This window comes from Saimiri boliviensis, chromosome 2 (genome assembly GCF_048565385.1).
Source record: "Saimiri boliviensis isolate mSaiBol1 chromosome 2, mSaiBol1.pri, whole genome shotgun sequence".
Classification (NCBI taxonomy): Eukaryota; Metazoa; Chordata; class Mammalia; order Primates; family Cebidae; genus Saimiri; species Saimiri boliviensis.
Window position 1 is genome coordinate 4,338,722 of NC_133450.1, and position 68,555 is coordinate 4,407,276.

A 68,555-nucleotide genomic window follows, 5' to 3' on the forward strand; every position below is an offset into this window, starting at 1 on the left:
GATTAATTCCTTGAGAAGAGTCCAATCAAGAGTCTTTCTTCAGTATTTCCGGTAATCCTAATTTCTGTGCAAAAAAAAAACGTCTGTCCAACTTGTCCCTTGCAGAACTTTCACAGTGACCTAAAAATGTCTCTATGAGAGTTGGGCGGAAAGTCCCCTCCGCAAACTGACGCTACGAATGACTGTGAGTTAAGCTTCACCACAGCATGCTGAGGGGGTACCAGGAACCCAAGTGAGTAGATCTCCTCGAGGACCCAACTTTTGTAGGGGGTCATCGTCGGGTTCCTGGGGTGCCTCCACAGTCAGCGGCAAGGAGCACCGAAGAGGCTGCCTTCACCCGGGGGCAGCCATTTTCATCGCGAGGACGGTGGGAAACCGCTGGGATGTGCCTAACGGGGCCGCTGGGAACTGGCCCTTCTGGAGGGAAGGGTCGGAGTGGGAGGGGATCCGGGGTCCGCCATACGGCCGGGTGTCCAGCAGCGCGTTCCAAACTGGCGGAACCGTTTGTACTTCATATGCTCCTCAGGAGAGCGCGGTAATCACCAGGCCAAAGACTGACAGGACATGGGACCCTCGCCCACGAAATGACCAGGGACGCTGACGCCGGACATTTCAAAGCGCGCGGAAACCACGCCCCCCCAGAACCGGAAGTTTTGCAATTAGCGCCCCCTACGTAGACTGGCTGTTTATAAGGGGGCGGGGGTGGGGGAGTGGGGCCCACAGCGGGAACTGCAACTCCCAGAATGCAGAGCGAAACTTCCGGTTTCCGGCGAGAGGGCCAGAGTGAGTGTTTACACCGGCGGCTGTGCGGCCGGGTTCCTTCCGCGGGACGGGTGAGGGCGCTGGGCCCCCCGGGCTGCGCGGGCTCGATGTATGTCAGCTGATTAGCTGGCCCCACTGGAGCGGTGAGGTCGCCACCGGATAGTGTCCCTGCCCCATTACTAGCTATCTCTGACCTTGGGCCAGTGACAATCTTGGTTCCCTCATCTGTAAAAGGTGGATGATAATGCCTGCCCCAGGGAACCATCATGAGGATTAAGTGAGACATGGTGTATAAAACGACTTCCTTCTGGCATAAACCCGAGGTGGAAGGTACTTTTGAGGATGCTTTAAGGTCTGCTGGGCAGCTTCACAGACTTTTCTTTCCTCTTCCTTACCAGAGGTCTCTTTGGAAGCAATAATGATGACGAGTACTTAATCTTACTTTGCAAGATTCTTCCGCCGTCAGTTTCTGATTTATTTTCCGGGGTCCATATATGCCAGGCATGGATAGGGACAAGGATGGCGAAAAACTTTAGTCTTTTGTTTTCAAGGGCCTCCAAGAATTGGGGTGGAGGAGGGGGCAAGCCATTTCGTTTTGAGGGCATGTGGGAACAACGGAGGAAAGAGAGGGGACTGAGGTTGTTGAATTTGTGTTGGTTTCGGTAGGATTTTGCTAAGAGGCCAAAAAGGGAAGAGAAATTACATGCACAGTTAGATGAGCAGAGGTGTAAAATAGGGGAGAGCTTTGTTAGGAGTGTGTAGTTACATGTTGTGGAGGCTCCGGCAAGGTAGAGCTTTGTTGGGGAAGAAGGCTGGCAGGTAAGCCAGGCGGTGAAGTTTAAACTTAATTTGTATAGATGGTTTGGAGGCATTGGAAGAGTTATTTGGGGTGGGGGTCGGAGGCGGAGTCTCTGTTGCCCAAGCTGGAGTGCAGTGGTGTTATCTCGGTTCAGTGCAACCTCCGCCTCTCGGGTTCAATCAATTCTCCCGCCTCAGCCTCCCAAGTAGCTGAGATTACAGGCGCCCACCACACGCCCAGCTAATTTTTTTGTGTTTTAGTAGAGACAGAGTTTCACCTTGTTGACCAGGCTGGATTCGAACTCCTGACCTCAAGTGATCCGCCCGCCTCGGCCTTCCAAAGTGCTGGGATTACGGGCGTGAGCCACCGTGCCTGGCTTTTTTTTTTTTTTTTTTCTTTAGAGTCTCACTTTGTTGCCCAGGATGGAGTGCAGTGATGTGATCTCGGCTCTCAGCAACCTCAGCCTTCCAAGTAGCTGGAACTACAGGCGCACACCACCTAGCCTGGCTACTTTTTGTATTTTTAGTAGAGACGGGGTTTCACCATGTTGGTCAGGCTGGTCTGGAACTCCTGAGCTCAGACAGTCCGCCTGCCTAGGCCTACCAAAGTGCTGGGATTACAGGCATGAGCCACTGTGCGCAGCCCAACATTGGAAGAGTTCTAAGCAGAGAAGTGAATTGATCAGATCTGTGTTTTAGAACGACGGGTTGTTAGGTGGCAGCATAGATATTTGATAGGGAGAGACAAGAGGCAGGGAACCGGTTATAAAGCTGTTCTGTTGGTTCAAGCAAGAGTTGAAGAAAATTAGGGAAAAGCATACAAAAGAGAGAGGATTAGATGATCTCTCTCACAACATTTGTATTAGGTTAGATGGTATTTTTTTTTTTTTTTTTTTTTTTTTTTAGACGGAGTTTCACTCTTGTTACCCAGGCTGGAGTGCAATGGTGCAATCTCGGCTCACCGCAACCTCCGCCTCCTGGATTCAGGCAATTCTCCTGCCTCAGCCTCCCGAGTAGCTGGGATTACAGGCACGCACCACCATGCCCAGCTAATTTTTTTGTATTTTTAGTAGAGACGGGGTTTCACCACGTTGACCAGGATGGTCTCGATCTCTCGACCTCGTGATCCACCCGCCTCGGCCTCTCAAAGTGCTGGGATTACAGGCGTGAGCCACCGCGCCCGGCCTAGATGGTATTTTTATGTCCAAGTTAGGGATGAAGAAACTGAGGACTAGAGAGCTGTCATCACAATATGAGTAGAGAGAGAACCCCAGATTGTAGTTCTCGCCTCTGGACGCTGCTCCCTGCGCTCCTCTGGCAGTGTCACACTGAATTGTCTCTCATTCAACCCATTGGTTGTTGCGGGTGGAGTAGGGTGGTGGTCTGTCTTTTAACCACTGAGGCTTTGTTCTTTTACAGGGAGAAAGAGAGAGCGAGAAAGAGAGAGGATGTCTCTCTCAGACTGGCACCTGGCGGTGAAGCTGGCTGACCAGCCACTTGCTCCAAAGTCTATTCTTCGATTGCCAGAGACAGAACTGGGAGAATACTCGATCGGGGGCTATAGTATTTCGTTTCTGAAGCAGCTTATTGCTGGCAAACTCCAGGAGTCTGTTCCAGACCCTGAACTGATTGGTGAGTCTCTTGGGACTAGGGTTGCACTGCTGCTCTGATCTCTTTGAGGGTAGGATACTTCTGGAGTTACAAGAGTAAAGTAAGGGCTTGGGATTTGTTACCTCATATGTTAACACTCTAGGGAAGTGAGTGTTGGGTAAATAGAAAGACAAATCACATGATGAAACGATTGGCTGCCATTTTAGTCATGTGTTATACTGAACTACTTTATCACCAAGTTCTTTATGGCACTGTCGAATCATTTTTCTGAAACGACAGCAGTTTGGGGTGAGTTAGGGATGGAGGAATAGGTCGGGGAGGCTCCTCAGCATATTTGAGGGAGGTCTTAAGGGATGATTAGAAGGATTTTTGCTTGGTTGATTAAAAGTAAAAAAGAAAGTGAAAATGGCATGGGCAGTCCCAGGTGGAGGAGAGAGGCATTTAAATATAATTAAACTACACTGGAAAGTTCATTTCTAATAGCTAAAGGATCCAATGGCAAAAAAGATGCTTTCGTCATACCTGGGTTGGGTTCATCCTATTTTGTTGTGGCCTGTTTCCGTTGATTTAAATTGGGCAGTCTCCACAATGTTAAGCTCTAGAGGTTTGCTGCGGATAGATACTGTGTAAATCCTTTTTTTCCCCTTCTGTTTTTGAGATGGAGTTTCACTGTGTTGCCCAGACTGGAGTGCAGTGGTGCGATCTTGGCTGATTGCAACCTCCATCTCTGGGGTTCAGTCGATTCTTCTGCCTCAGCCTCCTGGGTAGCTGGGATTACAGGCCCGTGCCACCATACCTGGGTCATTTTTGTATTTTTCATTTATTTATTTTTTTGAGACGGAGTCTTGCTCTGTTGCCAGGCTGGAATGCAGTGGTGTGATCTTGGCTCCCTGCAACCCATGATTCCCTGGTTCAAGCGATTCTCCTGCCTCAGCCTACAGAGTAGCTGGGATTACAGGCGCCTGCCACTCTGCCCAGCTAATTTTTGTGTTTTTGGTAGAGACGGGGTTTCACCATCTTGGCCAGGCTGGCCTTATGGTCTTAAACTCCTGACCTCGTGATCCACTTGCCTTGGCCTCCCAAAGTGCTGGGATTACGGGCATGAGCCACAGTGCCCAGCCTTAATTTTTGTGTTTTTAGTAGAGACGGAGTTTTCATCATGTTGGCTAGGCTCCCAAAGTGCTAGGATTGTAGGCATGAGCCACCACGCCTGGCCAGATTCTGTATAGATCCATTTTATGAGTTTATGTTTGCAAATGGTTGTTAAAATGTATTTAATTGGCTGGGCATGGTGCCTCACACCTGTCATCCCGGCACGTTCTGAGGCTGCGCCAGGAGGATCCCTTTAGCCCAGGACTTAAGAAACTAGCCTGGGCAACATGACAAAACTCCGTCTCTACAAAAAAAAAAAAAAAAAACAACCTACAAAAATTAGCTGGGTGTGGTAGCATGTGCCTATAGTCCCAGCTACTCAGGAGGCAGAGGCGGGATAATTGGTTGAGCCCAGGAGATCAAGGCTACAGTGAGCCATAATCGCACCATTGCACTCAACCCTGGGCGATGGAGTGAGACCCTGTTTCCTTCCCCCAAAAAAGGATTTATTAAGTTATTAAATAAGAGTATCTTTTAAAACATGTATGATTCTCCAGCTGTCTATTCAATCAAAATAAAGTTCTCAGGGGACAAAAACCATCTAAATTTGTTTTGAGGAGCAAAATATAAGTGGACAGTTCTATTTTTAGATCTGATCTACTGTGGTCGGAAGCTAAAAGATGACCAGACACTTGACTTCTATGGCATTCAACCAGGGTCCACTGTCCATGTTCTGCGAAAGTCCTGGCCCGAACCTGATCAAAAACCGGGTGAGTGAGGGTCGGCCCTTAGGCAAAGTTTCTGTAATATTTGCAAGGGAAGGGTCTGTGTGTTCTTGAGGCACAAGCCTGGGTGGAACAAAGGGATGATTTACTGAGCTGATGATAAATGATATCTTTATTACTTATTGGATTAGACCATGCTGATAAACAGAGAGTCCAATTTTGACCTTTTTGCTACCAGCATCACTAATGGAAGATTTCTTTCTCTATCAATTTTTTCTTTTTTTTTTTTTGAGACAGAGTCTTACTGTATTGCCCAGGCTGGAGTGCAGTGGCACGATCTTGATCTCCGCTCACTGCAACCACCGCCTCCCAGGTTCAGGTGATTCTCGTGCCTCAGCCCCCTGAGTAGCTGGGATTATAGGCACGCACACCATGCCCAGCTAGTTTTTGTATTTTTAGTAGAAATAGGATTTCACCATGTTGGCCAGGCTGGTCTTGAACTACTGACCTCAAGCCATCCCCTCCCAGAGTGTCTCCACTTTGCAAGTTCATTATCCATTGTTTTCTAATGGGATAGGGAGTTTTTGTGTACTTCAACTCCTTCAAGTTAACAGTTTATTTTTCAATGATACAAAGTCAACTTTGTAACAGAAGGATTTTTGTTATCGCTGTTCTCCTTAGAGAAAAGCTGGAAACTTTTGGGATTTTTCCTTTTTTTTTTCTTGAGATAGTCTCGCTCTGTCCCCAAGCTGGAGTGCAGTGGCACAATCTCGGCTCACTGCAGCCTCCACCCTGGGGTTTAAGCAATTATGCCTCAGCCTCCTGAGTAACTGGGACTACAGGTGTGTGCCACCACACCTGGCTAATTTTTTGTATTTTTATTAGAGACAGGGTTTCACCATGTTAGCCAGGATGGTCTCCATCTCCTGACCTTGTGATCCACCCACTTCAGCCTCCCAAAGTGCTAGGATTACAGGCATGAGCCACCGGTGCCCAGCCAACATTTGGGATTTTTCTGATATTGCAGTTTGTTCCCTTCTTATCAAATGTGCCTACAAACTGCCTCAGGTGTTGATTTGTTCAGTCAGCTAACTGTTCTTGCTATATACTGGTACTTTATTTTCCTGAAAATATTCAAAGAATATTTAAATAGCTCTTGGAGAAAATATACAAAGCCTCGGATGCCTTTTTTGGTTTATAAATAGAAGGTGCTGCTTGGAATTCATGATTTAAATTTTGCATTTGTGTCTTAAAAGCCTCCCCAAGAATAAAGCTAAGCTGTGTAAAAGAGATTAGCTTTGTTAAACTGGCAGGTTGACATCTTTTTATAATGTTCATGATTGCTGTGACTAGTTATCAGTTTGAAATTTACCCCCTTTTCAGTTCTAACCATAAAAGACAAAAATGTCGTTCATACCCTGATGGGAAGTGAAAAAGAGAAAGGGAACCCCTGACATCCAGGCAGTCAGAGCCAGGCCTTAGAGTCCTTTTGGGGACCATGAACAATTGCATAGCTCACTAATATCAGTCAAGCCCACTCTGAGACCACTGTGGATGAAGACAAAAACAAGATCCCTATCACTGCTGAACAGAAACAAAGCCATGAGCATTATCCAAACCACAAAAGTGACCAGGTATCTTTGTATCTCGGCTGATGAGAGTAACAGCTGCTTCTTTGCCAATACAGCTTCCACCTTGCTCTACTTTTACTTCCTTCTAGGTAAGAGTTATTAAGATACTCAATTATAAAATCACTCCCACTGCCTGAAAGCATCCTATCCAGAGTAAAACCTCACTTCTTTAAATTTCTCCCCAGATCACCCAGACAAAACCAAAATCCTGTAAGTCCTTTTTAATACCCTCTTTCGGAGACAGCCCATGGTTTCCTATGGTATGCATTCTTCTTTCTGTACTGAGCAGTAAACTCGGCTTGTTTAAATACAGGTATGCCCCCAGCTCTTTGGCTGGAGGGCATTGACAGAAGGAAACTAACATTTGTGCCTACTGTGAGCCAAGTGTTTTTCCCTTTTATACCTCATTTAATCATTACAGTGGCCCTGCAGGGTAGGTAACGGCATTAGCATCTTACGGAGGAAGAAAAGGGTTAGAAAGGCATTTATTCAAGGTCAGCTACTTAGAAAGCTAACGCAAGAGCTGGGATACGGACCAGGGGTTTTCCTGGCTCAAGAGGAAAACCATTTCCATTGGGCTGGCTGCCTTCCACTTCCAAAGGATGAACTTAGCTCAGAGATCTTACAGAGACAGCCCTGACTCTTAGCTGAATACTGGCTGGAGATATTAAGAGTCCTTTTCCTCCCACCTTCTACCTGGAGGATTATTTTTGAAACAAATGGCCTTTTTATTGGGAGGTTAAAATAAACTTTTAGATCCGTGAAGAAACTGTTTTGTGACAGCGTTTTAGATATTTTCTCGAGTGCTTTTCTTCACAAAGGAATCACATTGTTTTTGTACTCCCACTGAAGTAGAGCCTGTAGGAGGAGAACCCGTTGTTGTCTCTCTTCCCACCTGGATCGCTTTGGTGCTTCTCCTCAGCGGCTTACAAAGGCCTTCGGGACCTCAGCTTAGCCTGCTGTTTGAGCAGGGGTGTGTACGCCGAGCTCCAGCCACAAAGAATGACTTGCGGTTCATTGAAAGCACCACATTCTTTTATTCTCCCATGCCTTTGCACATGTTCTCATTTAGGCTTGGAATACCTTCACCCCCCCAGTAAATATCGGCTCTCTCTTTGATGCCCCTTTCCAATGGGAGGCGGCTGTCTGCGTTCACCCTGCCTCTCAGTAGGGACTGTCTGCCTTTGTGTTCCTGCTGCCCTAGCTGGGATCCACATCTCTGTTGAGGTCCTCAGCGTGGCATTTTGTAATTGTGTGTTTGATCCAGTCTCATTTCTTTTACTGCCCTGAGAGTTCCCTGATGGCAGGGATTCTGATTTTTCACGTTCTAGTTCCGTGCCCAAAGCCAGGCACGGAGTAAACGCTTAGTATATGTTTGTTGAATGAATAAATTAGGTCATTTACTTAGGATGACTATTTTTCAAAAGACAGACTCATGATCAGGACTCTCGATAAGGATATAGCTACCACACTGAACCCCAGGGGTGCTCTTCACCTTGCTTTGGGAGTGGTGCCTCTGGAGTTGTACACAGTCTGTACAGTCACAAGTAGTAGTCCTTGGTGAAAATGCTTTAAAAAGTGTGACCCAGGGCTGGGTGTGGTGGCTCATGCCTATAATCCCAGCACTATCGGAGGCCGAGGCACATGGACCATTTGAGAGGTCAGGAGTTCGAGACTAGCCCGACCAATATGGCGAAATCCCATCTCTACTAAAAATACAAAAATTGGCTGAGCGTGGTGGCTCACACCTGTAATCCCAGCACTCTCGGAGGCTGAGGTGGGTGGATCACGAGGTCAGGAGTTCGAGACCAGCCTGGGCAATGAAGCAAAACCCCGTCTCTACTAAAAATATAAAATTTAGCTAGGTGTGGTGGTGGGCACCTGTAATCCCAGCTACTTGGGAGGCTGAGGTGGGAGAATCGCTTGAACCCAGGAAGCAGAGGTTACAGTGAGCTGAGATTGCACCACTGCATTCCAGCCTAGGCGACAGAGTGAGACTCTGTCTCAAAAAAAAAAAAAATTGCAAAAATTATCTAGGAGTGGTGTTGCACACCTGTAATCCCAGCTGCTTGGGAGGCTGAGGCACAAGAGTCGCTTCAACCCGGGAGGTGGAGGTTGCAGTGAGCCGAGAACACGCCACTGCGCTGCAGCCTGGGCAAGAGGTGAGACAGTCTGAAAAACAAAAGCAAAACCCGCGAAAAACAAATGTACTTATCTAGAATTCCTGCAGTGGGATGTCGATCAGAGCACTGTCTTTCGTGTGGTAAGATTCTCCTCTGCAGGAACTTGAATGCGTGTGTTTGTTTTATCCGTGGAAGATGCTTACACATGAATGTAAAGATGCTTACTAGCAGTTTTCTCATCTGTGGCACAAATGGGTTTTTCTGAGCGTGCTCCCATTCTTAAGGGGTGATGAGGGAAGCGAATGCCCAGACCAGGCTGCTCCTTGGCACATGAAATGATGTGGCCATGTCTGTGGCAGAGACAGGACCTGCACTGTGGGGTAACTCTGAGTGTCTTGTCCCCCAGAACCTGTGGACAAAGTGGCTGCCATGAGAGAGTTCCGGGTACTGCATACCGCCCTGCACAGCAGCTCCTCTTACAGGGAGGCGGTAAGTGTGTGCGGCGGCCCCCAGCCAGGACCGTAGGAGCGGGTGTGAACGCTGGCTGGCGAGTGGTGTGGAGTGGGAGCTGGAAGCCCGTTGCCGTGGCAACCAAGAGTTCCTTGGGGAGTTTTTGCCATGTCTGTCGGCCTCAGTAGAGCCCTGTCTTTCCCCAAAGAGCATGTCGCAGTCAGGCACTGTTGATTCTCTCTAATGATAATGATACAATCTGCCTGTATGGTGACAGCTGAACGATCCACACACAGTTTCTGCTGGGCCTCATTCTTTGACTTCGGCTGAACTGCCTGCTTACCGCCCCTTGACCTAGGTGTCCTCACTGGGGAAGTGGGCCGATGTCTTTCCGTAGGAGAGCTGAGAGGCAAAATTAGTACAGCTGTGAACTTAGCAATATACACAAGTATGAAATCATAATTGTACAGAGATTGAAAAGGACTTTTGGAACCTAGAGAAACCTTTGTTATCAGGCTTGTAATGGGAGCTTTTATTTTGGAAGCATTAAACTGTAGGTGGGGAAAAGGAGCACGGAGATTGCAGGTTTACTGTGGTCTTGCCTTTTTTTTTTTTTTTTTTTTTAATTGTTTGTTTCCCCTCCAGTAAGCTATGATCTTAGAGCAAAAAGGGGTTCATCTGTTTCCGGGGCTGTTGTTCCATTGTGGTGATGTACATGCAAGTACTTAGAGGGAGGAAGTCCTTCGGCAGAGTGAGGGCATTTGATGAGTGCATCGAGCTGGTTAGAGTGCTCAGCCCTCCCCATTTCTCCGGCAGGTCTTTAAGATGCTCAGCAATAAGGAATCTCTGGATCAGATCATTGTGGCCACCCCGGGCCTCAGCAGTGACCCCATTGCTCTTGGTAAGTACAGGATTGAATTTGAGGAAATGGGAGTTGCTGGAAAAGGAGAGAACAGGAGAAGACAATTCCTCTAAAGAGACTTGGACCATCTTTTGAAGAGTCACTGGTCTTGTGGGAAGAGAGAGAGTAATCAAGGTGTGTTTAATATACTCAGGCCTTTAAGAGCTATCAGTCCCACAGAGAGATAATGGCCTAACATCATAAGTAAGGGTGTGAGGATGCCAAATGAGGACAGCAGTTAGCCCAAATCTTAGCAATCAGAGAAGACATCCTGCACACCTTGAGTAAAAGAACCCAGAGACGCCAGGGAAAGACAGGGGTGTTGGTACCCAGTCTGCGATGTGACTTAAGTGCAGGGGGAGGCGGAGAGCAGGGGACAGTCCTCACTAGAGCAGGTGGGGAGTACCTGAATCGGTCTTTGTTTCCGTTACTTCTCGTGAAGATTGGCTTGTGGTCTTTTGTCCCTGTCGAGCTGGCTGCTCTGGGACCCAAAGCCTCTTCTTCCTCCTCGATCTGGCCAATTTCCTTTCTCTGAGGTGAGCTCTGCTCTCTTTCAGGGGTTCTCCAAGACAAGGACCTCTTCTCTGTCTTCGCTGATCCCAATATGCTTGACACGTAAGTGTACCTGTCATATTAGAGCAGGCGTCCCCAAACTTTTTACACAGGGGGCCAGTTCACTGTCCCTCAGACCGTTGGAGGGCCGCCACATACTGTGCTCCTCTCCCTGACCACCACTGAAAGAGGTGCCCCTTCCTGAAGTGCGGCGGGGGGCCGGATAAATGGCCTCGGGGGCTGCATGCGGCCCGCGGGCCGTAGTTTGGGGACGCCTGTATTAAAGGGTACCTTCTCTCTCCTCATGTGCTCAGGCCAGAAGCCTAATTGTCACCCTGCAGTCTGCTCTGGGAGCCCATCCGCAGCCTGTCACTCAGTCTACCCTCTGAGTATGTCAGGGCGTGAGAAAGAGCAAAGTCCAAGATCAGGGCTTTTGTCAAGGGTGTTGGGAGGAAGCGGGATTCTAAGGGAAAGGGTTTTGCCTGCCAGGCTCAGTTGAGGTTTCGTTTGGTAGAAATTAGGGCGCTTTTCTAGGATTTTAAGCTGGGGAAAGGAGAAGCAGGTGTGCATATCTATAAAATGTCAAAGCTGGAAGGGACGTGTCCTCTTACTTTGCAAGTGAAGAAAACAGCCCCACCCTGGGAAGAGAAGGCACCTGTCCAGGGTTGCCTGATGTAGTAGTGATACCTAGACCAGAGGCCCCTCATGCGCTCAGGCCAGAACCCTGAGCCTCCCAGGCTGCACCTTTCCCATCAGGCCTTGCCTGCATAAAGGGCGAAGAGTTTGTGGTGGGTCCCAGGAACTGAAGGCCTTGCTTCTGTTGCTTGGGGCAGATCAACAGGAAGATAAAGCTTCCTGGCGGAAGATGCTGAAGACTGAGGAATTCGAGGGCAGGCACAGGTGGCTGCCTTGTTGAGGGGGCACCCAGAACTCCTGTCATGGCTGAGGGTGCTCTTTCTGAGCCACCCTTGGGTTTCTTCCTGCTTCTCTCCTAGGTTGGTGCCTGCTCACCCAGCCCTCGTCAATGCCATTGTCCTGGTTCTGCACTCGGTGGCAGGCAGTGCCCCAATGCCGGGAACTGACTCCTCTTCCCGGAGCATGCCCTCCAGCTCATATAGGGATATGCCAGGTGAGCCCCTGAAAAGCGTAATGTGGGCCCCTCAGGAGCCGGCAGAGGCCCAGGAATTTGCTTTACTCAGCAGCTATGTATAGTGTTGGCAGAGGGCGTTCCTTGGGAACTCTCAGTTTGAGTCAGGAAGTGCATCTGTCCTGTAATTTTCCGAGGGGAGAGATGAAAATACAAATTTGGAGAGTGACTTGAGCTGAGATTCTGGAGCTGCGCCTGTGCCTTTCTGTTCTTCCTCCTGAAATCTGTTCGTCCTCCTCCAGGTGGCTTCCTGTTTGAAGGGCTCTCGGATGATGAGGACGACTTTCACCCAGTAAGTGGCCTGCCCGCCTGACATTTGGGGGAGGTGGTGCTGGGAACGAGCTGCTTCCTGGGATCTGGAACTCCCAAGGCTGGGAGGTGGACACAGGCCACTGCGGGGCCAAGACCATGTCGTACTATTTCTCCTTTTGGATTCTTTTCTGAACCTGGGAGCTTACGAGTTTCCCCAAGAGCTGTTTCTGGAGGGGGCTGGAGTTCACCTGGGAATTTCACAGTACTGCTTCCCTGATTCTGAGTGTCTTCTTTCTCCAGAGCACCAGGTCCACACCCTCCAGCAGCACCCCCAGCTCCCGCCCAGCCTCTCTGGGGTACAGCGGAGCTGCTGGGCCCCGGCCCATCACCCAGAGTGAGCTGGCCACCGCCCTGGCCCTGGCCAGCACTCCGGAGAGCAGTTCTCACACACCAACTCCTGGCACCCAGGTATGAAGACAGGGCTGGGAAGATCAAGGCTGGGCCCCCCAGGGACAAGCTTCCCAGCAGCAGAGTAGATTTGCCTTTGCTGACCCTAGTGCTAGATCTGATTTAAGCTGAACCCTGGAGTTCTGGTGGGGATTTCTTACTACAGCTTGAGTGACCTCCCCTTCACTTGCTTTGAGGGCTCAGAACTCTGGATTTTAATACGGTCCTGAATAGTCCCTCCTATTAGTTCAGAAGACTCTCCCCTCACACAATGGGCCCTTCCTAATCCCTGACAGGGAGCAGATATCACCAGCTTAAGCGTTTCTGGGTGACAAGGCACTTCAGCTTTCAAGGCCATCTCTCCCAGTGCTGGGGTCCTAGGCTGGGACAAGGGGCTCGGTGCAGAAGAGAATGGAACCTTTCTTGCCCACATAGAGAGTTTCTAGGTACCTTTGTTGGTTGCCTCATGGCAGGCCCTTGTTAGGAGGCAGAAGTTGGGTTCCTCAGGAGCGCTGTGGGGTGATATGACAACAGCAGGTGCCGCTGTAAGATTGAGATGGCTCTGAGGGTGGCACTGACCACTGATTTGTCTCTAGGGCCATTCCTCAGGGACCTCACCAATGTCCTCTGGTGTCCAGTCAGGGACACCCATCACCAATGATCTCTTCAGCCAAGCCCTACAGCATGCCCTGCAGGCCTCTGGGCAGCCCAGCCTCCAGGTCAGTCTTCCCCACCTCCTGGTTTCCATGTGTCTTCCTTGTTACTTTGGATGCCAAGCCTTTTTTTGCTCTCTGATGGTCCTTCACACATGGCATGCTTCACTCTAGGAACAGCTGGAGCATGGCAGCGGGACAGGGGCAGAGTGTTCCCAGCAAGGGCACACTCTCAGACCATACACAGTGGTCGCTATAGCTTCTCCTGCCCCTGGTGACCATGGCCTGACTCCCTAGACCACCTGGCTTTGGCAATCATGGCCATTTCAGTCAGTCATTCATTCTGTGCGCATTGACCGAGCATGTGTATACTAGGCCTGAGTCCAGATGCTGGGCCAGGGGAAAGCTGGTTCTCATCCCTGCACCAGGCATGTACTGAGCTGGGGAGCAACAAGGCAAGAAGTCCAGCTGCTTGAAGTGAGGGCCGAGGTCAAGACAAAACTTTTCCGAGGGAGGGGTATTTAAGCTGATTGTCAAAAGAATTAGTTAGAAGTTAGCTAGCCAGGTAAGGGGTGTTTTAGGTAGGAAGGGGATGATTTCCAGGTGAAGGCAGCTACCCGTTTGTGCACATGTGTGGAGGTAAATGTGACATACTCAAAACTACAAGGCCAGGGTGCAGTGTCCAGTGTAGAAGATCTGCAGATGGGGCCAGAGAAAGAGAGCAGGAGCCTACATATGAGGGGCTCGAATGCCCGCTGAGGAGATTAGACTTGATGACTTGATGTAGCAGTCACCAGGGAGTCACGGGAGGCTTTTATTATTTGTTTTTGGAGACAAGGGTCTCACTCCGTCGCCCAAGCTGGAGTACAGTGGTGTGATCACAGCTCACTGCAGCCTCAACTTCCTGGGCTCAGGTGATCCTCCCACCTCAGCCTCCTGGGTAGCTGGGACCACAGGTATGCACCAGAGTGCTGGGATTCCAGGTGTGAGCCACCACGCCCGGCCCATGCGAGGCTTTACGGAGGGGAAAGTTATCCTAGCAGCTAAGTGGAAGACCTGAGGGGCCAGCGCTGACATTCACAGCTCCACACTTGAGCGGTTTGCTTCACGTCTTTGTCCCCTATACCACACAGGAAGCCGGTGGGTAGAGCATGATTCTTGGAACTTGTCTAGGGTTATAAGGCCATGAAGACCTAACGACAGGGTTCAGGCCTGTGTGGTTTTCACTGCTCCATGTGGTCCTTATGGACAGTGAGGGAACAGGAGCAGGATGTGTGAACAACTTGTCTTCTCCATTCTTGCATTTCCCCTGTTGCCAGATGCCTGTTACTTTATTCCCCAGCTCAGAAGCTTTCGCGGGCTCCACCTGGCCTATAAAATGAATTCGGATGGATGTGGGTGGATTTGTTTTAAGCCTTCTGCATTCTTACCCCTGCTTGCCCCTTTGACTTTGTGTTCCTTCCCCTTTGCATTGCCTTCTTCTCACACGTGAACACGCTGTTTGCCCTAAATTGTGCAAGTCCCTCCTGTCGTGAAATAGAGATGTTAATGAAGCTATGAAAGTACTAGAAGAAAATAGGGGCGAATTTCTTCAAATCCTTATAGCAGGGAAGGGCTTTCATGGCTGAATCTCAGCATCCAGGAGCCATTAAATAAAAGTTCGGCATTTTGAGTTTGTAAAAGTGAAAATTAAAAAAAAAAATCTTACACTCTACAAATAGATGTAGCCACTGTATACCACAAACATTTAAGACGTTTAAAGAAAATTTCTGCATAGCAAACCAAAACAAACAAAAAACCGAAGCAAAGTCCGAAGGCTAACAATAGACTGGGAAAAAAATCTGTAGCACTCATCACATAAAGAGCAAAATCTTGCTGATGTGTGTGTACACACAGCAAGAGAAAGAAAGTAATTTAGCCTTTTGGAATTCAGACAGTGAGTAATTGTACATTCTCTTTTGATCCTTATGCCAAGATTTCCTTTTTGTATTGTAAACCTTTGGATTTGTTCTCTTTTTTTTTTTTTTTTTTTTTTTTTTTTTTTGAGACGGAGTTTCGCTCTTGTTACCCAGGCTGGAGTGCAATGGCGCGATCTCGGCTCACCGCAACCTCCGCCTCCTGGGCTCAGGCAATTCTCCTGCCTCAGCCTCCTGAGTAGCTGGGATTACAGGCACGTGCCACCATGCCCAGCTAGTTTTTTGTATTTTTAGTAGAGACGGGGTTTCACTATGTCGACCAGGATGGTCTCGATCTCTCGACCTCGTGATCCACCCGCCTCGGCCTCCCAAAGTGCTGGGATTACAGGCTTGAGCCACCGCGCCCGGCGGCTTTGACTAATTTTTAAACTAAGTTTTTTTTTGTTTTGTTTTGTTTTTTTGAGGAGGAGTTTCGCTCTTGTTACCCAGGCTGGAGTGCAATGGCGCGATCTCGGCTCACCGCAACCTCCGCCTCCTGGGTTCAGGCAACTCTCCTGCCTCAGCCTCCTGAGTAGCTGGGATTACAGGCACGCACCACCATGCCCAGCTAATTTTTTGTATTTTTAGTAGAGACGGGGTTTCACCATGTTGACCAGGTTGGTCTCGATCTCTCGACCTTGTGATCCACCCGCCTCGGCCTCCCAAAGTGCTGGGATTACAGGCTTGAGCCACCGCGCCCGGCCTGGATTTGTTCTCTTGACCCTCAAGTCTATCTTTTAAGTCTTCCTAGAAGCACTGTGTTCTGTGGAACTCAGCATCAGCAGCTTTGCTGGGCCCTCCCCCGTCTTCCTTTCCTTCCCCTGAAAGCGTAGACCTAAGTGAGTCTTCACTGGGATCCTAGCTAACAGCTTCTGCCTGCTCCTGTCTTTCCACAGAGCCAGTGGCAGCCCCAGCTGCAGCAGCTACGCGACATGGGCATCCAGGACGATGAGCTGAGCCTGCGGGCCCTGCAGGCCACTGGGGGGGACATCCAAGCGGCCCTGGAGCTCATCTTTGCTGGAGGAGCCCCGTGAACTCCCTGCTTCCCCCAAACCCCCAGCAAGTTGTAGAGGCTGCTGCCCATGGGAGGCACTCATGAAGGTGCCTCCATCTCTCCCTTCCCCAATATACCTGATGGTCAACTATCCTGCTTTGTCCCGTGATTGACCTTTCTGGCTCATCTGAGTCGGCGGAGGCAGTGCGGCAAGCAAGGTGTGCTGGTTTTGATGTTGTGGCATCAGGGAGCAGGGCTGGCCCCTGCTTCTGGGCCCTGGGTGGAGGATTTTAGGCCCTATATTATGGGATGCTGTGGGATACCCATGTTCACTTCTGGGAGAAGTTTCCAGCAGTAGCCCCCAGACTCTTTGGGGCTTTGGAGTTTGGCAGCTTCAGGATGTACACCGAAGGCTAGGCAGGGCTGCCACCCAGTCTTCAGGGTGACTGCTGGATTACAGCTATGCCCAGAAGAGGCTCATGCTTCTGAGACATCCGCAGTCTAGGGCAGGCGTCCCCAGACTTTTTACACAGGGGGCCAGTTCACTGTCCCTCAGACCGTTGGAGGGCCGCCACATACTGTGCTCCTCTCACTGACCACCAATGAAAGAGGTGCCCCTTCCTGAAGTGCGGCGGGGGCCGGATAAATGGCCTCAGGGGGCTGCATGCGGCCCGCGGGCCATAGTTTGGGGACGCCTGGTCTAGGGAGTGGCTAGGTGGACTTTCAGGGGAAGCAAATGGAGGGAGCTTGCCTTCCACATTTCTCTCTCTCTCTCAATGGTTTGCAAAGATTTCCTTGTCCTCCCCCCAGCCTACTCTCACCAAGCCTTTTTGACGCTTGTTGGGTAATGATGCCAGAATCCGGGCCTCAGAGCTTTGCCAGGAGGCAGGGCCCTCTTTGTCCTGAAGGCATAAATACAAGAGCAGTTAAATAGCAATACTAAACAACACCACCAGCATGAACAGGGCTCAGCTTTAATATTGAAGAGAGGGCACCAACCCCCAAGCTGCTGCTCCATCTGCCTGTGCTCACTCACGTTCCCCTTGGCACAGCGTTCCCTGTGGTGTCCCCTGCGGCGTTGCAGACGTGTCTTCAATACTTTGCTGGGAAAAGACTTCTTCCCCTCAGACGGTGTTTTGGTTCACTGGGGAAGTGACATGGTGGAAAGGCGCTCAGAGCTCTGTTCCTGCCCTGGGCCTTTGGCAGACGTTTCATCTCCACATTCCCGGTCGTGGTCATTTGGTTTCTGCTTGTCTCCTCCAGAGGCAAAAAGTTTACCACTTACAATGACAACTCTTCTGTCCTTTTAACTATTTGCCAGGGCATTACCCCTTGGTCTAAGGAACCCTCTGCCCTAAGGAACCACTCAGAACAAGCCTGCTTTCCCTTCTACCTGAGTTTTAATTACTTACGGAATTCTACGTTAGGGCTTTGGTTACTTACGGAATGCCATGGGGGGTCATGGACTTGTCCTTTTGACCTGTCCTGGTTTTGGTCCCCAGTACATCTGTTTTCTCTGGATTATCTCTGCTACATCAGTGATATTCTTAAAGTCCGCATGTGGCCTGAAGAGCATGTTATTCTTCGCCTCTTCCAGAAAACTTGAGAAATTTTTGTGGATTTGCATTGACAGAAGAGACTCAGAACTCTCTGGGCTTCTCAGTGCCAGGCCTCTGTGTGCCTCAGTGGTCTGCCTGGAGCCCAGCTGCCTACTTGTGGTTGGGAGCAAAGACCAGGAAGCTCTGTCTTTGAACACAGTGTCTCTTGCTTGTTTGTGGTGGAAGCAAAGGCCAGTCCCATCCTCGTGGGTGTCTTGTGCAAATGGGCTGACACAGCCCTTTCTATGCCCATGATACAACCTGCCCAGAGCTGGTTTCCTTTCTGTGGCAGCTCTCACCCTGCCCCCGAGGACTGCTTTCAAAAGTGCTGGGGTTCCTTAACTCCCCCACCCCATTATGCTGCGGAGCATTTGGGTCACCCTGCCCTATCCCTTGGACTGACCCCCAGTACCAGTTACACTTCTTCCCAGAACGGAGGCACGGACGGTTTCCCTTTCCCTTCTTTGTTGGCTCTTTCCTCCGAGGGCCTGGCAAGTTGGCTTTGCTTCCTGCAGCCATGTTTTGAGTAGTCTGTGTTGAGTCTGATAAGTGCCCCCACAGAGCCTGGGGCTTTCCATGAGCCAAGGACTCTTTCGTCACCATTGTTCTTTTCATCCTTTCCTCTCCTTTTCTTTTCTTTTCTTTTCTTTTTTTTTTTTTTTTTTTTTTTTTGAGACAGAGTCTCGCTTTGTTGCCGAGGCTGGAGTGCAGTGGCACAATTTTGGCTCACTGCAACCTCTGCCTCCTGGGTTCAAGCAATTCTCCTGCCTCAGCCTCCCAAGTAACTGGGACTACAGGTGGTATGTGTTTTTAGTAGAGATGAGGTTGGCCAGGCTGGTTTCAGACTCCTGACCTCAGATGATCCACCCATCTCAGCCTCTTAAAAGTATTAAGATTACAGGGGTGAGCCGCTCCGCCCAGCTCCCTTTCATCCTTCTGACAAACTGACAGGCTCTACTCTGTGATGGGTAAACATGAAGGTATCCTTGCTCTGACGGAGCTGTGTTGTTGGTAAGACAGACAAACAGATGTTGATGTTAAAAGTCTAATGAGAACTGGGCCAGGCAAGTCCAGGGGCTGTGGTGCTCACAGGAAGCGGGGCTAACGTGGGCTGGGGGTGGGGTGTGAGGGTGACGAAAAGCATGGAAAAAATGGCGCTACCCTGAGACCTGAAGGCTAAGAGAATTGGGCAGGAAGGTGTATGTCCTGAGGGGCTGGGAGTGGGGAGCAAACCTGGCCTCTGTAGCCCTGACTGTCAGGCTGGCTAGCAAGGCAAGCAGGTGGGCAGAGGCTAGATCATTTGGAGCCATGTAAGGAGTTCAGACTTACCCTGGGCAGTGGGCATCCCAGAATTGCAGTCGGGGAGAGTCCAATGCATATTTTAGAAAGGTCGTTCAGGCGGCTGTGTGGTGACTATATTGGGAGTAGAAGGCTGGGGGTGGGCAAGCGTGAGGGAGCCGGGGAGGAGGCTGTGGCAGTGATCCACTTAGAACTGCGGTAGGCTGACCTGGCAGCGTGGCAGTGGGGAAGGAGAGGAGGCCGGAGAGCTTCAGGAGTTAGAACGGATAATCAGATCCTTGGGAAAGGTGAGTATACTGTTGTCTCCGCTGACCAGATGGGGACACCAGGGTTCCAAGGGGTGAAATCATCTCTCCACAGCCTCGTGAGTAGGAAGTAGACAGGTAGGCCCAGAAACTCAGGTCTGTCTCACTCCAGAGCCGGCGCCCTTCCTCCCACTGCCCTTGGCCTCTGAAACGTGGAGAAATAGGAGGCAAGCAGGGCTTCGATCTGGCTGAGGAGCTAGGGCTTTAGCCTGCGGGCAAAGAGCACCCCTGGGGCAGCTTCAGGCCGGGCAGTGGGGGACCCGATCTGTGTGTGAGATAACCTGACAGCTGTGTGGAGGCTGGATTTGTGGGAAGTGAGACTGGGGGAAGGCGACCAGCTAGGAGGCTGGCTGGATCCTCCAGATGGGACACGGTGGGGGCCTCAACTGGAGCTGCTGCAGGGGAGCTGGGTGGAGGGACGCTGTTAGGTGTGAAGGACAGGCTCGTTCTGGGCGCTGAGAGTTGGGAGGCAGGCAGGATGTGAGTGGGCGGATGATGGTGCAGCAGCAAGAATAAGGGGCTGGGGTGACAATTTGGAACGAGGTGCCATGGGACAGCCAGGTGGGGATGTGCATAATTAGAGCCAGTTGGATGTCTTTGGGCTGAGGTAGTCACCAGGAAGTTCTAAGTTGAAGACTGGGCCTGTGTCATGTGGGAAGGCAATTAAGCTTTTCAGAGAAAGGTAGAGGAAAAGGGATACCCACTGAGGAGTTCAGCTTTACCGGAAATGGTGACTGATAGATGTGAGACATGGAGCGGGGGCAGGAGCCACTGCTTCTGGGAAGGTGAGAGCAGGAGCCGGCAAGGCTGAGCGAGCGGAAGGAACTGGACAGAGAGGGCATGCTCAGTGGGGTCAGGTGCCACAGACGAACCTAGGAACAGAAGGGCTGACCTTGGATTTGCTGACTTGTGCCATAGTGACCTTGGGGAGGCATTCCAACGGAACCGGAGCCAGATAGCAGGGATTGAGGACTGAATAGGTGAGGGGCAGTGGACGCAGAGAGGGCAGGGGACCTTGCTGGTGAGGGACAGGATAGTAGTTACAGGAGAGATGGGATTGCGTGTGAGTTTTTGCAGTTCAGCAGAGGTGAAGTTGGAAGTGATCACAAGAACTTTTCTAGGAAGCTGAGGGAAAAAAAGGAAAAGACCCTGAAATAGAATATGCAAATATGTAGAGATGGGTGAGTTTTCTAACAGATCCGTTCTCCTGATATAACTCAAATTTGGCTGGGCTGGTATGGGCTGGGCTGGCACAGCTTGCTGGGCACATGGGCCCCAGATCTGCTCGTCGCCTCAGCCCCATCTGGCCTGGGCCCCAGACCAAGCTCTCAGAGCCCTACCCCGAGGTGGCTTCTTGTTGCCGTTGCCACAGACTTTGGCGGTGAGTGTTTGGTGAGGATGTCGGGGAGTTTATTCAGGCCTCCCTCTTTCTGCTTACCCAGCCTCTCCAGCAGATGGGGTCCTGTCTGGCCCTGGGCTAGGCTCAGGTCAGTTCAGCTGTGCCCCTGGTTCCCCTGGGCCTGGGCCTGGGCCTGGGCCTGTCTCACTCTTGTAGGCTCTGAGATCTCTGGGAATAGAACTCAACTTCTTCCACAGTTGAAATGCTTTCGTGGCAACCCAGGCACTGGCCTACTCTATCTTGGCAAAACTAGCTAATATTAATAGCAACAGAGCACAGCAGTGTTTCTGCATCAAGCACCCTCTCTGTGCCAGGCATTGAGTTAGGCACTCACATGTGCCATCTTAGTTAATCTCATAATGACTCTGAAAAGTAGATATGATTAGCCCCATGTACAGATGAGTGCTTCCCGTATGCCGGAGAAGTGGCCTTTCTAGGGGCTTGGGAGGGATTGTATCGGCATGACTCCCCACCCACCTGGGGCCCTGTGCCTGCCTGGCTGAAGGGTCTGCTAGCCACTTACCTTGGGAGTGGCAGCTTCGGTCTTGGAGGGGCCTTAGGCTTCTAAGTCAGACTGAGGTTCAGATCGCTTCTCCGCATATGGCCTAACTGCTTGGAGCGTCGGTTGTGCCTTGTTTGACATTTTCCCTCAATTTCTATAAGTGGATATTGACTGTGTGTGCAGCAGAGATGCCAGGCACTCAGAGCTGGGCTGGCGAATGTTCTAGATGGCATCAGCGCCCAGACAACGAAGTAACCCTAACAAGGACGGGACCAAGGGAAGTGTAAGATCCTGCAGTGGGGACCAGAAAATTAATTGCTCTTATGCAGGATGGAGTCTCATTTCTTCTCCTAGGCCCAGATTCAATAAGCTTTCTCAAAGCATCCCAGAGGGCCACGACTGATGGCGGCGAATTGGCCCAGGGATAACCCTGAGCCAAGATGAACAGGATTTAACAACGGGGTGTCTCAAGCCAGTAACTAGTGCCTTTAGAGGTACTAGAATAGGAGGAAGGAAGCCAGTCTTTCAGCTGTTTACTGCTTAGCCTCCACCCTAGGTGTGTTCTGATCTGAGGCCTCATCTTTGAAAGAGAGAGACGCAATCTGGACTGTTGAGCACCTAGGAGGGGTTGGTAAAAGTTTGTTAAGTGACCGACAACTGTGTCTTAGAAGTCCAACAGGATTCGAGAGCCTCTCAAGGAAAGCCCCACAAGGGACTTACTTGAAACTGGGGTTGTTTACCCTGAATAAAGAGCAGATTTAGAAGGACATGATCACTGTGAAATAACCGAAGAGCTCTATTCCAGGAAGAGGGATTAGTCATGGTCCTTGTGGCCTCAGAGGACAGATTTAGGACCACTGGGAGTCTTCCGCTGGGGAGGAAGGCTCTGTGTCAGAGCTAAACGAAATGGGCAAGGCTGGCTTGTGAGGGAGCTCATCGTCACTGGAGATCCGTAAGCGGAACCTGCATTGCCGCCATAAGGAGTCTTGTGAGTGGCTCTCAGGTAGGACTGAATGCCCTTTGAGAGCCACTCCTAATCCCAGGAATTGAGGTTCTTGGATCATTATATTCACGAGGGAACATGAGCTGTTTGTGGATGACCACACCTGTGCATGTGTATCTCCTCCCTGAAGTGGCCCCAGCAGCCTCAAGGGTCACATCAGAGCTGGGAGGGTCCTGGGACATCTCTCCTATGGACATCACTTTATTTCTTATTTTATTTTATTTTTGAGATGGAGTTTTGCTCGTGTTGCCCAGACTGGAGTGCAGCAGCGTGCTCTTGGCTCACTGCAACCTCCACCTCCTGTGTTCAAGTGATTCTCCTGCCTCAGCGCCCCAAGTAACTGGGATTACAGGCGTGCACCACCATTCTTAGCTAATTTTTGTATTTTTGGTGGAGAGAGGGTTTCACCGTTTTGGCCAGGCTGGTCTTGAACCCCTGACCTCAAGTGAGCCACCCACCTCGGCCTCCCAAAGTGCTGGGATTACCAGCGTGAGCCAACACACCCAGCCAACATCACTTTAAAAGCATACTTAATTCATCCTACAGAAGGAGATGAAGAAGATGGCATGAGAAAGCTTTATCTCTCTAATATAGAGAGAAGACAGACCAGAAAAGAGATAGAAGTTTAGCTCTTCTTTCTCATTTTGTACACAAAGAAACAGAGGCTTGGACTGGTCAGGGCCTTGCTTAAGTCAGTTTCTAGGCTGACACGTAATCTTTGGCCTCCCAGCCACGTCTAGTCAGATTTTGTTAGTCTAGATGGGTTCTATATGATGTTTATGAGATTCTGCCCTGCCTCGGGCCTTGGACAGTGAGAATAGAGGCTCAGAGATGGATTTGGGGCATAGGAATGGGAGGGAGAAGTTTGTCTCCAGAAAGTTTTGGGAGTATCTGTCATACAAAAGTGCATGCAGAATGTACGAGTAGGACAGAGAGATGCAACTGTCTCTGCTAAGACTCGGCTCTGTTCCAGAGTGGCCACCAGGTGGCACTCCCACCACAAGCCCAGTGCCATGTTGGCTAAGTTTTGGGGCTCAGGATGTTGCCGGGCTGTCTCTGGAAAGCACAGGAGGACCTGCCGTGTTTTCAGGTGAGCCGAGTGCCCTGACAGAAGGAGAAAAATCTGTTTCTTGTCCGCCGACTGAATATTCCTCTTCCTCTTCAGATTTTTACTTTTTTTTTTTTTTTTTTTTTTCGAGATGAAGTCTCGCTCTGTTGCTCAGGCCGGAGTGCAGTGGTGCAATCTCGGTGGGCTGAACAGATGTCCGGAAGGTGGTAATCTCTGAACTGGCCTAGGAGGAAGAGGCAGGCCCCCGAGGGGAATGTCCTGGCTGAGGCTTACAGGCAGGCAGAGCACTGAGGGAAGGGTCAGGCATGGCCTGTGCAGCCTAAGAAGAATCTTCTGAGGACTCTCCCCTGACATGGTCTGCCAAGAGCTGGGCCGGTACAGTGCCCATCACGCCTGTGCCTGTGAGATAGTCACAGCAGGCACACGGTATGTTGGAATTCCCAGATATGGGCCCCAGACCTGTTTTTTTTTTTTTTTTTTGCCTGTATCCATCCTCTTTAACTTTTGAATTATTTTCCAGTATTTTAAAAGTGAGAGTTTTTAAAAAGACTCAATTTTCTTTTCTTTTTTCTGAGACAGAATTTTGCTCTTGTCACCCGGGCTGGAGTGCAGTGGTGTGATCTCAGCTCACTGTAACCTCTGCCTCCCAGGTTCAAGCGATTCTCCTGCCTCAGGCTCCCAAGTAGCCGGAATTACAGGTGCTCACCACCACATCCAGCTAATTTTTATATTTTTTTAGTAGAGATGGTGTTTCCTCATGTTGGCCAGGCTGGTCTTGAACTCCTGACCTCAGATGATCCACCCACCTAGGCCTCCCAAAGTGCTGGGATTACAGGTGTGAGCCACTGCACCCATCCCTCAATTTTCAGCTTCTGTTGAAAATCTCACTACCTTTCACTACTGGGTGTACTTCTTCATGGTTCCATGGGCCGGAGCTGAGTCAAAATTGCTTTATAGACGGGGCAGGGTTTGCAGACCCCAGCCCACCCCACTACCTTCATTGTCATCACTGCCTAGTCTCTGCAATAGGTAGTAATGGTGGTAGCCAACAGGAATTGTTGCTGCTGTTAATAGCCCGGGGGCCTGGGTGGCCACCAAGCCCTGAGGCCTCACAGCAGGGGTGGGGTCTAGCATGGAGGGCCTGTTGGGAATTGAGAGTAGCTTCTGAGAGCTACTTCTAATCCTAAGAATTGGGATTCTTGGATCACCATGTCTTTAAAAGGAAGTGAACTGTCTGTGGGTAACCTCACGTCTGCAAATGTTACCACCTCACGGAATCCTTCTACCTCCCACAGGCCTCCTGTTTGGGATGGATCACTCCTGTGAAGGCCATGTGTAGCCATGGAATCAGGGCTGAGGAGGAGATCAGAGAACCCTGGTTGGGCCCTGAAAGGTGAGAGGCTTTAGTTGGGAGTGTTGGGGAGACTGCCTGGAGCTTCTGCTCCTGCTTCAGGACCGGGAATCTCCGGTCTGTGTGTGCTCATTTCTTTCATTCCACAAGGGGCCTTCTTGGACTGGGCTGTGCCTCACCGTCCATGGGCCTCAGGAAATGGTCTCTTTAAGGCATTTTTTGTAGCGATAGAAGCCCTGCACCATTTCTTTCTCCAAGCCTTCTTTTCTCCCGAATGTGGACCCAAGGGGAAGGGAGGGACAAGAATGTGCCTCCCGATCAGACATGTCAGCATCCACATCTGTTGCTTCCTCTGCTGGTCCACTTCCCATCACTGGCTGTGAGTGGGAATGGTGCCCCTGTTCTCTGTCCAGGCTCAAGAGCCAGCCTTGGCCTCCAGTGAGGCTGGCAGGCCCGATACCACCTATGCCATTCTGACTTGATTTTCATCTGCTGCCTGAGGCAGGAAAGTCCATGCCTAAACTCCGGTCATAATGCCTGCTCCCCGCTTTTGCCCCACAGTCTAGCTGCTTTTCCCTTTATAAAGCTATTGCCTCAAGTCATGAGCCTAGTTCTCTCCTCCCCTGGCTGCCTACAGCCAACCCAGAGAGTGGGCTGCCATCTGGCCTGGCCCTTTGTCCCCAGGTTGACTAGCTTGTGGGAAGGATGGTCTTCAGCACTGTTTCCTTCCCCGCTACCCCCAAGTCTGGAAAAAAATGATCTGGCATCTACCCCAGTTTCCATCTGCTGCTCTGTTGATCGGGAGACTGAGCTCAATCCCTGATCTGCCCTCCTGCCCAGCACCTGGTGCCCTGGGTCCTGTCTAGGTCCTTCTGGGGATGGTTTGGACCTAGTCTTCAGCCAAAGTCAAGCGTGCGGGCCCTTGAGAAACCACCTGAGTTTCAATCCATCCTCCCTCTAACCAGTTGTGTGATCCTGGCACTTCGCATCCCTGGACTGTGCCTTGATTTCTTCATTTGTAAAGGGAGGTGACTGATAGCTCCTATCTCATAGGAGTGTAAAGGTTGAGTTCAGATGAGGCTATGAGATGGCACAGCACACAGCGTTAGCAATTGTTAACTGCAGTCAGAAAACCCATCTTCGTTCTACCATTTACCAGCTGACCTTGGGCAGGCCCGTCCCTGCCCCTCCCTGTACCTCAGTTTCCTTCTCTGAAATGGAGTTATGCTCCCTCCCTCAGTGAGAGGACGAGTGGAGGACCGGCAGTGATGATGTAGGTAAATGTGGGTTACGTGCTGTGAGTTGCCGTGCCCATGGGCAATGTTATCACTGATTTTGAATCCATTTGAATTCTTAGTTCCAAAAGGCAGAGACAGGCGATTTCTTAGTTTGCCCAAGCTTTGCATAGAGAGGACAGACGCTGGGGGCCCTACCTGTGTAGCAGATGAAACTGAGTGTCCATCTTAGAGGCTGGCCTGGGCCAGGCTGCACTGCTGGCTTCAGGGGCACAGACAGGCTTAGCTGCAGGTCTGGGGAGGAGCGCTTAGACTGTGCACAGCCTCCCTCTCTGGGGCAGTGTGCCCCTGGGCATTATGAGGCTGTTGGCTCCTCCCAGTGGACCAGGAACCTCCCTCTGCACTGTCTCTGTACCTTGATTTTATCTTCCTGGCCTGCTGGGGTGCCTTGGAGTTCTCAGGGAGGAAGGAAGGGACAACTGGAAGCAAAATGTAGAATGAGACAGCCAAAAACTTCTTGGTAGCAAAACCTTCCTGGTTCCAGGAGGTAAAAACAACAACAGAACGGTCCTGGGCCCAATGGAGCAGGGCAGAGGGCAGCCGGGGAGCCCACCCACTACCTTCACTAGCGTCTGCAGTAGGCGAATCATAGTTCGGTCTGTGAGTTCTGGAGGTTGGATATTCACCTCTGCTCCTTCCTCAGCCTGTCTCCTCTCAGTGCAGCCCTCCTTGGGCTAGACATCCAGCAAACACTGGATAAGTACTTGCTGAGCTGGGTGGATTTTCCATTCATGGTTCCCTGAGGCACAAGCGGAGGTGGTAGGTCTGGGCCCTTTCTGGTCTGAGAGAGGAGACCCTTTCACAAAGGGCAGGCACGTGGTTCGGAGAGAAGGAGCTGTGGGCAGAGCTGGCTGGGCTGCTCAGGTAACTGCAGGGGGTCTGGGCCTGGAGCTCCCCAGGGAGTCCCCACTGAATGGTCAGGTTGCCTGAGATAGCCAAGCACTTTGTGGACAGAGATGCCTTAAGCTGCTCTGACCCTCCCTCCCCCACAGTGAGTTGGGCATGGGGGATGCTCCCCTCTCTACTTGGGGAAGGGGCCTTCCTAATTATATCCCCCTCCACTCACATGGAAATGAGTTTGGATTTTCTGAGAGTACACCAGCTGGCTGGGGGGGAGGCAGCCCAGAAGGCTGCTGGCTGGGGAAGGGAGGAGAAAGGAGAGGGAGGGGAAGGAGCCAGGCCAAGATGAAAAATTTCCAGTGTTCTCCCTGGCAGAGCAATAGCGGGTCCCCGAGTGCTCCCCACACATCATCGTTGTGCCTGCCGTGTCCACTCGGGCGAACCCGTTCTCCGAGGACCGTAGTCCTCAGGGCGCGAACCACTTAGCTGGGCAGAGCCAGGTTGTTGGGTGTTGGACTCCTCTGCTCCCTTGGAGAGGTCCTCCACGACTTCTAGGCCAATCTTTTTATGGGGTACGTGGAGTGGAACTGAGGCCCAGAGAGGGGATAGGGCCCGCCTTTCCTGGCGGAAGACCGCAAGTCCGGCTTGTCCGCAGCCGGGTTCTCCCGTGGAGTTGCCCGGGAGCGGGTGGCTAAGGCTCCCCTAGAAGCTCCGCTCTAGCTCGGGAAAGCCAGGAAGGCGAGGAAAGGCTGCGAGGGGCGGGGGAGGGGCGGGGTGGGGTCAGCCTTGGCTCCGCCTTCTGGCGCTTGGGTCTGCCTGCGGCCGGGCGCTGGCTCAGTCTCGGCTGATTGCCGCTGTCGCTCCCGGGGCCGCGGGATGACGCCTCCTCCGCCCGGACGTGCCGCCCCCAGCGCACCGCGCGCCCGCGTCCCTGGCCCGCCGACTCGGTCGGGGCTCCCGCTGCGGCTACTGCTGCTGCTCTGGGCAGCCGCCGCCTCCGCCCAAGGCCACCAGAGGAGCGGACCCCGCATCTTCGCCGTCTGGAAAGGTAGGCGGCGCCGCGCGGCGGGTCGGGCACGGGATCGGACGCCGCGCGGGGCGGGTATGGAGTGTGCTGCACCCGGAGGGAGTGCGTGCGCGCGGCTCTGCGGGTCCCGGGCTGTCCCTGTGCTGTCCCTGCGTGGAGCGTGTGGGTTTGGGTGAGTGTGTGTGAGTGTGCGCGCTGGCACGCCAGAGCCGGCTGTAAAGCTGCGGCGAGCTAGCGGCGGGGGCCGGAGCCCAGGCTAAGTCGCTCCAAGTCTCTGGCAGCCGGGAGCCGCAACGCCCGGGCGCCAGGGGAGGGGGCGGGCCCCTCTCTCAGCCCCAAGCCCCTCTGGGTCCTCTGGCGCGGGGGGCTTTGGCCCAGGACCCTTTTCCCACCCGGGACCCCAACCTCGGCCCCCTCCTCTTGACCTGCGGGCTCTGCTGGCGCGCGGAGCGCAGGCTGGGCCGGTGAGGGGGGCGCGGACCCTTTGCCGCCGCCGTCGCCGCCGCTGCGCTTCGGCAGCGGGAACAAAGACCCCGCCGCCTGCCCCCGCCCCCGCCCCGGCCCGGAGCGCGGGCCAGACAAGGGGGTGGGCACCCTGCGGCGAGGCAGTGGGATGTGGTGCGGTGCAGGGGGGCTTGGGGGACCGGGGCGCTGCCTCTGCAATGCCGGGACCGGCCGCTCCCCCCTTGCCCGCACGTGGCAGTTGTCATCAGAAATCGGCTCCAGCGCTGGGGGTCAGTGCCCATTGGGTGGGGCACAGCCGTTAGGACCCCCAGGCGGTGGATGTCGGGCGGGGGTGCAGCCTTTAGGCCAGGGTAGGTATGAGAACCTGGGGGGCCGGAGTCTCCCCCAGGGCACCTCAGTTTAGACCCTGTGCTGTGGGACAGAAAGCCGGCTAGGCGGGGGTTTGAGGCTTTCTGCCTCGAGGAACTCATCTCCCCTCCCCTGCATTGCACACAAAATGCCTCCCCGCCCCCAGGCCGACTAGGCTCTGTCCCCAAATTTGACGTCTCTGCGGCCCCCCTGTGGTGGTGGTGGGGGACTCGCTGTGGGGGCTGGGGGACTGGTCGGGTCTGGCCCCACCGGGAGCCTTTTGATGCCTTTGGCAGTTTGCAGGGATTGCGGGAGTCTGAGCATTATCTGGGGCAGGTATTATTAGCAGAGGGGAAAAAAAAAAAAAACCACACACGAAACGAGTGGCCAGAACTGCCGCAGTCGCTGAGGGAATGTGACTTGCCCAAGGTCACTGAGCAGTGTGGGAGCTCAGGTGCAGGCAGGGGCTCTGATCTGCCACCGGACCAGTCTGGGTTCAGGGTTAGGGAGGGGAGAAGGATGTAAATGGTTCTGGGACCACGAATGAGGTGCTCTGGGGACCAGCTCCGGCGACACAGCCTGAGATGCTCCTGGAGGGAGCCGAGCAGCACTGCTGGAGCTCTGGCCGGGGTGAATGGAGGAGGCCCGCACACCCCTCTGCCATCGAAGCTCCAGCCCGGGCTTCCTTTACCCTCCCAGCAGCTTTGCCTTACCTCACTCCCCTTGGCTGTCTTGGACATCACAGCGTGTGGGCACTCTGGAGGGGACAAATGGCCATGTCTGAGTGTTCTGGAATCTTTCCCTGCATCAAATCCCTTGCATTTTGGCTCTGTGTGCCTGTCCCACGGTCTTCCCGTGACCCCCCCCACCACCACCACCACCCCACCCCACTTAATGCATACCCACTTTTTAGCGCTTAATGCATACATCCCATCCTGGGCACTTAGTTTCCACCCTGAGGCTATTTAAAGTTGCTCGCAGTTCTCTTACTCACTTTCCGAAGCTCCCAGCCCAGCTCCATGCCCTGCCTCCCCTGCCTGCAGTTCACTGCCGTAGCCACACTGGCTGTGCCCTCTGCTTAGTAATGCACTGTTGAGCCCCACTGGCCGGGGTCTGCCAACCGCACACCAGTCTTGTCTAACGACAGCCTATGGTCTCCTTCACCAGTGCCAGGTGCCCCACTGGCCAGACAGGCCCTGCCATTCACCTGCCCCCCACCCCCAGGGCCACCAGCTGGTGATGGTGTGCCCGACTGACAGCTGCCTCCTGCCTCCTGTGGGGTGACACATGGCAATCGGACAGGAATGGGCTTGGGCAGGACAAACCCAGGAATAGGGTAAGGGGGGGTCTTGCTGGAAGCTTAGAGCTCTGTCTGCCAGTGGGTGGGTGGGGGTACGGTGGTGTCCAGGAATGGCAAAATCAGGGATGGTGGTGATGCTGGAGCCATTTCTCCATGAGGCATAGATTGGGATTTTAGTTTTGAGTCAGGACAGCTGTGGGGACTGGAATAGGTATGGAAAGATCTTTATTTTCTGCTGCTTGAATCCCCAAGTTCTAGGGAAAGATTAAAGCAGGGAATTCTGAAAGGGGGCCAGCCTGCACTGATCAGAGAGCTTGCTGCCTCTGCAGCCTGATGAAAGTCTGGCATAGTGTAGCTCAGGCCAGGGAGGTGGATGGGCCATCACGTACCCGCCGGGTGTCCTTGAGCTCCACACCTGTCTTTGACCCTTAGAGCTTACCAGAGCAAGAAAGACCCTGGGGGTTGTCCCTCAAGGGCTATCACTGCCACATGGGCCGGTCAAGGGTGGGCATGTATGGTCCTCATCTTCCTGCAAGCAGGGACTGGAAAGGAATAGATTGTAGGTGAGGGGTAGGACTTGGCAGAAGGTTGACATGCCTGTGTAAGCTGTGCACCCCTCCCCCGTTTTGTCAGTTGTTGGAGGAGTTAGGGAAGGCTTGGAAGGTCCTGAACCCCAAGGTCAGGGGTGAGTCAGCCTGTCCATGGGGAAACAGAGCCACATCCTCAGTCTCGACCTGCCCAGCTGGTTCTGCACTCCCTCTCCGTTGTCCAAATAAACAACAGGATGTTATTGTTGACTTGGTGGCTGCTGGGGAGCCATTCTGGGGCTGCTCCCCAGGGCAGGAGGTGGTTGTTACCTCCTCCACGGGATGAGGACACGTCTGGGGCTCCCCAAGCATCAGCATTTCCAGTGGAAATCCTTGCCCCCTTGGGGACTTAGATGTGTTTATCACCTTCAAGGTGAACTCCCTCTGCAGAGCATCATGGCGGGGGGAGGGGGGGCAATTCCTCAGAGGAGAGGGGGAGTTTTTAAGCCGAGAGACATGCTTGATGAGGTCACCAGGAGCTTCCTACCAAGCTCTGTGACCCCTCTGTCCTGGACAGTGCAGATTCTGAGAGCAGTTCTGGTGGAATGGATGCTGGCACAGGCCCAAGGATGGCTGTGGTAGAGGGAAGGAGTTGGGAGGTCGGAGCCTGGTTCAGGCTGTGACCTAATTGGCTCTGTGACTCTGGGCAAGTCTCTGTCTTTTACTGAACCTCAGTGTCCCCCAGTGCCCAAAGAGGGTAGCAGAAGGGGGCTCATCCTCTTCTGAGATCTAATGTCTTAGGATTTCTGATCTAATGTCTCTCATCTCTGGGATGGGAGGGGCTGAGCAGAGTCTGTGGCGGCTGGTTTAAGTCTTAGATTTCGAGAAATCTGGAGGAGAAATTGAAACCTGGGAAGGCAGGGGAAACCCTTAAGTTTCGTGTTCTTTCTTATCTTTTTCTTTCATGGGCCAAAGGCTGAGGATCAGTTGAAAATGGCTCATTAGCTGGTGGCCTCAAGGGTGGACATACTCATTCAGCAAACATTTGCTGGGGCCAACCTTGACTGGTTTTGGGGCCGAGCTGGGGGTGAAGTGATGAGGAACAAGATGATTCAGTGCCCGTGTAGACTTCTCAGTGTAGATGGAGACGGGCAGAGAAACCTTCAGGTACAGCAGAAGGCGTAACGGAGGGCAGCTGTGGGCACTAAGGAGATGCCTAACCCAGTTTTCTGAATCAGGGAGGGCTTCCTGGAATAGGTAGCAAGCCAAAATGGCAGGAGGAGTGAGTCAGCTGGGGGAGGGAAGGAATAGGAGGAAGCACCCCACTTAACAGGATTTTTAAACCCAAGAACTTAAAGCTAGGACCACATAAAGGAGAGAAGCCATGTGAGGGGCCCCCAGCAGGAAGGCGTTGAGTCTGACTGGACCTGGGGGCTCCTGCAAGAAACTTGTCCAGCTGGGCATAGGTGAGGGGACACCTGTCATCCTATGGCTGTCCCAGCAGTGGGGAGGAAGGCCACATCCACTGGAGAAGGGCTATGGCAGGCAGGGAAGCCCTCTCGAGTGCTGGCAAGGCCACAGCCCCATCACAGCTCCCTGGCGGGAGGCTGGGGCTAGGGCCGGGGCGACCAAGGCTTTCCCCGTTGACTCCTGACCGCAGAGCAGTCTCCAGGTGAGAAGGTCTGTCCCTCAGCTCTGTCTCCTCCTGCTCTTCCTCTGCAGAGACGGAAGAAGTGGGGAGGTAGCCGGGGGGCAGTGGGGGTGTCGGTGGATATCACTGTCTGGGCTGAGGGTGGGGCCCTGGAGGTAGCAGGGAAAGCTGGGCTCTGTTTTTTGAGGAGGGCCAGGCAAGGTGAAACGTGAAGTTCAGTCTGGCAGCTCACGGCGGGCAGTAGTGGGAGTGGATGGGCCACTAGCTGACGGCCTGTCCACCCCCAGCCCCACACGGCTCTGTCACAAGAGACTGCCTGCACTTCCCCCGCTTTGATTGGCAGCTCTGGGCTGAAAAGTTTCCGTTTTTCTTGATTTCCTCTTTTGGCCCAGCCTGGCTGCTCCAGGAGCCTTTCTTTGTCCATGGTTGGGGGCAGAGGGGCCCTTCACCTGCCCTGCCTTCAGAAGAGCCAGGGTTCCTAGCCTTGCAGGGAGGGCCGGCCACCAGGCGTATGGCCAGCCGTCCTGTCCTTAGGGAGCCAGGCAGGCCAGAAAGAAAGCAGGGGGATGGAGGGCTGCCCTGTTGGACCACTTCCCTAGCCAGCCAGACCTCAAGGGACTGTCCCCTCCCTGGCCCTGGCCCTGGCCTTGGCGTCTCTCCAGGACTGTGCCCGGCCCCCCTGAGGACCTTTGTCCCTATGCTGTACCCCATCTGGAACACACGGCACATAACTGCTGCCTTCCCCAGGCCCTGCATAGTGGCCTGGCCCCACTGCCTCCTGGACTCCGACGGTTTTTCCCTCACCAATCCCTGGCTCCCCTGCTCCTCTCTGTACCCCGCTAACCCTCCCCTCCTTTCTGCCCAGAAAGGGAGGCTGCTGGTTCTTTCTCAGTTCCTCTGAGGAACCTTCTTGGATGACCCCCCGCCACACACACACACACACATACACACACACACAGCCTGACAGTGCAGAGCTTAGGATGTCAGAAAAGAAATGTCAGAGATGGCTGGGCCAGTGGCTCACGCACTTGGGGAGGCTGAGGCAGGCGGATCACCTGAGGTCAGGAGTTCGAGACCAGTTTGGCCATTGGTGAAACTCCGTTTCTATAAAAAAGTACAAAAATTAGCCAGGCATAGTGGTGGGTGCCTGTAATCCCAGCTACTCAGGAGGCTGAGGCAGGAGAATCACTTGAACCCAGGAGGCAGAGGTTGCGGTGAGCCGAGATCGCACCACTGTACTCCAGCCTGGGCGACAGAGCAAGACAGGCTTAGGTGAATGGAATTCACTACATTCACCAGAGCAAGACTGGCTTAGGCGCAGGTCTGGGGAGGAGCTCTTAGACTGTCCACAGCCTCCCTCTCTGGGGCAGTGTGCCAAGACTCTGTCTCAAAAAAAAAAAAAAAAAAAAAAAAAAGGAAGTGTCAGAGATCAGTTGGGCCAGCCAAACATTCCACAGATGGGGAAACTGAGGCTCAGAGTTGACAGGGACTGGCCCAAGGTTACCCGATGAGACAGGTAGAGCTGGGACTGCGGCTGAGTCTTCTGAGCTTCTGCTTCTGCCCGGCTCTCAGCCTATTTCCAGCTGTCTGTCTGTCTTCATACTTTGTTCCGTGCTGGGGGCTCCTTGAGTGTGTTTCCTCCTCGGCCAGCTCAGCTGGGCCCAGAATCTTCCTGCCCCAGCGCTGTCTGCTCCTAGGAGCCACACCAGCCATGAGTGTTCTCTCTTGAGGACCTTGGGTTTGGACCAGCTCCATATACCTCTTCTGGTCTTGCCTCAGGTGGGCTGAGCCTCGGGTCCCGAGGACAGGTTGATCTGTGTCTCGGCTAATCTGGTTTTAACTGTCATGACAGCCTGGGATTAGGCTGATCCTGTCAAGCCTTCTGCACCCCATACTTCCAATCAGAGGCTCGGGCTCTGTGCCAGCACCCCCGGGTGACCCCTCGTCATGGAGGGCAGCCAGCCTAGGTCTGTGTTCAGCTCCTCTGGGGAGGAGGCAGGAAGAGAAGCCCTGGGTTTGCCCTTTGGGAGCCCCCACATTCCTGGAGAGGTGGGTCTTCTGCCTGTGAAGTAGGGTGGACCCCTACTGGGGAGGTCAGGAATGACCTGCAGATGTAGCCTGGGACTGTGACAGGAGATGAGAGCAGGAAAGGTCAGTGTGGGATGGTGCAATCAAAAGAGGCTTCCTGGGGGAGGAGGGGCCAGGCTAGAGCTAGGGGCAGGGGTCTGGGGTAGGGGCAGAGTGTAGCACAGAAAGCTATTCATATTGTTTGTACACAGACTCACACCTGTAATCCCAGCACTTTGGGAGGCCAAGGCAGGTGGATCATTTGAGGTTAAGAGTTCAAGATCAATCTGGCCAACATGGTGAAACCCCATCTCTACTAAAAATACAAAAAAAATTAGCTGGGTATGGTGGCACACGCCTGTAGGCACAGCTACTTAGAATGCTGAGGCAGAGCTCTGGCCCAGCCTGTCGAGGAAGGAAGGTCACTGTGATGACTTCTGCACCCCATTGGTGGCCCAGGAACCTGTTCTGAGATGTCTGTCCCTCTGGCATGGGAGTTTGGCCTTCCCCCGTCCTGCCTCTCCCCACTGTCTGAGCTGCTCCCTGGCAATGGAAGATGAGGGAGCAAGAGGAGGCCTGGTCCTTACCTTCAGGACCCCAAAGGCCGGGTGAAAGAAACCCCATCAGACAGCGTGATCTGAGTGAAGACGGTGGGGCCAGATGGTTTGTGGTACAAGGTCGAGGCGACAGGCAGTGAGGGCTGGAGCAGTCGGGAACACTTCCTGGATCCAAGGGATTTAGCTAGACCTTCAAGGACAGGTAAGATCCATGTGCACAGAGAGAAGGGAAAGGTCAACCCAGGGAAGGGAGAACAGGAGCAAGTGCGGAGATGGGAATGAGCCACTGCAGAGCTGTGCAGAGACGAGGTGGGCCATGACCGCCCTGCCCTGGGGTGTTGGGCCCTGCTTGGATGGGCATTTGGGAGCCATGGTGGGTCCTTGAGCTGAAGAGTGGAGGTGACTGTTTTGGCCAGGGCTGGCTGAGTGGGGACCTGGCGGGTGAGCACACTGCCCTTCAGTGTGGTCAGCTTCAGACCACACAGTACTTTTTTTTTTTTTTTTTTGAGACGGAGTTTCGCCCTTGTTACCCAGGCTGGAGTGCAATGGCGCGATCTCGGCTCACCGCAACCTCCGCCTCCGGGTTCAGGCAATTCTCCTGCCTCAGCCTCCTGAGTAGCTGGGATTACAGGCACGCGCTACCATGGCCAGCTGATTGTTTGTATTTTTAGTAGAGACGGGGTTTCACCTTGTTGACCAGGATGGTCTCCATCTCTTGACCTCGTGATCCACCCGCCTCGGCCTCCCAACCAAAGTGCTGGGATTACAGGCGTGAGCCACCGCGCCCGGCGTTTTTTTTTTTTTTTTTAGAGGCAGGATCTCACTCTGTCTCCCAGGCTGTAGTGCAGTGGTGCGATCATAGCTCTCTGCGGCCTTGAACTCCTGGACACAAGTGATCCTTCTGCCTCGGCCTCCTGGAGAAGGATAACAGGCATGCGCCATGGTGCCTGACCCCACAGAGTACCTTATGTTCTGAGCAGAGATCTTGAGAGACTTGTCTTCTTAATCAGTCACTCAGGGCCAGGGCCCCATGCCACACCCCAAGAAGACTCCCGCCCCACTGTTGTAACTTAGGATCTTTAAGATGGAGAGCATCCCTTCAATGATTAAGAGACAGGTGGAAATGAAGATTCTGTTACTAACAGTCCTGAGAGGTACCTGGCATACCTGAGGCCAGACACAGACAGAGGTCAGAGAGCATGTGCGTGGTGCGGGGATCCATGGGCCACCATCTTTATGGGGTCCAAGGTGTTATTCAAACAAGTTTTCCACAAGGAGTTTGTTTAGGTTTTTTGTTGTTGTTGTTGCTGTTGCTGTGTTTTGGAGACAAAGTCTTGTTCTGTCACCCACGCTGAAGTGCAGTAGTGCAGTCTCGGCTCACTGCAACCTCTGCCTCTCAGGTTTAAGCACTTCTCCTGCCCCAGCCTCCCAAGTAGCTGGGACTACAGGCATCTGGCACCACGCCTGGCTAAATTTTTTGCAGTTTTAATAGAGACGGGGTTTTACCATGTTGGATAGGCTGGTCTCAAACTCCTGACCTCAAATGATCTGCCTGCCTTGGCCTCCCAAACTGCGGGGATTACAGGCGTGAGCCACTGTGCCTGGCCTCCACAGGGAGTTTTAATTGGTGGGTTTACCCAGGAGGTCATGTTGAGACAAAGTCACTGGCCTGTCTGCACAGCCCATGCAGGCTGTGGGGTCAGCGGGACCAGTCAAGTGGGCTGTACGTAGCTGTCCCATAGGGAGGCAGTCACCAGGACACTGCTGTCTAAGGTAGATATTTGGATTGAGCACATGGAGGAACTGGGAGGAGGCAGGAGCTGGAAACGGTGTCAAGGTTGACCGCTTCTGGTATAAAAAAGCCCAGTTTCTATTCAAAACGGATGCCAGGGTAACAGCAAAGTATAGGAATTCATTCACCTGGGCCTGCCCGGCCATGCTCACTTGCACACGCTGTCTTCAGTGTGTTAGGGGTGGAGGTCAGGCCTTCACTGGCCAAGTAGCCTCTGACCGGGCTTCACCCTCTGGGGGCCTTGGTCTCCTCATCCTGTCAGGGAAGGGCTGGTCTGGAAGCCTCCCAGGGCCCATCTCTGGAATACAATGTTATGAGCACAGAGTCTGGAGTCAGCCTGCCTGAGTATGAACCTCTGCTCCACCCCTTACTTAGCTGTGTGGTGCTGGGCAAGTGACTCAGCTTCTCTGTGTCTCACCTGTCTCCACGGTCCTCATCTGTAAAATGGGGATAATAAAAGAACCTCCTTCATGGGAGTTCAGTGATAGTTAAGTGAGTTAATACAGCTAAAAATCACTTTGAACGGTGCTCGCCACTGTGACGGAAGGGTTGAGTGGTCGGGGCATCATCGTCGTCGTCATGATCTTCCTCCTCTTCCTCTGGCATCTCTGGTTTCTGATGGAATGCAGCTCCGGCAGCCCAGCCCCTGCCAGCTCTCCCTAATGGGCCTTGCTGGCTGGCTGCCCTTGCTAGGTCTCCCCTGCTGGTTCAGGCTAAGGCTAAGACTGGGGAACCTTCTGTTTCTCCAGTCTTGCACCTGCCTCCCTCCCTCCACTTGGGGTGGTGTAGCCATGCTCTGCCCTCTCCCCCAACCCTGCCCTCGCTCTGGGCCCAAGGGCAGGCCCTGAATAGCAACCCATTGTCTGCTTTGCAGGAGCCACCAGCTGACTTTGGCCCCGCTCTGGGGCTTTTGAAACCTGCTGGGCTGGAGAACAGGCGGAAGGTGGACAGGACACGGTGTTTGTCCCGGGCTTCCGGCCTTCCCTGGGCTTGGGCTCAGGGCCTCCTACCCGCTCCAGCTGGGCTTCAGGGCCAGCCTTCCTTCCCTGAGTCCCGGAATCCTGCTCAGCACAGCCCGGCACCGAGGGGCTTGCTTTCCACACTGTCCTTTCTCCCCAGGACTTTGCCCCAGCCAGTCTCCCCAGCAGCCAAATCTTCTGGTCTTTTGAGCACAGTGGTGCTGTGGGGAGAGCATCCAGACCTTGGTGGCTTGGAAGGGCATTAGTTTTCCTGTTTGTAAAACAGCAACACACATCCTTGCCCTGCCTTCTTTGCAGGGTGGCTGGGGGTTTGGTGGGCTGGTCAGTGGAGGCAGATGAGAATGTCAGTTTCTTCTGCTGCCTCTACTTCCAGAAAGCTGTCTGACTTCTCAGGCGCTCAGAGAGTCACACTTTCCCAAAAAGACCCATGGACTTAACCCTGATTGTTTTTTCTTTTTTTCTTTTTTTTTTTTTTTTTGAGGCAGAGTCTGCTCTGCTGCCCAAGCTGGAGTGCAATGGCGTGATCTTGGCTTACTGCAGCCTCCACATCTTGGGTTCAAGCGATTCTCCTGTCTCAGCCTCCCAAGTAGCTGGGATTACAGGCACATGCCACCATCCCTGACTCATTTTTGTATTTTTAATAGAGATGGGGTTTCACCATGTTGGCCAGGCTGGTCTCGAATTCCTGACCTTGTGATCTGCCCGCCTTGACCTTCCAAAATGCTGGGATTACAGGCGTGAGCCACCTTGCCCAGCCCAACCCTGACTGTTTTGTGATTTGTTCCAAGAATCCTGGTGGGTCTTAAAACCAAGGCCCAAGCAAGTATCAGCACCCTACCCCGACTCCCACCCGGCCAATCCAGAGGAAGAAAATGAACCCAGGAAGGCCCCACCCCCATCACCATCACAGCCAGCACCCTACTCATCCTCCTCCTCCTTTCTGCCCACCAGAGAGATAATGAGGCTTCTTGGAGCCAGGGCTGAGCCACACGTGAGATAAACATCCCTCCCACCCACAGCTGACCTTGGTGGGTGGGAGGATACTCCCCTTTGGCCCAGCACACAACTCACTGTTCTCATGGCTGATAAAGAAGGTAATTCTCACTCCTCGGTGAGCTGAGTGCTGTCAAGGCCCCACCACCTGCCCTAGCACACAGGCCCTGCCCCTGCCAGGCAGCTAGCTAATCTGTAACCTAACCCTGCCTTAGCGTTGCGACCATGACCTATCCTTAGCACCTAGCATCAAGCCAGTGCCACCCTGGAAACCAGGCTTCCGAAACTCTCTTCCTGGCCATATCAGGAGAGAGAGAAACATTTGTTCCTGTGCTCCCACCCCTGGTGGAAGGGTTTCCTCTAGCACTCTGACTCGCACAGCGCCTGCACTTCCACCATTAGTCACTCCTTTGCATTTAAGGCTTTGATCACTACAGGCCCCTGGGAGATCAGGGCCTCACCTGGAAGGTGGGTGGGCGGGTGATTCCCTTTAGTTATCAGGTTAGTGACTCGGCACCTAGTGAGCAGGAGAGGGAAGGGTAGAGAGCAGGGATGACTCAGGGAAGTAGGGAGAGGCTGAATATACAGCTTTTTGCAAATCAGAGGCTCTCCAGGAAGCCCGGGATGTGATCCTGGAGAGAAGCAGCTGGGTAATGGGTACCAGAAACTTAGAGCTTCCCTTGTTCCAAGGCCACAGATGTCCTTGGCCAATGGTACAGCCTCTCTGGCCTCCATGCCCTTCAGTTCAATGACTGTTCAGATCCCCTCCTTCCACTTTAACATGTGGATGTGGGATTCCAAAAGGTGGAGAGGCTATAGGCTAATTCCTGGGCACCATGTGGGCCTTCCCTCTACTCTCTTTGCCAAGTACATAGTTGGATGAGGGGGTGAGGTAGGCCTGGCAATGCCCACCATGGGAGGAGGCTCCTGCCAGATGTGCTGGCCCTCCAACCTGAGGTCAGCCTGCTTTCTGCTCATTGGTCCAGGGCCTTCCTGACTGCCTGACTTAGGCATTCTCTGTGGGGGGTGCCCACATTCCTGCCATTTTCAAAGCCTGATTCTCTGCCCATCCATTCTCAAAGGGCTCCTTGAGGTTAGTATGCAAGGCCTACTGGGTCAGTGGGTCAGGTTGCAAGGCTGGCTTTGCCAGACCAGAGCATGGGACCCAGCCCCTTCACGGACAACAACCACTCCCTTCTGCCCTCCCCGGAGCTGCGCTCCTCTCTCACAAACATGAGTATGGGGACAGTGGGCCAAGGGTGACACAGTGAGTGACAAGAGGAAGCGTGCTCCACCAGGCAGGCGAAACGTGCCCTGGAGGCCCAGGCTTGCCCAGTCAGTCAGCTGCTGGGGGTGTGATGGGGGTGGGGGCCCCAAGGAGTCCAGCCCCTTTCTTTCCGGTGGGATCAGAGCCCCGTGAGCACCCGGGCCTGTGTCTGGCAGAGGTTCATTTCTACAACCCAGCCATCCTTGCAGGCCTCCTGTCTGGCTGGAGCTGGGCCTTGCTGGCCCTGCCACCGTGAAGAATGGGACTCGGGGAACCATGGAGTCCCGCTGAGTCTGGGGCAGCCTGAATGTGCCTTCCTGGTCCAGCGGGAGTGAGGATTGGCTCGGAATCACATGGGGTAGGGGGTGGGTTGTCTTGTGCCTGGCCTGCCTCTGGGCTATGCCCTCCCCATGTGTCCCTAGCCCCCTCCCCTGCCTGAACCCCTGGTTATTCTGGGAGCTTTTAGCTACCACTTAGTCAGCCACTAATGCGTCAGGCTGGGGAGTGAGGGGGGAGACACGGTGCCAGACGGTGCGCCTTTTAGACAAGCAGGATGGAAAGCAGGGGGAGCCAGGAGGTGGGGGGCGCGGGAGGACAGGGAGGTATTTTCCACTCCTGGCCCCGCTCGTGGAGAACAGGCAGCAGGGGAGAGTGATAGGCAGTGGGTCAGTGTGTCCTTGGACCCGCTGCGTCTTCCCTCCCCCATCACACGTGGGCCTCAGCTCACCTTCCTCATTCTTCTCTCATTAGGACTCTGCCAGGCTGCAGCACGTGGCCTCTGTCCCCCGTACACCCAGCTTCCCCACCTCTGCTCAGGCTGTTTCCCTTGCCTGGCATTCTCTCCCCGCCTGTCCTGGGCCCGTCCAGCTTTTGTCTACCTCCCCTCTCCCTTTGGGTTCATAAAGCAGCAAAAGGAAAATGTTCAGGGATATGGCACGTGCTCCCTTGGCCTGACCTTTTTAGGAGTAGCCCCTGGCCTTGCTCAGCCCCTGCCTGGACAGACTCCCGGCCTGTCCCTGCCCTGCCACAGCTCTCTCCCTGCTGATCTGGTGGGGCCGCAGATCCTGGCCCCTGATGGCTTGGAGCTGCCTTCACTTCCAGGCAGCCCTCCTGCCCCTGAACCCCCCGCCCCCCGCTCCTGCCAACCTGAACAAAGCCTCTTTTCATGTATTCATCGAGCTGCTGCCGATCGACACTTCCCGGGCACAATCAGGCCTTTTGAGGGCCTCGGGCGGTGCGGGAGCCCAGGCTGGGGCTGGGGCAGAGAATGGGCCAAGGCCTCGTCCTGGGGCTGAGCTGGTATCATTCTCCCTAGCCCACAGGCTTCACTGAGCACAGAACTGGGAGGGGCAGTAACCTGGGGGTCACGGGAGGCTGGGCTCCTGTTCGTTTTTCTGCAAAATGGGACGAATAGTCCCTGCCTCCCTCCACCCTGGCTATTTCGGCTAAGATTTGAAGGGAACTGGGCTCAGGCTTGCAGATCTGGCCGAGACTGTCCTGGCCCTAGGGCCGCAGCTCCTCCCCAGCAGCCAGCAGCCCTCGCCTTCCCTTCATGTCTTCAGCAGCCGTGGGGTCCATGCTAAGGCAGTTTTGCCAGAGAGCTGTGGAAGCGTTCTGCAGTGTGTCTGTCTGACCCCTTGGATGTCTTCCCAGAGTAGGGCCAGGCCTCCCCCTCAGACCTCGCTCTCCAGGACCCAGCCATGCCTCTGCCATCAGGCTCTCCAGGGCAAGACTGCTGTCCTCTTCTCTTCAGCAGGCCCGCGATCCCTGGACAAGGGCCCTCCAGGGTCCCGTCTAGTGCCTCTTTCCCCTTGAATAGTTTTACCTTGGCCTTGCTGGCCCCCTCGGAGACCTGGGCCCGTGGCCCTGGTGCAGGTGTCGGGCTAAGGTGACTGATGGAGGTGGCTAGCACAGTCTGACGGATGGCACTTTTCTACCTTGACCCCCAGGGGCTGTGGATCTCAGGTCCCAGCCCAGCATCTCCAGAGGCAGACATGTACACCTTTTCCTGGCCATCAGGCTGGCTACTGGGGGATGGGAGGGGAGCAGGTGGGGAACTGGGGCTGCAGACTGTCTGGATCCCGGGCTGGGCTGTGGGGGATGGTAGCTGTGGCTTGGGCTTCGGGTAAAAGGGGAGCCCTGGAAGCTGAGTCAGGAAGACCGTCTGTGGGCTGCTGACCCCAGCACTCTAATTTTATCCCAGGAACAGAGGGGGAGCAGGGCGGCACTCAAGACCTGATAGTTATCCCTCCCTCCTCCCTCCCACCCAACTACCAGTACCTCCCAGCCCCTGCTCTGCACATCTGGGGCCTACAGGCAGGGAGCCTTGGGGGCCAGGAAGGGCTGACATCCCCAGAGTTTAGTTGGGCTATTTTTGATGTGCATGAGGAGAGCACGCCACCCAAGGACAGTGAGCTCAGCCCTTCTCTCTGGCCAGTCTTGCTCCTGGGATACGATACTCTTAACCTGGGACAAGCCAATCTGTCCTGCCTGCTGGTGTGCTGCTGTGACCTTGGCATGTCTCCCAGGGAACCTCAGCATTCTCCTCTGAGCCAGTGAGGCAGGCCACAGCAGAGTGAAGAAGGATCGCTTCTAGGGGTGACCTGGCCATGAAGGGATATATCTTTTTTTTTTTTTTTTCTTGAGAAGGAGTCTTGCTCTGTCGCTAAGGCTGCAGTGCAGTGGTGCGATCTCGGCTCACTGCAACCTTCACCTCCTGGGTTCAAGCGATTCTCCTGGCTCAGCCTCCTGAGTAGCTGGGATTACAGGTGCGCACCAACCTGCACGTCTAACTTTTTGCTTTTTAGTAGAGATGGGGTTTCACCATGTTGGTGAGGCTGATCTCGGACTCCTGACCTCGTGATCCTCCCACCTCGGCTTCCCAAACTGCTGGGATTGCAGGTGTAAGCCACCCGCCCAGCCGAAGGAATGTCTCCTAAGGAATGAAGGTGTGGGCTCACAGTGTGTGGTCCGGCTGATCCTTGCCCCCATTAAACGCAGAATCGGTAGGGATGGCTCCAATGGGAGTGAGGGGCTTGGGAGGAGAGTTGAGGAAATAGTAGTTCTTTTGGGTCAGAGCCGGAGCTCGGGTGTCACTGCCAAGCTGGCTGCCCCAGGGTTTCCTGCAGCTGAAAAAACAGTGGTCAGACCCAGTTCCTGGGGAGGCCCCAGGCTGGTCAGAGGTGGGAAGATGCCGGCTGTGGCTGATTGCCGGGGGCACAGCCACAGGCTGTCCCATCCCTATAATTTACTCCTGCAACCAGGACGGCCCCTGCAGTGCCACCGGAGATGAGACACCTCCCCGGAGGCAGCGGCTGCAGATAGTTCCTTTTTTGGGCAAAAATTTTCCCGGTCAGCCCTTCTGCTGAAAGGCCCAGGCTGGGCTCCATGAAGGTCTTCCTGTCCCGGAGCTGCTGGGGAGTGAGAGCTGATCTTCCGCCCCAGGAGAATTAGCATCTCCATGGGTGAAATCGGGACAGAGCGGGCTACCCCACAGAGTCCAGCTCGGTAGGCAGCAGCATAGGCTTAAGGTCTGCTACTGACCTGCTTCCGTGTGCCCTCCCTTGACCTCTGTGTTCCCATCCGTGAAATGGGAGGGAGTAGATACTGAGATTCCTTTTCTTCTCAGGTCTAGTGCTCACTAAGGGGCTGGGGATGGGCCAGGAGGGGTTGGAGAGGGATTCCCTAAGGAGGAGAAGGGATTCTGAGCATTGTGATTGCTGGGAACTTGGACTCCAGGAAGGCTTGGAGGCCCTGCTACCTGCTCAAAGGCCTAGAGGGAGGGGTCGCTTGCTCAGTCATAGGGCAGCAGAGAGCCTCCCAGAGCAGAGCCGGGGAGCCCAGGGCCTCAAGAGTGTTGTGTGCCAGAGGAAGGGGTCCGTTGCCTCCAGAGGCCCCTAAACCCTGCCCCACTCTGAGGCCACATCTACTGTGAAGGAAGGAGAGGCTGCCACCCTAGGGGAGGGGCCGTGCTGTGGGTGAGGACAGCCGGTTGCTGGAGCCCACCAGAGGATCTCTTACTTCTCCTGTCCTTGGCTCTCTGAGTCTGGGTGCCACCCAGCCCACAGCTTGTCTGAGGCCCCGCCAGGACCCTGAGCACCAGGCGCTGGTTGTCAAGCAGGTACCAGCAAGCCGTGTGGAGGGGATCCAGAATCTTCCCGCTGGGGGCCTGGCGTCAATGTTTCTCTACTCATTGCCTCCTCCTCAGGCCATGCAGGGCGGGACCAGGTGGACTTCGGCCAGACCGAGCCGCACACGGTGCTTTTCCACGAGCCGGGCAGCTCCTCCGTGTGGGTGGGAGGACGCGGCAAGGTCTACCTCTTTGACTTCCCCGAGGGCAAGAACGCGTCTGTGCGCACGGTGAGCCTCTCTTTCCCCAACTCCCCGGCTCTCTAACCTCCCCCGGGCCCTGGGGAGGGGCCTCAGGGAATTCGAGGGAGCTGGCGTCTCTTCCTAAACTGCCCCCACCTCCATGTCCTATAAATGGCTCCTGGGGGAGGCTCCCTAAAGGTAGTCCAGACTGGAGTGGGGAGCCGGGGCGGTGTGGAGAGAAACAGGAGCTAAGGGGCCTGGCTAGCTAGGCAGCAGTGCTGCAGAAAGGCCGGGCTGGCCGCTGGGCCCCAGAGCCCACGGCTGGTCTTCTGAACCCCGTGGGCTTCCGCTCCGGATAGGAGACCCAGCAGCCTGTGTGACCTCGGGTAGGTCGCTCACCCTCTCAGAGCCCCCGTTGCTCATCTGTCAGATGAGACGAATGGTCACTTCCTCTGGAGCTGATCCTGAGGCTGCATGGAAAACATTTCGGGGCATCTCACCCCGGCAGCGTGAACTCATTCTTCTCCCCTTCCCCCAGATGAACATCAGCGCCACAAAGGGGTCCTGTCTGGATAAGCGGGTGAGTGGGGCAGGGTGAATGGGGGGTGGGGTCCTAGCCCTTTGGTAAAGGGAGAGGAGACCCTGAGAGTCTAAGGAAGGAAGCTTGGCCCTGCCCCTTCTGATGGGGAGATGTGGTCCTCTGTGCTTAGGGGGATGGCGTCAGCTGCACCCACACTGGGCTGTCCTGGGAGGCTGTCACCTATGCTCAGCCCTTCCGACACCTTCTCCCCCAGTCCTGGGGGTCCTTGTGCTAGGCCTGCCAGGGCCTCCCAGCAACCAGCTTCTCTCTTTTCTCTTCCCTGGGCAGGACTGCGAGAACTATATCACTCTCCTGGAGAGGCGGGGTGAGGGGCTGCTGGCCTGTGGCACCAACGCCCGGCACCCCAGCTGCTGGAACCTGGTGAGAAGGCTGCTCCCCACGTAATCAGCCTGCCTTCTACCGGGTGGGCTTCTGCCCCTCATGGTGGGAAGGAAATGGCGGGACTCCAAGGCTGGCCTCGCCCTGGGAGGATGGGGCCCCGGGCCCGGAAACTGCCATCATGGGGGTAGTGGCTGCGGGATTACGTGACCCTTTGGATCTCCCACAGGCGAATGGCACAGTGGTGCCACTTGGCGAGATGAGAGGCTATGCCCCCTTCAGCCCGGAAGAGAACTCCCTGGTTCTGTTTGAAGGTAGGGCAGGGGTGGAGCAGGCACCCCAGCGGGGAGCTTCTGAACTGCGCTGGGGAGGCGCAGTCGGCTCCTTGTCCAGTGTCGGGAGGAGGGACTTCCAGGAGCTGCCTGCCCTTGCTCATGCCCCCTCCCGCCGTCCCCAGGGGATGAAGTGTATTCCACCATCCGGAAGCAGGAATACAATGGGAAGATCCCTAGGTTCCGCCGAATCCAGGGCGAGACTGAGCTGTACACCAGCGATACAGTCATGCAGAGTGAGTCAGGCTCTGGATGGGCTGAGGGTGGCTGAGGGGGTGTGAGCACCTAGGGTGGCATATGGGATTCCGCTGTTTCTGGGAGGCCGCTGGGGCCATGTGGGAAAGCGGGATCTTGGTACAGGCCTGAGGAGTCAGGATTGACTGGGAGCAGAGGAACAGATGAGGTGTGGCAGTGGGATGGGCCCCAGCCCGCTTTGGGGAACACAGAGGGAGCTCCAGACCCAGAGCAGGGTCCCCGGGAGCCAAAGTTTATCCTCTGCTGAGTTCCCATGGAGGCAGCCCCCTACTCCCTCCTCATTAGGGCTCTGCCAATTGGGCAGAAGTGACATAGGGGCCCCCAGGGACCTTCCCCCAGTCCCCACGCATGAAGTCATTGCTCCTGGGCCGATGACATCATTGTGGGAGGAGGGCCAAACAGGTGTGGGGTGGAGGTGCAGGGTTTAGGGCCCTTGGGGTGCCGGACCTGATGTTCTGTGTCCTGTTCCAGGTCGGCTTTGCCATGGTTTGTGCAGACCTGAAGGTGGGAGGACAGCGTGCATGTGCGGGGTTGGGGTGGGCTCCCAGGCTGGCTTCCCAGCCTTTGCCTCTGTCCCTGGCAGACCCACAGTTCATCAAAGCCACCATCGTGCACCAAGACCAGGCCTATGATGACAAGATCTACTACTTCTTCCGAGAGGACAATCCTGACAAGAATCCTGAGGCTCCTCTGAACGTGTCCCGTGTGGCTCAGCTGTGCAAGGTGAGCAGGGGCATGTGGGCTGCTGGCTGTGTGTCTGCGTGTGTGAATAGCCCTGAGTGAGGGCGAGTTCTCCGTGCCTGTGTGCACGCATGAGTTGTGTGGATGTATGAGTGGGTCTGTGTCTGGGATTGTGGGAGTAGCTGTGTGCGCATGGAGTGTCACGTGTCTCTGCGTGGGTAAAGATGGCTGCGCTGTGCACGTATGATGGCGTGCGAGCACGTGTGAATGTGACGGGGTGTGTGTGTGTGTGTGTGTGTGTGTGTGTGTTTTGCCTGCGTAAAAGTGCTGTGCCACGTGCGCTCCTTCTCTCCTTCCTCCTCTCCATCTGTGTGAGTCGGTAAATGTGTGTCTGAATCTGTCTGCTCTGCGGGGACCTGGCACTCTCACCTGCCCTGACCCTGGGCACTGTTAGCTCTGGGCTCTGGGTCAGCCAGGCCTGCTGGCTGGAGTCTCATCTGCAGACCTGGCCTGCGTCCTGGGGCACCCCGACGGGACCCGGCCCCTCACAGCCTGCCTTCCTCCTCTGGGTACAGGTGCTGGCATTGCTGGCAGTGATTCCCTGGGGTGCATGGGGAAGCCCGGGCATGTGCTGAGGGGCCTCTTCTTCCCTCTGCCCTTCCAGGGGGACCAGGGTGGGGAGAGTTCACTGTCGGTCTCCAAGTGGAACACTTTTCTGAAAGCCATGCTGGTATGCAGTGACGCTGCCACCAACAAGAACTTCAACAGGCTGCAGGACGTCTTCCTGCTCCCCGACCCCAGCGGCCAGTGGAGGGACACCAGGGTCTACGGTGTTTTCTCCAACCCCTGGTGAGTGGCCCTTGTCCTGGAGCTGGGGCTGGCACTGGTTCAGTGTCCAGTAGGGACAGGAGACCCTGGGAGGGCCCGCCTGGTGTGGCACCAGCAGGGACTGCAGGCTCAAGGGGCGGGGCTGTTGCTGGGTGTGGGGTGGGGGGACAGCCGGCGAGATGTGTGTGCTGTTGTGTGAGTGAGTCTGCACTCACAGGTGTGTGCGCATGGCCTATATGCACACTCATGACTGCACCTGTGCCCGTGTGTCCCAGTACGTGTGTGGGCCCCCAGTGGACGCTGCGCCCGGAAGGAAGCTGCTGAAGCGTCTCTTGGGGAGCTGGGCGCTGTCACACCTGCTCAGGCACTGCCTGCGCCTCATAATTCACACTTCTTAATCACTCTCATTGATTGAAAACAAGGCAGGCAAAAGCGCTGGGTGTGTGTGGGGAGAGTTGAGGGACAGAGCAGAAGAAGCCAAGACCCTGCTTTGTGGCTCCTGGGTGGGTGGAGCCCCCCGGGCCAGAAGGGGTTGGGGGTCTGGCCTTCTGGGGCATCAGCATCCCATAGCCTGTGCCCCGGGAGGGTTAGAGAGCTGCTCAGCCCATGTTGGGGCTCAGCCCAGCCTGGGGTTGGGGAAAGCAGATGGCCTCTAGACTCAGTGCTTCTGTGACAGGACTCGAGGCTGTGGCTGTAGATTGCAGCAGAAAAGAATTAGGTTGCACTCCGTCTCTCCTTCCTCCTCCCCATCCTTCCCTCCTTTCAGTGGTGTGTGGTAGCTCAGTGCCAGGCACAGGGCTGGCCGGGGTGGGTGGGTTCTGGGCCCCCCATTGAGCTGGTCTCCGTGTCACTGCAGGAACTACTCAGCCGTGTGCGTGTATTCCCTCGGTGACATTGACAAGGTCTTCCGCACCTCCTCACTCAAGGGCTACTACTCAAGCCTTCCCAACCCTCGGCCTGGCAAGGTGAGCGTGACACCAGCTGGGGCCCGGGCGCGGGCCCAGTCCTGCCGCTCCCTCCCCTCTCACCACCCCACTGACCTGGGCCTGCTCTCCTTGCCCAGTGCCTCTCCTACCAGAAGCCGATACCCACAGAGACCTTCCAGGTGGCTGACCGTCACCCAGAGGTGTCACAGAGGGTGGAGCCCATGGGGCCTCTGAAGACGCCATTGTTCCACTCTAAATACCACTACCAGAAGGTGGTCGTCCATCGCATGCAGGCCAGCCACGGGGACACCTTTCACGTGCTTTACCTAACTACAGGTGAGAGGCTGCCCCGGGACCCTCAGTTTGCTTTGTAAAAATGGGCACGGGAGGGGTAAAGAATAATGTTGTCAACATCCGGTTGGATCTTTACATGTGGAAGGAAGAATTGAGTGACTGGAGTTGACATGGGTTAACCTGTGTAGGTGCGGAAGAGTCAGGCAGGGAGAGCTTCCTGGAGGAGGTGGGGGCAAGAGGGAAAGGGGGATGGAAGAAAAGCAAGCATTGGGATCTGGAGGAGGAGATCCAGAGAGTCTGAGCAAAGCCAGGTGCACCCTTGGTCCCGATGTCTGACTCAGGGAAGAAGATGGTAGGAAGAGATGTGGAAAACGAGGAGGAGGGGCCTGAACCACAGGGATCCTGGCCTCTGCCAGGCAGAAGGAGGGAGTCAGGCCCTCCTCCTGTCTTCGAGATTGTGCAGGTGAGAGGAAACATTTGAGGAGTTGGTGGGACACAAATTAGGCGCAAGGAAGGAGTTCCAGGTGGCAGAGGCTTTGGCGTCTCACAGAGGACAGGGGCAGCTTCTCCTCTTCCCTGGAGTGGGCCCCCTGGGGGGAGCTGAGTGGAACTCCTGGGAGATGCTCCTGCATTCCGGAAAGCCACTGGACCCGGAGGAGCCAGCCCTGAGTTGGCTTTGTGGCAGCTTCCCATCCCAGCTGCCTTCCTTGAAACTGGGAAGGGCCTCTGGCACCTCTGGCCATATAATTCAGGCGCAGGCGCCCACCCTCAGTGGTCACATTCCCCATGTGATTTCCTGTTGCTACTTCAACTTGGGACTATCTCCACGTTGGTGACCTTGTAGGCAACTGGAACCCCAGCACGACTGCCTGGCTCCTGGAAGCCTTGGGGAGAGGAATTTCCCACAGGGCAGGGCCTGGGTCCTGAGTCCCTGCCTCTTTACTCCCCTTTCATCCCAGCTGCACCCTTGGGCCCCTGTCCTTGCTTGGCTCCAGCAGCGGCTGGCACAGCTGTTGTGGTCAGCCAGGGGATGGCAGGGCCAGGGAGCAGGGGAGGTCACACAGTGTGGGACTGGGAGCGGGAGCTGGGGCGAGGAAGGCTGGACTTCGTCCATGGATTCCCTTCCTGGAGACTTGGGAGGCGAGCGCGCTTGAGTGATTAGGGACGGTGTCTTGCTTCTCTCTCTGAGGGCCGTGCAGCCCGCACCGTTTTGGAGCCTGCAGCATTCGTATTGGGGCTAGATTTAAAAATAGAGCTTCCTGAGTCCTCTGCAGAGAATGGGAGGCTCTCACAACGGGGAGAAGTATTGGGTCTGTTCCTGATAATTTTGCTAGGGGGATGCTGTTCCTAGGGCTGGTTTGGAAGGAGGTGCGGGGCAGCATGTCTGTGAAGGCAGTGGCCGGGGTGGGAGCTTAGCAGGCCCAAGGAGCATCTGGCCACATCTCAGAGTCCACAGATGAGGCTCACAGAGGTGCAGGGGAAACGTCCTAGGCGGGCGATGATCTGACTGCTTTTTTGGGGCAGCGATGCCCTGGGAAACTGGGAGGGAGGGAAGGAGGGAGGTAGACTAGTCTAGAAACTGCGACAGCAGGTGACGTAGGAGTGGGAGGACCAGGGCTCAGGGTGCCCGTTGGTCCCTACGTGTGAGTGGAGAGAGCATTGGTCCAGGAGGCAGGGCAGCTTGTTAGAAGACCTTGAGAACCCTTGATTTAGAATCCAAGGCCAGGCGCCGTGGCTCACGCCTATAATCCCAGCACTTTGGGAGGCCGAGGCAGGCGGATCACCTGAGGTTGGGGGTTCGAGACCAGCCTGACCAACATGGAGAAACCCCATCTCTATTAAAAATGCAAAATTAGCCGGGTGTGGTGGCACACGCTTATAATCCCAGCTACTTGGGAGGCTGGGAAAGGAGAATCGCTTGAACCCAGGAGGCAGAGATTGCAGTGAGCCGAGATCACACCACTGTACTCCAGCCTGGGCAACAAGAGTAAAACTCTGTCTCAAAAAAAAAAAAAAAAAAAATCCAAGATCCTTTTTAGATCTTATAAAATTAAGATATCCCCTAAGACCAAATGCAATACAGAGTCCTGAATTGGATCCTAGAACAGAAGAAGGACATTTGTGGAAAACTAGTGAAATCCAAATAAAGTCTGTAGTTTCGTTAATAGTAATGCAGCAATGTTGGTTGCCTAGTTGTGACAAATATACCGTGGTTATGTAAGACGGTAACATTGGGGGAACCGGAGAAGGGTAGATTGGAGCTCTCTGTACTATCTTTGCAACTTTTCTGGAAATCTAAAATTACTCCAAAATAAAAAAATGTATTTAAAGTAAATACATTCCCTAAAGAGTCTAGGAGGCAGGGGAGTTGTAGAAGCAGCTGAGTAGTTGGGCTCTGGCCGATTTCGATTCTGACTTGGTCTCTGCTGCTTGCCAGCTGTGTGACCTTGAGCAAGTAGCTTAGCCTTTCTGATCCTGATTTCCTGATTTCCTTATCTGTGGGGTGAGGAAGATGACAGGTGCCTTACAGGGCCGTGGAGGGTTAGGTGCGGCGATACGTGGACAGAAGCCGCACTGGCCTTGCGAGTGTGGGGCTCCCGCCTCTGTTCTTCCCGCCACAGCTTCCCGCCTAGCCTTGGGCGTGTTGGGAGCCATATCCAGGGTCCCCTAGACCTCCCAGGATGGCCTTTCTGGACCAGTCTTGGAAGCTTCTGGGCTGCCCTCGGGCTCCCACATTCCTCCCCGGTCACGCTCTCCTCGCCCTGCCCACCCAGTCCTGTGACCCTCGCCTGAGCCGGGACTTCCCACCCCTCCCCAGGCGAGAGGGAGGCTGCCCGGCTCCACAGTGGGGCTCCCGCCCACTGACCCTCTGCGCACCACCCACAGACAGGGGCACCATCCACAAGGTGGTAGAGCCAGGGGAGCGGGAGCGCGGCCTTGTCTTCAACGTCGTGGAGATCCAGCCCTTCCGCCGCGCGGCTGCCATCCAGACCATGTCGCTGGATGCTGACCGGGTGAGCCTCCCCCTACCGCGTCCCGTGGGCTATGCAGTGACCGCAGCTGAGGACGGGGCTCCTTTGCATGTGATTTGTGGTTCTTTTAAGAGCCTCTAGGCCTTAGGGCCTGGGCGCGAAGACTGAGTGTGGGGTGGGGCCCGGGCCTGACCCAGTCCTGCTGTCCTTCCAGCGGAAGCTGTACGTGAGCTCCCAGTGGGAGGTGAGCCAGGTGCCCCTGGACCTGTGTGAGGTCTATGGCGGGGGCTGCCATGGCTGCCTCATGTCCCGAGACCCCTACTGCGGCTGGGACCAGGGCCGCTGCGTCTCCATCTACAGCGCCCCGTGGTACGTTGGCCGGGATCCCTCATCCCTGGGAGGAGGTGGGCATGGGAGTGGGGCAGGTGTTGACGGGCTGGAGGAGGCGTTGGTACTGGGCCTTTCTGGTGGGCCCCGCCTCCCGGCTGGAGCTGCGTTGGGGTGAGGCCAGGCGGGGCGGGCCAGGTCTGCTGAGCCTCTTTCTTCCTTCTCACTCCAGGCCGGTGCTGCAGTCCATTAATCCAGCCGAGCCACACAAGGAGTGCCCCAACCCAAAACCAGGTACCTGAGCTGGCCCTGTGGTGGCTGTGGTCCATGACGGGGGTGCGGCCCCGCCCTGATTGTCCTGGTACAGGCAGGACAGTACAGGCCCGCCCTGATTGCCCCCGGCACAGGAGGCAGGTTACAGTCCTGCCGAGGGAGCCCTCTCGGTGGGGTGAGAGAGACAGGAGAGCGAAGGAGGAGGCTGAGGGGGTGCCCCACGTTCGTTCCGAAGCCCTGTCCTGGGATCCCAGTCCGTGGGGAGGGCACATCCGCCCCGGGCGCGCTCGGCCCCTCCTCACGGCTGCTTTCCCGCTGCCTCCCCAGACAAGGCCCCACTGCAGAAGGTTTCCCTGGCCCCGAACTCTCGCTACTACCTGAGCTGCCCCATGGAATCCCGCCACGCCACCTACTCATGGCGCCACAAGGAGAACGTGGAGCAGAGCTGCGAACCTGGTCACCAGAGCCCCAACTGCATCCTGTTCATCGAGAACCTCACGGCCCAGCAGTACGGCCATTACTTCTGTGAGGCCCAGGAGGGCTCCTACTTCCGCGAGGCTCAGCACTGGCAGCTGCTGCCCGAGGACGGCATCATGGCTGAGCACCTGCTGGGCCGCGCCCAGGCCCTGGCCACCTCCCTCTGGCTGGGGGTCCTGCCCACACTCACTCTCGGCCTGCTGGTCCACTAGGGCCTCCCGAGGCTGGGCATCCCTCGGGCGTCTGCAGCCCAGGGCACGAGAACGTCTCATACTCAGAGCCGGCTGGCCCGGGAGCTCCTTGACTGCCGCTTCTCCCAGGGGCCAGAATAACCCAGTGGAGGATGCCAGGCCTGGAGAGGTCCAGCCACAGGCAGCTGCTGGGCCCCAGGTGGCACACGGGCAGGGAGGGGCTGAGCATGAGGGCACCGACTGTGAAGCTGGGGCATCGACGACCCAAGTCTTTATCTTCTGGAAAATATTTTTCAAAGACTCCTCAAACTTGACTGAATGCAGTGATGCTCCCGGCCCAAGAACCCATGGGTCGGGGAGTGGGTTTGGAAAGGGGAGCCGGGACCCCATCTCTGGACCCTGGGGCCGAGGCCCGAGTCCTTCCGGACTCTTGGTGCCCACACTGCCTCCTTCCTCTCCCTCTCCCGTGGCTGGATGGCTGGTGTTCCTGAAGACCCAGGGCTACCCTCTGCCCAGCCCTGGCCTCTGCAGCTCCCTCTCCGCCCTGGGTCCCACAGGACAGCCGCCTTGCATGTTTATTGAAGGATGTTTGCTTTCCGGACGGAAGGACGGAAAAAGCTCTATTTTTATGTTCGGCTTATTTCATGTATAGCTACTTCTGACTGCATCTGTATGAAAATACCAAAACTACATGCTGGGGGGGTGGGTAAGGGAGGGGCTGGGAAGGGATGGGTGGGGAGGGGGGTGATCCCAGTCTGAGGCTCCCGGGGATGGGATAAGAGTCTGGAGACGGACGGGCGTGGGTTCTTGGAGAGTGGCATGAGCTGGCTCTGCCCTGGGAGCCCGGTCTGAGGGGGGACGTGGTTGGAGCCCCCAGTGTTGGGGGTGGTTATGGCGGGGGGAGGGAGACAGGGGAGAATGAAGGAGAAAACTGAGCCCTAGGTTCGCCGTGTTCATTTAGAAGGAGGAGCCGGGTCCTCAGGGGGAGGTTCCAGGACTCTGCCCTTGGCGTTGAGGGTTGGGGGGCGGGGGGTCTCCTCCCTTCCCCTCAGCCCCCTTCCCCAGGGGCTGTGCTTCCATGCTCCTAGCCTCCCGCCTTCGCTCAGGACATGTTATAACTTAGGCTAAACTGTGAAAATTCCCATGGGGATGGCCTGGGCCGCGCTCTCCAGGCAGCGGCCCTGCCCCCAGCCCTGTCCATCCATTTCAGGGGGAGCTGGGTCCTTCTCCGGCTGCGTCTGGCCACCCAGGGCAGGGCCTGGGGCCGGCGGCCTCCCAGCTTCGGCCCCTGCACCTCTTCTCAATGCACTTTAATAATGTAACATATTACTAATAAACGAGCTATTTATTTACCTGTGCCTGTTCCTTGCCTACTCCTTGCCTACAAAGCTGTCCCGGTCACGAGGTGAGGGTGGGGCTCCTGTGTATTACTCGCCACCCCCTGGCCGCGTGAGCATCACATGCATTCTCACGTGGCCTGGTTAGAGCCCAGGAGTGAGCTCAGCAGGGCTCTAGCTAGTGAGAGGCAGGAATGGGGACCCGAACCCATGACTCCTGAGCCGCGTGCTGCCTGCCTGAGCCTTGACCCCAGATCCCTGATAGCTCCTGCACCCCCTTTTCCCCATTCCCAGCCTCCACCTCCTGCCGCTTCTCCTGGGAGACCTGGCCTGGGCCATGTTAGGAACAGCCTCAGGCCTCCCTGCCTTCAAGGGGCAGTTCTGGAGGGAAAGCCGATCAAATTCGGCCCCGTGGGACGCTGTGGTCTTGACTGTGTGAGCTGGAGGCTGGCGCCGCCTCAGGGGATGAGGGAGTGGGATTTGCTCCAGGCAGGGCAGGGGTCTGGGTGAGGGTTGGAGAGTGGGGAGGGACCTGAGGGCAAGGTTTGTGAATGATGAGGTGGGATTTGAGTTGTAGAAACTCAGAGCTCTCTCCAAGATCAAGTAAATAGGTTTCAGAACACGTAAGTTTGTGCCAGAAGGAGCCTCTGAGGCTGGGTGGAGGATGGAGGGAGTTAGGAGGCTGTCCGGTGGCTGGTAGAGGTCAGGATGACGGCAGTGGCCCTGGGACATAGGGCAGGGACAATAGGGAGAACCGCAGATGTCCCCCAGAGGCCGCCCCTCCCCCTTGTTCCCTTCTCTCTGTCCCCTGTCCCTGGAGGCAAGGACCCAGGGCCTTTGGAGTCTGCCAGGCGTTTTTCCTGAGCAGTGACTGCTGGAGGGGCCCGTGGCCGACTTGGGGCAGTCCCCTCTATCTGAGCCTAGCTTCTGGTTGGCTCTGGCGGACCCCACAGGACTGGAATCGCCTCCGCCCGCAGCACTCCCTCCCACTTCGGTTTGCCCTGCGCTCTCATATCCAGCCCATTCCTGCGGATTCTCCCCATTCTTTCTTCCCCCAACACTCAGTATTCCCCGGGGGCACCAAGGTCTCAGCAGGTCCGTGGGACAAGGGTCTTTGGGAGTTCAGGGGACGCAGAAGAGCCCTGGGCACCCGAGGGCAGAGACCTGGGGCTGCTGTCACCATTCGCAGTCCTGGGCAGATCCTTGCCTTCCCCGAGCCTCGTTGCTCCCCTTCGTAGAAGGCAGGGCTGGGCCTGGGTCTCTGCGGACCCTTTTCCTGCACATCTCGTCTGCCCTGGTCTGTCTGTATTCCAGTGCACAGCCAAGCATGGGCAGCAGGACAGGGGCCTCACGGGCTTCCGCTCAGCAAGCTCGAGGCTGGTGAGCAAAGCAAAGGATGGGAGTGAATTCCAGCCCCAAGTGGGCTGAGTGGCGAGTGGAGAAAGTATGAGGCAGCCTTGGTCCCTCCTTGGGTGCTGGTGGCCTCCAGTGAGTTTCCTGCCCTCTCTGGGCCTCAGCAGCACCCCTGTTTCCTTCAGAGATGCTTTTGGTGCTCCGATGGCTCCAGGGCAGAGGATTTGAGTGATGGAACCCACTCCTTTGTCTCTGTGGAGGCCCCAGGAGAGGCTGGGCTCGGAGTAAAGCCGTGTGCATTAAGGCATGAAATGAGCCCGTGTAAATTCCATGTAAATGAGCCGGCAGAGAAGAGGCCAGCCAGGCACAAGCCTCCTGCCCTGTTTTCCCCAGTGGACAAGCAGCCCAGCAGGCCTCTGGCTGGCGGTGTGTGGGCAGGACAGTTAGGCTGGGCCCAGGTGGTGGCAGGATCTGCTCTGCTCTAACCATAGCCACACAATATCCACGGTGCCAGCACTGGCTTCTTGAGGGCCAGGCCAGGGACAGGAGCCAGGCCAGGGGCAGGAGCCAGGCCCACCCTCCTGCCCTCTCTTGCACATTCTCACTGGGGACGAGGACGAGGGATGAGACGGAAAGCTCAGTTCTCCTGGGGAAGCCAGCAGGGAGCTGGAGACTTCATTCTGTCTCCGTCCCACTTTAGGAATCTGAAGAGTCACTACGGTTTATTCCCGTCCACATGTCCTGTCATCCTCTCCCCACAGGGGAAGGTGCTGTCCTCTTGTCTCTCTGCTGCATGAAACCCTTTAACAGCTCCCTGCACCTGCAGACAGGTGCATCTGGACCCAGCATCCATGGCCCTACTATTCCTTTCCATCTCTGCCGTCTTCCACCTTCCTTTCCTTTGCTGGAACCGCTCTATGCATTTGCTCCCGTGATTCCCTCCCCTGGAATGCCAGGAGGATGCTTCCTGGCAGAGGTTTCCGAATGACCTGGAATTCTTCAGAGGAGTCCTGGATCCCCCCTACACTAATGCCTCAACCTGCTCACCCCTGACCTTTGGGAGGGTGCACCTAGAAGCAAGCTCTGGGCTTGCTGGGGGAGAAGGTGCAGCCCCGCCCCTTCCCTGGAGACACTCAAAGCCTGGTAGGGAAGGGAGGTGGGTTGGATAGTGACCATACGTGTGATGGTCCTAGGTGGGAGGTGGGAGCTTAGAGGGAGCACCTAACCCCTCTAGGGGGGTGCTCAGGGAAGGCTTTGAGTAGGGCCTTACAGGATGCACAGAAGTCTCCCAGGAGGAAAGTGACTGAATGGAGAGGGAACCGCATTTGCAAATGCCTGGGAGTCGGAGAGCATCTGGGGTGTTACAGCCTGGCTGGAGTAAAGTGAGTTCCATGAAGGCAGAAACCATTGTTAGTTTTGTTCACAGCTGTGTCTCTAGTACCTAGAACAGTGCCTGGCACATAGTAGGTACTCAAGACATGCTTACTGAATGAATGAGTAAGATGAGAGAAGGGCGGGTATCTAGAGGGGAGACTGGATGACTCCATCAAGATCCTGCAGACACTAGGGAGCCATTGAAGGATTCTGAGCAGGGGTGAGGGTAGATGATAATGATCCTAACGGTGAGCCTGAGATCCATGTTTTCTCACCCCCATTCCTTACACCAAAGACCCACTCCTCACCATTTCCAGGTGTTTCTAGCTCCTTCTATGGTCCAATTTTAGCCTCTCACTTCCTGGAAAATAAAGTGCAGCCATCCTGGCTAGAGTGCCAGGCAGGAGATTTGCAGGCGCAGGCCAGTGGAATGGGGCTGAAATAGCTAAATCTGGTTCAGGAAACCCGTTTATGTCAGTATTGGTTAGCTCTGGGAGGAAGAGACCTTGGGAGAAAAACAAAAACAAAACCCACATTCTCAAGGTCACCGAGACCAGACCGTGAGTCAGGCCCCCATCGAGGGAAGGAGCACAGGACCACACCCCAGAGGTGCCTGCTGGGGCCTTTCTATAGGATGACGTTCACACCAGAACCGCTGCCCCCAAACCAAGTCAAGGTCCCAGAGCTCTGGCAGCTCTTTCAAGTTGGGCAGAATGAATGGCCGCGGCGAACACGTCCTTGGTCTGAGCCTGTACCATGGTGGGGAAACCTGACTTGCGGCTTCTTTCAGCTGGACCCATTCCTGGAGCAGGCATTGCTCATCAACAGTGGCACTGCTTTCCTGACCTCAGATGAGCCATTTCTTTTTTTTTTTTTTTTTTTTTTTTTTTTTTGAGACGGAGTTTCGCTCTTGTTACCCAGGCTGGAGTGCAATGGCGCGATCTCGGCTCACCGCAACCTCCGCCTCCTGGGCTCAGGCAATTCTCCTGCCTCAGCCTCCTGAGTAGCTGGGATTACAGGCATGCGCCACCATGCCCAGCTAATTTTTTGTATTTTGAGTAGAGACGGGGTTTCACCATGTTGACCAGGATGGTCTTGATCTCTCGACCTCGTGATCCACCCGCCTCGGCCTCCCAAAGTGCTGGGATTACAGGCTTGAGCCACCGCGCCCGGCCTTTTTTTTTTTTTTTTTTTTTTTTTGAGACGGAGTTTCGCTCTTGTTACCCAGGCTGGAGTGCAATGGCGCGATCTCGGCTCACCGCAACCTCCGCCTCCTGGGTTCAGGCAATTCTCCTGCCTCAGCCTCCTGAGTAGCTGGGATTACAGGCACACGCCACCATGCCCAGCTGATTGTTTGTATTTTTAGTAGAGACAGGGTTTCACCATGTTGACCAGGATGGTCTCGATCTCTTGACCTCGTGATCCACCCGCCTCAGCCTCCCAAAGTGCTGGGATTACAGGCTTGAGCCACCGCGCCCGGCCGAGCCATTTCTTTTAGAACGTGCATTCGCTAAGGGCTACTGGGCATTCGAAATAGGGCTCATCTGAATTGAGACGTGCTGTATGTATAAAGACACACCGGATTTTGAAAACATAATATAAAAATATGACCTTGAATTTTTACATCGACGGCACATTGAAATGATATTTCAGATATATTTGCCTAGATAAAATAACAAAAAATTAATTCTACCTATTTCTTTAACTGTTTTTTTTTTTTTGAGATGGAGTCTTGCTCTGTAGCCCAGACTGGAGTGCAGTGGCGGGAACTTGGCTCACCACAACCTTCGCCTCCTGGGTTCAAGCGATTCTCTTGCCTCAGCCACCTGAGTAGCTGGGGTTACAGGTGCCCGCCACCACGCCTGGCTGATTTTTGTATTTTCAGTAGAGACAGGGTTTCACCATGTTGGCCAGGCTGGTCTCAAACTCCTGACCTCAAATGATTTGCCTGCCTCGGCCTCCCAAAGTGCTGGGATTGCAGGCGTGAGCCATTGTGCTCTGCCTTCTTTAACTTCTATCTAGTGTGGCTACTGGAACATTTTACATTATGTGTGTGGCTTATTTTGCATTTCTGTTGGACAACATTGTTATGGAATATCTGCTCTGTGCGGGCAGGGAATTTGTCTTTTTGGTTCACAGGTAAATTCCAGCACCTAGAGTAGCACCTAGCATATAGTAGGTGCTCAGTAAATTATTTGTGGACTGAGTGAATGGAGGGACCATCACCAGTATTGCTCCTCAGGAGCCACCAGCAATTGATCAGATGGAACATATTTGCTACCCCGAGCCCAGTGGGCACTCCATCACAGTGCTAAGAACCCTGTTTTGCTTCCTGCCTTTACAGCTTGTGTCACCCTCCTGGGACGCTCCTGATGCCCAGTGGCGCAGGTGAAGGTAGACTCGGGTGAATGCACTGCTCTGCTGAGGGTCTTCCGAAAGGGAACTTTTCAGTTCCTTCTGGTCAGGAAGCAGGGCAGCGTGCAAATGGTATGGAAATCACCTCTTGTGGGTGTTTGCATATCTAGGGTGCTGGTGAGGCTTCCAGGCCACCTCCTAAACCCAGCCCTTGGTCCCTGGAGACAAAAGAGGAAGCTCTGGAGACTTTGAGCTCTGGGGACAAATGGGGGGGGGGGACTGGGGCCCCCTTAGTCTTTCTCCAGCGAAGGAGGGCTTGTAGCCGGGAGCATCCTCATCTCTCAATTCAGCAGGAGCCTAAAAATAGTCTGCAGTTCCAGCCTCCCCCACAGCCACCCGCACCAAGCGGGGCCCTGCGCCTGGCAGCTCCTCCACAATCCAGACTGTTGGCACAATCTGCCCCAGCCGCCGACCCCCGTCTCCCCGTCCCATCTCGGCCCCTGAGAACCCTGAGCTCAGCAGTCCCTGCTGTCAGTCCTGCTGAGGGTCTGCCTCCCCACTCTGCCTTTCCAAACAGCCTGGGCTGCTGGGGAGAAGGCTGGCGCCTGACCTGCTTCTCAGGCACAGGATGGGAGTTAATGGAAGACCACGCACCATGCTCAAAGCAAGGAAGACCTCTCTGAAGCAACGGAATGTGGCCAGACTTGCTGGCTCTAGCGGCAGCCTTTCCTCTAACTGTTTACTCGGTGTATCTAGAGTAGAGCATGCTCTGTACCTCCAAAGGAGATGCCGCCACAGCTATAGATCATCTGCGTGGTGCTCCGCTTCCTTTTCACCCCCCACTTCACTTCCGTGAGCACAGGCTTCTTTGTTTATACACTCAATAAATAGTGTGAGTCTCCAGTGCTCGGGTCCTTGGCATCCTCCTCCTTCGTCGCCCCCCGGGAGCCCACCTTCATGCACTCTTACCCTTGTCTCTCACTGTCTCTGTCTCCGCCAACCCTCCTGACTTCTTAGGTGGTGTCTGGGCTGGTTCCCCGACCCTGGGCCCCGAGCCCCTGGATCTCCAGACCCCATGCTCTGTCCACCCTCCATTCTGGAGGGGATGCTAGCCAGACACAAGTGGGGTGCAGGTGTTCCAAGGAGTAGAGACAACACGTGCAAACAACGGGTGTGAGAGAGCGCAGCACGCCGTGGAAAGGGTGAGCCGGAAGGGCTGGGTGCACAGGCCGAGTGCAGGGGCCAGGCCCAGGCTGGAAGGCAGCACCGCAGGTCTGTCGGCTCCCACCCCACGCATGGATGCCCTGGAGTAGATGGCGTCGCTGTCCTGCCCACAGGGAGCAGGGCTGCCCCTCGGATCTAGCAGCCCGCAGTAGCGCTGGTGCCACCCACACCTGTGTAGAGCGCAGAAGGAGAGCTCAGGTGCCAGGGCCCATCTCCCCGTTTTGGGTCTTCCACATCTTTCTTTGTTGAGACAGAGTCTCGCTCTGTCGCCCAGGCTGTAATGCAGCAGCGTGATCTTGGCTCACTGCAGACTCCGCCTCCCCAGTTCCAGCGATTCTCCTGCCTCAGCCTCCCGAGTAGCTGGGATTACAGGTGCGCACCATCACGCCTGGCTAATTTTTGTATTTTTAGTAGAGATGGGGTTTCACCATGTTGGTCAGGTTGGTCTCAAACTCCCAACCTCTTGATCCTCCCATCTTGGCCTCCCAAAGGGCCGGGATTACAGGCGTGAGCCACCACGCCCAGCCGCATCTTTCATTGTGGGAAGCCCTGGTGCCTTCCGGCTCTGAGCTTCTGGGGCTCCTGCCTGCTCAGCACTGCAGGTCCAGCAAGGGGAAGTCCTCGAGGCAACCAGTTCCTCGGTGGCAGAGCTGGGACCAAGCCCTCCATATCCTGATGCCCAGCTGGGACCCACCCCTCAGCTGAAGGTCAGGCAACCAACCATTGCCGATCTGGGACCCACCCCTCAGCTGAAGGTCAGGCAACCAACCATTGCCGATCTGGGACCCACCCCTCAGCTGAAGGTCAGGCAACCATTGCCGAGGGGACATCTTGGTTGGAGCCTGAGCTATGGGGGTTGGGGACCTGCCCTGCAGAGGGTTTCCAGGTGGCAGGAGTGAGTGTGTAGGCGACACTGCTGGCCCATGACGGTTCCACACGCTGGGTGGAGCAGGGTCCCAGCTGCAGGAAGTGGTGGCAGCGAAAGTCACAGTCACCTTCCTCTCCAGGGGGCAGCTTTCGGGGAAGCCAGGGGGAAATGCTGAGCTCATGGGGCTGTTCTTTCCTCAGCTGCCTCTCAAGGCCTATTCTTGTTCCAGACACCTCTCCTTGGCCTCACCACAGCCTCCGAGGCGGAGTGCCAGTGTGGGCATTACTGTCCTATTAGTCAGAGCAGGTGCAAAGCCAGCCTCTTGCTCAGAGCTACCTGGCCTAGAGCCCTGGACTCCTGCCTCTTCCCACCTCCACACAACACCCTCCCCCAAGGAAACAGGGGTGGGTGGAATCTAGAAGCTTCTCAGCTGAGGCGAAGGTGTTGGGGAGGCATTAGACCCTGAGGTTTGTTCGCCTCCACCAGCCCCTCATTTCCCAGCAGATGTGAGACCTCCTTGGTGCGCATGTCAGCCCGTGACAGGTTCATCTTAGGAGGTTTCCCCTTGGCATGGGGCCTGTCAGAGATGCTCCCCCTCCCCAGCCACCGGGAGCACTCCTGCACCCTCCCTGCACCTTGGAAGGCATCCGAGGAATCCACGCCCATTCCTCAGCTTGAGGAAACGCCGGCCCCTGGAGAGGCCCCCACCTGCCCTCTGAATGTGGAGGTGGGGGCGTCCTAGCCCTGATACATCCTTTCCTGAACTCCACCCCAATCATGGGCATAAACACAGGCAGAGCATCAATGAGAGGAGAGTTGTCTGCCTTGGCAGCCAGCCCCGGGGAAGATGGAATTGTGGATTCTCTACCTCTCTGGCCTTCTGTTGTTTTCCGTCTCAGTCTCGTTCTGTTTCCCTGTTGGTCTCCATTCCTATTCTCTCTCTCTCTCTGTCTCTCCTTCTTCCTCCTGTTTCTCTCCTTGGCGTGTCCTCTTCTGCTTGCTTACATGAAACAAGCATGTATATATACAACATGCAGGCACGTGGGACCACACGGATGACCTGCTCGCCCGGATGCACGTACAGACACTCACATCTGTGCACACATGCATCCACACAGAATCCTCCCTTCTCAGATCCTGTACGTGTATTCAGAGAAGCGGGGAGGGGTGAAGCTCTCTTTCCATGTGTCCACAGGCTCAGGGACAACTCACACCTAATTTCCAGGCTGTTCCTGACTCCCTGTCTCTGGCAACTGGGAGCTTGGAGGAATAGGCTGGGATACCCACTGATGTCTCAGGCTCTGGCGGGGATCTCCGGGATATCAAAACCTGCCGGTGAAGAGCATGAGAGGGGAAGGGGAGTCCCTGGAGGTGAGCAGAGGGGATGAGACAGGAAGATGAGATGTGGAGTTAGCACGCTGGCCTGGAGGGCTCTCTGGCTCCTGCCCCTCCTGATGCTCTTCCTGGTGGCCCGATGCCCTATGACCCACCTAAGAGCTGGGGACCTGGATGACTGAACCACAGGAGGCCCCAGAGGGAGGCGCCTGTAGGGAGGGAAGCCTGGTCAAACCTATGCCCCACCCACAGAGAGCTGGAGGCTGGTGTCCCTAGGGGAGGTGGCCACGGTGAGAGAGCCTTTGTTCCTGTCCTTTCAGGACAATGGGCCGGATGAGGCCCCACCAGGTACCTGGGTTTCCTGGGGAGGTCGGGGCTTTCCTGGCATTCTCAGCCTTCCTGGTCTCCCAGGATTGAAGCAATTGCCTGGGAAGAGGGTAGGAAGGAAGCCCTTGGGGTGAGGAAGGACCTGCCCTGGCCTGGAATCTGGGTTCATGTGGTCCTCAGAGCCTGCACCCCTCCACCGCTCTTAGCACGGGGCCTGCTCCCTCTTCAGAGTGACCCCCTTACTGAGCACCCGTGGTGCAGGCTGTGCTGGGAGGAGGCTTGTGAAGGACAGGTGAGCTAGGTCTGGACACCAGGGACAAAGGCGCCTCTCGCTGCTGGGGCAGGAGCTAGAGCCCCTACGGACATGTTCCAGGGTGGGGGCAGACCCAACAGGAGCCCGGGGATCTTTCTGAAACGTGACACTCGCCTCCACCCTCCTTGCCAGAAAGGGACATTGCTCAGCCGACTGGCTCTGCTTCAAACGCCGAAAGTGTGTGTCATGCACCTGCGCAAGACTGTTCTGAAACTCTATGTGAATTATCTTAGTTTTCTCATCAGCCCTTTGAGGTCGATACTGCTGTGGGTTTTTTTTTTTTTTTTTTTTTTTTTTTTTTTTTTTTTGAGACAGAGTTTTGCACTTTCACCTAGGCTGCAGTGCAGGGGTACGATCTCAGCTCACTGCAACCTCTGCCTTCCAGTTTCAAACGATTCTCCTGCCTCAGCCTCCCAAGTAGCTGGAATAACAAGTGCCTGCCATCAAGCCCAGCTTATTTTTGTATTTTTAGTAGAGACAGGCTTTCATCATGTTGGCCAGGCTGGTCTCGAACTCCTGACCTCATAATCTGCCTGCCTCTGCCTCCCAAAGTGCTGGGATTACAGGTGTGAGCCACTGTGTCCGGCTGGTTGACACTATTATTATTGTGTCAATTTCCGAGTTCAAGGAACTGAGACTGAGAAACGGCGAGTAGTTTACCAAAATTTCACAGCAAAAAGATGTATCTAATCTTTGTCCTCAAGAAACAGGGGTTCTGCTTCTTTTTTTTTTTTTTTTGCTCTGTTGCCCAGGCTGGAGTGCAGCGGTGCAATCTTGGCTCACTGCAACCTCCACCTCCCTTCAAGTGATTCTCCTGCATCAGCCTCTTGAATAGCTGGGATTTCAGATGTATGCCACCACATCTGGCTCATTTTCTTTCTTTCTTTTTTTTTTTTTTTTTTGCACTTTTAGTAGATAGGGGGTTTCATCATGTTGGGCAGGCTTGTCTCGAACTCCTGATCTCAAGTCATCCACCTGCCTCGGCCTCTCAAAATGCTGGGATTACAGGCATGAACCACTGCACCTGGCCCAAGCTCCTCCGCTTTGCTGGGCTCACGATTTATACAGGTGATACACACAACAGAGGGAAGCAGTCAGGTGGGCAGCTCTGCCAAAATGGCGAAGATCAGGGAACAGAGCCAACTCCAGTGACCAGGGTTCCCTACAGAGAGTCCATTAGCACCCGAGGCTTGGACCTCAGAGGAAGATGATGGGGTCACCTCTTCCAAGACACTCTGAGGCTCTGAGATGGGGAGGTCACCTGTCAGTCTGTCTTACTTGGGACTGATGTGGGCTTCGGAGCCCCTGCGGGGGTTGGGGGTTAGCCTTCTCCTCTCATTGGTTTCTGCCGAACCATTTTAGGGAGCAGCTGCTGTGGAGGGGCTGCTCCCGTACATCAGGGAACCCACATCCTGTCCCATTACAGCAAAGTGAGCATCCGGTGGGGGAAGGACCCCCACGGGAGCCTGAAGCTGATGCAAGTTGAGTCAGGGTGATTCAGTGGAAGCCTGTGCCCACTGCTGTCTCTAAGTGGAATATTGTGGTCAGAACAAAGGAAGAACTTCCCAACCCCTGGTCCCACATCTGGAATGCTTGCCAAAAAGGGGTCTTTGGGAGAGTACACCAGTTCTCAGGCTCTGTCATGCTACATTGCAGCCTCAGAACGACCCCGGGAGGCAGACTGCAGATGGGGAAACTGAGGAAAGGAACAGGACCTGTGCCGGACCTTGAGTCCACTCACGATGGGGGCACCTGCCGAAGGAGAGGGCACCACCCCGCTGCAATGCCCACTAGGTCTCCCCAGGGCCCCTCTCCTCCCACCTGCTCCTCAGAGGCCGCATCTGGAGGCGGGGCGGGGTGCGGGGGTGCGGGGGTGCGGGGGTGCGGGTTTCCCTGTAGGTTATCATTTCAGAGACACACAAAAACACAAGCCACCCAGCCAGTCACACAAGTTTGGCCTCCAAAACACGTCCCTGGGGAGGCTGTTGCCTTTTAATTTATTTATTTGTTGAGAAGGAGTAGTTCATATAACACAAAATTTGACATTTTAAAATGCCGTGGTTTTGAGGACACTCATAATGCCGAATGACACCTAGCACTATCAAACTCCGGAACATTCCATCACCACCAAGAAACCTCGTGCCTGTTAGCAGTCACTTCCCCTTGTCCCCAACTAGTGTACTTTCCGTCTCTATGGATTTATCTCTTCTGGACATTTTTTTAAATTAAATTAAGGAATTTATTTAGAGCTGAGGTCTCACTATGTTCCCCAAGCTGGATTCGAACTTCTAGGCTCAAGCCGTCCTCCCACCTGGGCCTCCCAAATAGCTGGGACTACAGGGGTGAGCCACTGCATCCGGCTCTGAGGCATTTCCTTTATTTATTTATTTAATTTTAAAGATGGGGTTTCGGCCGGGCGCTGTGGCTCAAGCCTGTAATCCCGGCACTTTGGGAGGCCGAGGCGGGTGGATCATAAGGTCAAGAGATCGAGACCATCCTGGTCAACATGGTGAAACCCCGTCTCTACTAAAAATACAAAGAAGTAGCTGGGCGTGGTGGCGCGTGCCTGTAATCCCAGCTACTCAGGAGGCTGAGGCAGGAGAATTGCCTGAGCGCAGGAGGCGGAGGTTTCGGTGAGCCGAAATCACGCCATTGCAGTCCAGCCTGGGTAACAAGAGCAAAACTCCGTCTCAAAAAAAAAAAAAAAAAAGATGGGGTTTCACCATGTTGGCCAGGCTGGTCTCAAACTCCTAACCTCAGGTGATCCACCCACCTCGGCCTCCCAAAGTGCTGGCTGGGATTACAGGCATGAGCCACCATGCCGGGCCGGCATTTCATGTAAATGGAATTGCACAACATGTCACCTTTTGTGTCTCTGACGTCTTTCACTTAGCATACTGTTGTCAGGAGCTGTCGTGTATGGTGAACCAGGAAGCCCATTTCTCTCTGCTGAATGACATCTCATTGTATGGCTCGGCCTTATTTTGTTTATCTGTTCCTCAGCTGATGGACAAGAACTTCGTTCCCACTTTTTGACTATTGTAATTATATCCAGAATAATGCTGTATGAATATTTCCTTTTTTTTTTTTTTTTTCAGACAGAGTCTTTCTCTGTTGCCAGTGCTGGAGTGCAGTGGCATGATCTCAGCTCACCACAACCTCTGCCTCCCAGGCTCAAGCAATGCTCCTGCCTCAGCCTCCCGAGTAGCTAGGATTACAGGCACCCGCCACTACACCCAGCTAATTTTTTGTATTTTTAGTAGAGACAAACTTTTACCATCTTGGCCAGGCTGGTCTCGAACTCCTGACTTTGGGATTCGCCCACCTCGGCCTCCCAAAGTGCTGGGATCACAGGCGTGAGCCACCACGCCAGGCCTGTATGAATATTTCTGTACAAGTTTTTGCAGAATGAGATGTTTCAATTCTTTGGAACATTTATCTACCTGGGAGTAGGACTGCATAATTCTATGGTAACTCTGCATTTCAGGCTGGAATGCAGTGGTGCAATTTTGGCTCACTGCAATCTCTGTCTCCTGGGCTCCAGCAATCCTCCCATATCAGCATCCCGAGTAGCTGGAACCACAGGCGCATGCCACCACACCCAAATAATTTTGCGTACTTTCTGTAGAGATAGGGTTTTACCACATTACCCAGGCTGGTTTCGAACCCCTGAACTCAAGAGATCTGCCCACCTTGGCCTCCCAAAGTCCTGGGATTACAGACAAGAGCCACTGAGCCCGGCCTTCAACACGTATTTTGTTGAGCTGCTACTTGGTGTTGGCCTGTGCTAGGGTAGGGGATGCAGGGGCCCAGGATGCTCTGGTAGAGCCAAAGGGATGTAGATGTGACCCAGTGGTGCCTGGTGCTGACTGGAGGGAACGAGGAGGTGAAGTGATGGGAGTTACCTGCATGGACAGTCAGGGGAGGCTTCGGGGAGGCATCGTTTGAGCCCTGGGAGGTCTTGGCTGTTACTGCCCAGTCCCAGCCTCTGCCCCTTCCCAATCCCCAGGATGAGTGGTAGTCAAGGTGCCAGGTGCCTCAATGTTAGGATGTGAAAAGTCACCCTGGCCTGAAACTCACCATTAGAGCCCTCACCTGCAGAGTCTATGCCTGCGGCCCAAGCCAGATGAAGAAACTAAGGCTCAGGAGGACAGGGCTTCCCAAAGGTCATCCCAAAAGGTAGTGGCAGAGAGAGCCCAGATCCCTGATCTCCAGACGCCTAGCCTGGGGTCCTTTTAGCTCTGATGGGCTGAGGCCTGGGGCAGCATGAGGCTGGGAGCAGGGACCCGGAGCGGGGAGGAGGCTGGGAGAGCTCAGGTGAGAGATGGCCCAGCTTGAAATGTTTTCCCAGGCTGGGGGAGAGGCTCCGGTCAGGGTGTGTATGGGTAAGAGGTGAGAGGCAGAGGTCTGCGGGGCGGGCCCAGACCTGTTTCTCCTCTGCCCACTTTCAGTTCTGCCTTGCTTGTCCCCGGAGACCCCAGCGTTCAGAGTGGGTTGGGATGGTGGAGGGCTGACTCTTAGCCCGCATCTTGATCCCTGGGGTTGGAGGGATGAGGAGATGGGCTTCACTCCAGACATCACCTCGGTTCCTCTTCCGGTCCCCACTCTGGGTCCTCCGGTCTAAGGACAGAGGCGGGAGGCCTTGCTGGGTCCATCCTTGCGGGGAAGGGTGAGTTGGGCAGAGCCGGGCTGGCCTCCCCTGCTGTCATACCTTGGAGCCCGAAGCCTCCAGTGGGTAGTGACTGGCCCCAAATCAAAGCATGGGGAATGTTTGCTTGGTGAGCTCATGTGTTTTGGGACCAAGTTGAAATGCTCTGTCCCTTCCTCACAACCCCTCATTGTCTCACTGGGCCCCAGGGTGAGCCACGGCCACATCAGATATTATGGGTGTATAAGGTGGGGTGCAGTCTCCAGTCCTTCTACCAGCATGCTCAGGGCACTGGGAAGGGCAGCGGGTACTGATGGGCCCAGATTTACCAAAGATGGACTTTAGACTGTTGTGGGCTTGTCAGGGGCCTTGGTGGCCCTGGGATGAGCTGCCTGGGGCTGCCCCAGTGTCCTTGGAGTCTCTCAGGTTGGGGTGGATCTTTCAGGAGTGCTGGGCACCAGCAGAGACTCAGGTGGCGGGGGGGCACTCATTTTCCCTCTGGCTCCCTCTGGAGACCTTGCCTGCAGCGCTGGGAGCTAGCCGCCTCTAAGCCACGTCCTCCAGCCCCCTGTCGACTTCTCATTTCCTCATCTCGGGTTTCAGCCCACTCAGGCTGACGTTGCCTTCTGATCTGTTTCCCAGCAGCCCCCAAGCCCGGCTCTGTGGCTGCTGTGCAGACACGCAGCTGGTGGGGGGAAGTCCAGATGACGCTGACCTTGAAGAGCCTCCTGCCAACCAGGCTCAGGAGGGCTCACTTCCCCATTGTGGAGCTCCTGCAGGGACCTGGGGCAATTTCTGGGTCTTTAGCACAGGGCCTCTGAGGGGCCTGGCTTTTCCTAGGGGCTGCCCTGGTGCTGTGACACTGTGGGGTGGGGGATTTCGGCAACACCAGGGGCTCGACATGGCT

At 55.0% G+C, this 68,555-nt stretch overlaps 2 protein-coding genes across 7 annotated transcripts; both read left to right on the forward strand.

The window, feature by feature from the left end:
- Nucleotides 1–710: 710 nt before the first annotated feature.
- Nucleotides 711–16,244, forward strand: UBL7 (ubiquitin like 7). Of its 5 annotated transcripts, none has more exons than XM_039468740.2 (11): nt 711–783; nt 2,980–3,192; nt 4,914–5,033; nt 9,149–9,231; nt 10,009–10,093; nt 10,651–10,708; nt 11,641–11,774; nt 12,035–12,084; nt 12,345–12,512; nt 13,088–13,210; nt 15,996–16,244. In XM_039468740.2, exons 1-11 carry the CDS (start codon nt 744–746, stop codon nt 16,131–16,133), a joined length of 1,212 nt encoding a protein of 403 aa, XP_039324674.1. In that variant the 5' UTR covers nt 711–743; the 3' UTR covers nt 16,134–16,244. The 5 variants fall into 5 exon arrangements, with proteins under 5 accessions (XP_039324674.1, XP_039324675.1, XP_039324676.1 ...); XM_039468741.2 differs by having other exon boundaries at nt 769–833; XM_039468742.2 differs by having other exon boundaries at nt 781–905.
- Nucleotides 16,245–24,639: 8,395 nt separating this feature from the next.
- SEMA7A (semaphorin 7A (JohnMiltonHagen blood group)) lies at nt 24,640–53,866 on the forward strand. 2 transcript variants are annotated; one of them, XM_074392671.1, is made up of 14 exons: nt 24,640–24,661; nt 43,936–44,087; nt 44,578–44,619; nt 44,908–45,000; nt 45,188–45,272; nt 45,416–45,526; nt 46,129–46,268; nt 46,891–47,075; nt 47,911–48,019; nt 48,118–48,316; nt 51,161–51,288; nt 51,461–51,615; nt 51,806–51,867; nt 52,174–53,866. In XM_074392671.1, the coding sequence occupies exons 3-14, from the start codon at nt 44,578–44,580 to the stop codon at nt 52,533–52,535; spliced, it is 1,671 nt and encodes a 556-aa protein (XP_074248772.1). In that variant the 5' UTR covers nt 24,640–24,661; nt 43,936–44,087; the 3' UTR covers nt 52,536–53,866. The 2 variants fall into 2 exon arrangements, with proteins under 2 accessions (XP_074248772.1, XP_039324672.1); XM_039468738.2 differs by lacking the exon at nt 24,640–24,661 and adding an exon at nt 27,519–27,802.
- Nucleotides 53,867–68,555: the final 14,689 nt, after the last annotated feature.

Bases quoted from the DNA above. Each gene is read 5' to 3' on its own strand.
- UBL7 (XM_039468739.2), top strand. From the start codon at position 1,047: ATGGTGTATAAAACGACTTCCTTCTGGCATAAACCCGAGGTGGAAG. The intron at 10,709-11,640 runs GTAAGTGTACCT...CTTCTCTCCTAG, and splicing joins GATCCCAATATGCTTGACAC to GTTGGTGCCTGCTCACCCAG. The intron at 12,513-13,087 runs GTATGAAGACAG...ATTTGTCTCTAG, and splicing joins CACCAACTCCTGGCACCCAG to GGCCATTCCTCAGGGACCTC.
- SEMA7A (XM_039468738.2), top strand. From the start codon at position 27,631: ATGACGCCTCCTCCGCCCGGACGTGCCGCCCCCAGCGCACCGCGCGCC. The intron at 44,088-44,577 runs GTGAGCCTCTCT...CCCTTCCCCCAG, and splicing joins AGAACGCGTCTGTGCGCACG to ATGAACATCAGCGCCACAAA. The intron at 51,289-51,460 runs GTGAGCCTCCCC...CTGTCCTTCCAG, and splicing joins TGTCGCTGGATGCTGACCGG to CGGAAGCTGTACGTGAGCTC.